We start from the raw sequence: 66,917 nt of genomic DNA on the forward strand, positions 1-66,917 counted from the left end.
GGACTCCTCGAGGAGGAGGCTGAAACGCTGGTCACCCACATCTACGACCAACCTTTTCAGAAAGTATGGTGCTAGAACACCATTAATCATTTTTGTGCACTTTGTCCTGTGCATTTTGAAGTGGGTAGCAGCAGTGGAGTCTGAGAAAGCAGCTCTACATGCTTCTCCAACGTGATCACATGGCAGCATGGAACAGTGTTCAGCGATAGCTAATACCATGGTGGCCTCAGCTTTTTTGCAGAGTTCATTTTTTTTAACCATAAATGGCAGTTTGTTTTTGGTGGAACTGTTTTAAAGCTTTGCCTTTTGAGTATGTTTTTGAGTTGTCATGTGTTTTTTTACATCACTAAGTTTGGGGTAGAAATCAGCCTTACAATACAGGCAGTATGCCCGTGTATCATCTCCAATAAACGGCTTCAACCAGCCTTTGAATTCAGGGTTTGATTCCCACTCCTTTCTGTATTTTTGAGAGTACAGTTTAGACTGTGATGTTTAGCTTATGTCACAGAGAGGCACACACACAGTGGACAAGGTGAGTAAGTGACTGAGGCTGTGTGAGTCAAATGCAGTGATTTATTTTAGACAAAGAACATTTTACATTTACATCCCGCCCTGACTTACATTCAGGGCTGGATCAGCCAGGCGGCTTCCCGCATGCGCGATTCATTTGCAGTCTGGAGGTGGAGGGGTGAACATCTCCTGCTCTGACTGCAGCTGGGAGGGACTGCTGCGCGAGGACTATGAGTGCTTTGGGACTGGGGTGGGGCCAACGGCAGCACCCGCTGCTCGTTGAGAAGAGTAAGAACGATACGTGCTTTCACGTCAGTCTCCAATAACACCAGAAAACGTCTCTATATTTGTCTCTAGTCGATTTTTTGAAAATGTGTCGCTAGAGGGGTCTGAATACTCGCTAAATATAGCGACAAAGTCGCTAATATGGCAACACTGTATATATACACATAATATGACATTTGAAATGTGTTTATTATTTTGGAACTTCTGTGCGTGAACAGCAAGATTTGCGACCTGTTGCCACGAGAAAAGGGCAACCAATGAAGAACAAACACATTGTAAATACAACCCATATTTATGTTTATTTATTTCCCCTTTTGTACTTTAACTATTAGCACATCGTTACAACACTGTATATACACATAAAATGACATTTGAAATGTCTTTATTCTTTTGGAACTTCTGTGAGTGTAATGTTTACTGTTCATTTTTGTGTATTTCACTTTTGTTTATTATCTACTTCACTCGCTTTGGCAATGTTAACATATGTTTCCCATTCCAATAAAGCCCTTGAATTGAATTGAGAGAGAGACAGAGAGAGAGAGAGAAAATCACAACACAGGCAGATAGACAGCAACAGACACGAAGCGGGGATTTTAGATAGGACCAAATAGAATGAAGAGGGAGTTGGCGATTGAGAAAGTGAGAGAGATAGGGTCAATAGACTGGGCGATACGGGGACATATTGATTTGAGGAATATTGTGTCAAAATCCGTTAGAATAACTCTCTGTGTTCCCTGAGTGACGGGAAGGGAGAAAACACGCACACACACCGTCCGGAGTCCGAAAATGGAGGGCATGGCATATGGAGCTGGGATGGCTGGAGGTGCTTTCAACCCTATAACGTTCTTCCAGCAGCCACACACCATCCTCCGGATCCTCTCTTGGGTGAGTACCGTTACAGTTATATCGCCTATAACGTTACCGTTACAGTAGCTAACGTGCTGCTCATTTCAGGCTAATAACGGCGACGGTCCCGAACGACGGTCGTTTGTTATGTATGTATGGTTGACTCAAAATGTGCGCCTCTCGCTGGCTGCCTCCCCGTTTCTCAATTCTCACTTTCCCACCAGTGCGTACATGTGTACTATAAGCATAGCAGACCTGTCTTGTTGGCAGCACTGTCCAAGTATGTTGTAGTCTTGTTGGAACCTGAAACATGGTCAATGTTTTGGGGATGCAAGCAACAAGGCGCACGACGCATGTGGCCTACGATTTTGAAGCGGTTGTAGCTATTAAACCTAGAGAAATGCAGCCATACACACGGTGCCCACGTGTTTTGTTGTAGCGTGTGCTTTGACCCCTGTTCGATCTGTTAAATCCGAGGTTTCATCCCAATTGGCACCCTATTTTCTATACAGTGCACTACTTTTGACCTGGGAAATAGGGTGACAACTGTAAATCGTCTACAATTAGGTTTTCGTTATTCATAAGAATTTGAGAAAAATTGAACTATTTTGGCTATGCATAACGAATACATGCCTGGGCCTCCCCCGAGTGGCTCAGCAGTCTAAGGCACCGCATCCCAGTGCTTGAGATATCACTACAGCCCCAGGTTCGATCCCAGGCTTTGTCACAGCCGGCCGTGACCGGGAGACCCATGAGGCGGCGCACAATTGGCCGAGTGTCCTCTGGGTTAGGGGAGGGTTTGGCCAGCCGGGATTTCCTTGTCCCATCATGCTCTAGCAACTCCTTGTGGCAGGCTAGGTGCCTGCAAGCTGACTTCGGTTTCCAGCTGCACGGCGTTTCCTCAGACACATTGGTGCGGGTTAAGTTAGCAATGTGGCTTGGAAGGGTTGTGTTTTGGAGGACGCATGGCTCTCCCGAGTCCATATGGGAGTTGCAGCCATGGGACAAGACTGTAACTACCAATTGTGGTAAAAAAGTACCAAAACAAATACAAACAAATAAAGATTCATGTCTTTCTATTCCTTACTAAATTAACTTATAACTAGTCTACATATTGTTTATTTATAGTGATCCAGTGGGCCTATAGTACAAGCAATAAACTCTCTGGCATTGCAGCCTTCACAGGGGTGTGTGTGGGTGTGTTTTCAGAGGGTTGTACATACCATTGAATGGTCACCTATAGGCCACAACAATGACAGAATAAGATAAAGGCTCAGTCCATCTGCTCCACTGATAAGAAATACCCCTTTAGGAACAGACAGACAGATGGAGAGACAGACAGATAGATAGAGTAGATGAGGAGAGCGACAGACAGATGGAGAGACAGACAGATAGACGAGGAGAGCGACAGACAGAAGGACAGACAGAGAGACAGATGGGCAGAAAGACTGCCGTATAGTCTACTCATCTATTTCTTACCAATGCTACAGAACAGAAATAACATAACTCATCCACTCCCTGTAGTTTATCTGATGGATAATCATAGAAATATAATCTATAGAAGGGACCTTACCATTCAAGTCAATTATGGTATAATGGGTGGTATATTGTATTTATATGGGATAACAGTGTTGAGGTCGCAGCTCAATGAATAGATTCTGATTAGAGATGGCATGTTGTGGGAAGGGATGTGCGTGTTTACGTGTACGCACACACATTTCTCACATTCACCATTAGTACAACTGTGTCACTTCTTGTTTTCACTTCATGGATGATAATAATTTCCTGTGTAGACATCTGCAGCTCCGCTTCCAGGCGTGACCTCAGAGAAACACCTTGGTTACTGTACCTATGGTAACAGCAGCAATTAGGACTAAACATGTAAAGGTGTCAGTTGTTTTCATGTTTTCCCTCTTTCTTATTCTTTCTCTCGAATGTCTCTCTTCCTTTATTCTCTTTCTCCTTCTTATTCTCTCTATCTATCGCGCTCTCTCTCTCTCTCTCCTTATTCTGTCTGTCTCTACCTCCATCTCTCTGGCTGGTGTTGAGTTATAGTATATACAGGCTAAGTAGCAATACAGTTGCAGAATCACACATGAGAGAGAGATCTCATCTAACATCTCGCTCTCTCGTTCTCTCTTGTTTTCTTTCTCTTTCCTCCTTCTGTAAAGTTATATGGACTGCGCATGTACATTAGCAGTATATTACCTATATGTTCAGTAGTGTTGAATTTGGTGTCAGAGGTCAACAGCATAGAAATATAATCTCTAGAAGGGGCTTGGAACCTCTGGGCAAGAATCAGGATTCTATGGTCAGGGGCCTGTCAGTACCAATGTGCCCCACATTCTGACACCATACTGCTAAACACATTAGGCTTAATGACTAGAGGTCAGAGTACTGTGCACACACACACACACACACACACACACACACACACACACACACACACACACACACACACACACACAGGCGCTATTGCAGACACATGCGCACACAGGCTCATGCACACACACACATATAAATTATTCTGGCAAACCTAATGCCTAATTTCAAAATGGCCCATCGGATTGTCACAAGATCAGGACCCCACGTGGTGGCCTGCACAATGCCTGCTTTGATTTGGGCCTGGGGCATTGAGATGAGAAGGCTACAGGACAGGGCCTTGGAGAAAACACATTTTACCTACGAGAGAGGGAGAGAGAAAGGGGGGAGAGAGGAGGGAGAGAGAGAGCAAGAGAAAGGGAGGAAGAGATAGAGAACATTCCATGTGATGCCAAATACAATTCTGACCCAAGACTTTTTCTAACCCAATCAGCGACTTAGGGTGAGTCCCAAATGGCACCCTATTCCCTAGATAGCATATGGCAATGATCAAAAGTAGTGTGCTATATAGGGAATAGGATGCCATTTAATTTGTCTGTTGATCTGAAATGCAGTGGTGTGTTTGTGTGTGAAAGACATCACTAAGTCCCAAGGGGGATGTTGATTCTCAAAGCATTGTGTGGGATTTACTGGGGGAAACACCAGGGGGTTTTAATATAGAGAGTAAAAGGTCCAATTAATATGAAGGGAAATCCCCTACACACACACACACTCACATACACACTCTGATTTGAGTCTTCATGTGGAACGATATGGTTCCTTTCAGCTCCAATGCAGGTCTAATATTCAAATAAGGCATCAGAAACCATTCTACCAAAAATAATACCCAAAAAGTATGCATGAACACCTTTCATGTGTGTATGTGTTTGCCCTATTTTGGCATTAGAATGATAGACAATAATTGGAATGAGGTGTGTGTGTGCTTCCTTTCTCAAGAGGACCTAGGGGAGATGAGAGATCAGTAGCATCCATCCCTCCCTCTATCCATCCCTCTCTCTATCGCTCTCATTCTTCACAGATCACTTCAATTAGATGAGTGCTAAAGAGGGACCAGTGCTCAAGATAGAAGAAAATAAAGGCAGCCAGAACAGGAAGGGGGGGATTGACATCTTTTCTCTCAGTGGTTTAGATAGATAGGACCTTTTCTCTCAGTGGTTTAGTTAGATAGGACCTTTTCTCTCAGTGGTTTAGATAGATAGGACCTTTTCTCTCAGTGGTTTAGATAGATAGGACCTTTTCTCTCAGTGGTTTAGATAGATAGGACCTTTTCTCTCAGTGGTTTAGATAGATAGGACCTTTTCTCTCAGTGGTTTAGATAGATAGAACCTTTTCTCTCAGTGGTTTAGATAGATAGGACCTTTTCTCTCAGTGGTTTAGATAGATAGGACCTTTTCTCTCAGTGGTTTAGATAGATAGGACCTTTTCTCTCAGTGGTTTAGATAGATAGGACCTTTTCTCTCAGTGGTTTAGATAGATAGGACCTTTTCTCTCAGTGGTTTAGATAGATAGGACCTTTTCTCTCAGTGGTTTAGATAGATAGGACCTTTTCTCTCAGTGGTTTAGATAGATAGGACCTTTTCTCTTAGGGAAATTCACAAGTCCATTGTCATCAATAAACAACTAAGTGAACATTTGACTTAAGTGAAATATAGGATTTGCCCCTTTAGTAGAAATAGCTTGAGCCCTATATTCTGCCTGTGTTTAGTGAAGTACTGTAGGTATATTCTGCCAATGTTTATACTGTAGTGAAGTACTGTAGGTATATTCTGCCAGTGTTTATACTGTAGTGTAGTACTGTAAGCATTGGTGGAACAAGTACCCAATTGTCATACTTGAGTAAAAAAGAAAATAGAATGAAGTACTGTAGTATGTTCTGCCAATGTGTATACTTTACTGAATTACTGTAGGTGTATTCTGCCAGTGTTTATACTGTAATGTAGTACTGTAGGCAGAGGGGGAACAAGTACCCAATTGTCATACTTGAGTAAAACAATATATAGAAAGTTACTCAAGTAAAAGTGAATGTCAGCCAGTAAAATCCTACTTGAGTAAAAGTCTAAAAGTATTTGGTTCTAAATATACTTAAGTATCAACAGTAAATGTAATTGCTAAAATATGTTTAAGTATCAAAATGAAAAGTTTAAATCATTTAAAATTCCTTCTATTAAGCAAAGCAGATGGCTCCATGTTCTTGTTTTTTAAAATGTACGGATAGCCAGGGGCACACTCCAACACTCAGACATTATTTACAAATGATGCATTTGTGTTTAGTGAGTCCGCCAGGCCAGAGGCAGTAGGGATGACCGTGTGTTCTCTTGATAAGTGCTTGAATTTGACCATTTTCTTTTGGTGGTCAGGCAAATGTATGGAATAAAAAGTATAATATTTTCTTTAGGGATGAAGTGAAAGTAAAAGTTGTCAAAAATATAAATAGTAAAGTACAGATACTCAAAACAACTTAAGTAGTACTTTTAAAGTATTTTTACTTTAGTACTTTACACCACTGACTGTAGATATATTCTGCCAGTGTTTATACTGTAGGGAAGTACTGTAGGTATATTATCTCTGTGTGTTTCAGTAGATATCAATCAAATGTATTTATAAAGCCCTTCTTACATCAGCTGATGTCACAAAGTGCTGTACAGAAACCCAGCCTAAAACCCCAAACAGCAAGCAATGCAGGTGTAGAAGCACGGTGGATAGGAAAAACTCCCTAGAAAGGCCAGAACCTAGGAAGAAACCTAGAGAGAAACCAGGCTCTGAGGGCTGGCCAGTCCTCTTCTGGCTGTGCCGGGTGGAGATTATAACAGAACATGGCCAAGATGTTCAAATGTTCATAGATGACCAGCAGGGTCAAATAATAATAATCACAGCGGTTGTCGAGGGTGCAACAGGTCAGCACCTCAGGAGTAAATGTCAGTTGGCTTTTCATAGCCGATCATTCAGAGTATCTCTACTGCTCCTGCTGTCTCTAGAGAGTTGAAAACAGCATGTCTGGGACAGGTAGCACGTCAGGTGAACAGGTCAGGGTTCCATAGCCGCAGGCAGAACAGTTGAAACTGGAGCAGCAGCACGGCCAGGTGGACTGGGGACAGCAAGCAGTCATCAGGTGATACGGGAATTAAGTTATCAATGTTCTTAAACCGAACTTCAATTGAACTACTCAGTGTGTATACCAGAAGGTGTAAGGTTCCGGTTGAAGGAAACAGACTGAGACCCGGCCTACAATAATCAGGATGTTTATTTACGAGAGCTCTAAAATTCATACAATGCACACAGCCTTTTATATTACCACACACACACACAAATTAACTCGCATCAGTAGAGAACTCTACCCCGCTTTAGGCGGCTGAATTTTTCCACGGTAAACATACCACCTGTCTCCTTATCTTTTGCCAGCCTAGCCGTTTTCGGGCAGTTGTTCCCCTCCCTAATTTAGGGAGGCCCATTTTCCTGTTCCTTTCACGAGGTCGTCTTATCAACTATGCCCTGTTCATTTTGAAATAGTAACAGTGTCATAGTCTTAAACAGTCTACTCACACACAGTATTAGATTATAGTTTTTAACACATTATTATAGTCTTATAATTCTAATACATTTCACAAAGTTATATGGTTTCAGAGTGGAATACTTTAGTCAAAACCTCAGACATATAAACTCTTTTATCATCAGGCCAGGTAGTCCTGAGGTATGGTCCTAGGGCTAGTGTGTGTATAGTAGTGTGTGTATAGTAGGTGTAGGTATAGTCTATTATCCTGGTGTGTATGGCTGACACTCAACACACTTCTTTCTGATCCTTCCCTCCTCTCCCCTCCTCCCCTATCCTAATCTCTCCTTCCCTCCCTCCTATCCTTCTCTCTTTCTAGTTTTTCTCCATTGTGATCTTTGGTTCTATAGCCAACGAGGGTTACGTAAACCGACCTGACGAGGCCCAGGAGTTCTGTATCTTCAACAGGTGACACACACACACACACACACACACACACACACTGTAGTAGATACTGCTCCTCTTTTATGACTCTATCTGATCTCTTTGATATTCCATATGTGTATCTCATCTGTTATGACTGTTATTACTTGTGTTGTTGTCCCACACATTTCCCCATTGGTACAATACAGATATTGATTGATTGATTGATTTGACAGGAACCAGAATGCGTGTAACTATGGACTGTTCATGGGAACCGTGGCCTTTCTCTGCTGTCTGGCCTTCCTGGCCCTGGATGTCTACTTCCCACAGATCAGCTCAGTCAAGGACCGCAAGAAGGCTGTACTGGCAGACGTAGGGGTTTCAGGTGAGTGGAGAGGGGGAGCAAGGAAGAGAGAGGGAGGAGATGTATGGAGAGGGAGTAAAGGGAAAATGAGCGAGAGGATGGATGGGGAGAGAGGGGAGAGATGTGTGTGGATGGAGAGAGGGGAGAGATGTGGAAGAGGGTGGGTAATGTCTGTGTCCCACCTGCTCATTTAATGAGAAGGAGCTTAACATCAACAGAAACAGAAACCAAAATGGTCTATCTACTGTGGTTTTCAACTACTGGTTGTCTATTGTTGCTGCTCTCTTCCTGTCATGGGAGAGGGAGAGAAAGACACATCCATTAAGAGCGTATTAGACTGTGTGTGACAGGGGTTCTGCCTTCTGAGGCGGATGTAGTTACCGTAGGAACAGGTTACTGAGTGACAAGAGGGTATGACATGGTCACTGAGTGTTGAGTTTTAAAGTGAGCCTGCTTCTTTATTTCAAATCAAATCAAAGTTTATTGGTTGCGTACATAGATTTTCAGATGTTATCTCTCTCTCTCCATCTCTTTCTTTCTCTCTCCTCTCTCTCTCTGCATTTACTTTCTCTCTCTCCTTTTTCTCCATCTTGTTTTCTCTCTCTCTCCATTTCTCCACCTCTCTCTGTGGTAATATGATATGATCTTTACTATATTGATCTTGGCTAACCATCATCATTCGGGCCCTGAACTTACCTGTATGTAACAAGCACCGTGATTAGACAATATGTATCAGCAACCTCTGTCTTCCACTCATCCCCCTCTCTCTCTCTTTATCTCATCCCTCCCTTTCTGTCCCTTTAGTTCTAGTGAGCTAACATGTAAGATTCAATGTAACCTTTCTAACTTCTGTTTTCTCCCTCTCGCCCTCCTTTCCTTCCTTGCTGCTCCCTCATCCTCCTTTCATCCCTCCCTCCTCTCTCACCCTGTCCCTCTACCTCCCTCTCTCTCCCTTTCATCCTTCTCCCTCTCTCTCTCCCTTCCATCCTCCTCCCCTTCTCTCCCTCTCTCCCTCCTCCTTTTCATCCCTCTCCCTCCTCTTTCCTCTCTCTCTCTCTCTCTCTCTCTCTCTCTTTCATTCTCCCCGTAGCGTTCTGGTCCTTCATGTGGTTCGTGGGGTTCTGCTTCCTGACCAACCAATGGCAGGTGGCGAAGCAGGAGGACAACCCCCTGAGGGAGGGAGGGGATGCCGCTCGCGCTGCTATCACCTTCGCCTTCTTCTCCATATTCACCTGGGTATGGTACACTTTACTCCTTTATTTTCACTACCACTTCATCCCTATCTTCATTTTATGGCATCTTAATTTTACAGTATCTTCAGTGAAAATGTTCAAAAGAACAGCCACCAATGGGCCTAGACATCTAAGTATAGGACCCTCCTCATTTAGCAGGCACTTCTATCCAGAGCAACTTATTAAACTGTCAACACTGAAACATATTTTTAGCACATGGTCCATGTGGGAATGGACCCCACAAAACTGTTGTTGCCAGCACCATGCTCAAGCCACTGAGCCATCGGGACCAACTAGCACCTCTGCCATGACCTTTGATCCCTATGTCCTACCTGGTCTCTCTCTCTCCTCTAGGGTGGGCTGACTCTCTTCTCCGTGGAGAGGCTAAAGAGTGTGTCCTTCGACGAGGAATACCAGAAGCTGTTCACCCCTCAGCCCACCATCCAACTAATATAATCTGTGTTCTTCTAATAACCTTCTAGCTCCCTTTGCTTTTAAAACTTCAGTCTGCAATTACAACTTTTCACCCCCAGCCCCCTATCCCACTAATATAAGGTGTTGTTCTAGTAGGAAACCTCTATCTCCAATCCCTCTGCTGCTAACCTCTTATTGCTTCTAGTCAGACACTGCTGTGACTGAAATATCTGTATCACGCACACAGACACACACACACGCAGACACACAGATACACACACAGCGTAGGCAGGCACCTACGGTAGGCTACCTCCACCATTTTGTGAAAGGCTGGCAAAGTAGTTTGTCTTTATAACTCAAAAGCTTTTAAAATGCTTTAGCTATTCAATAAATATGCACATTTAGTGAAAATACATTTTTATCACATTTACTGCATATCTTCTTGTGCTCTTGTCTTTTTTATCTGAAGAGTGTGAATGTTTGTTTTCACCAAACCAAAAAACAGCTTAACAACTGCTTTGATAACTAATTGACCCTGAGTGACTTAAGGCCTGTGTCTAAAAGGGCACCCTATTCCCTATATAGTGCCCTACTTTTGAACAGAGCTATAAAGGGAAAGGGGTGCCATTTGGGATGCAATCAAGCAATTTAATAAAGATTTAACCTAGCTTTCCAGACAACTAACAACTAATTCTTTCTTTCTTTCTTTCTTTCTTTCTTTCTTTCTTTCTTTCTTTCTTTCTTTCTTTCTTTCTTTCTTTCTTTCTTTCTTTCTTTCTTTCTTTCTTTCTTTTTCTTTCTCCCTTTCAAACCTAATCCACAAATGCTGCATTTGTTTATCATCTCTTACACCTCTACCTAACCACACCCCATCCACCCCAAACCTCCACCTCCACCCCCTACGATACCCATCCACCATTCAACTACCCCCTCAAAACTTCCCTTCCCAACCTACCCACTCCTCTCCACCTTACCCCTTAACCTCCTCCACCTTCTTCACCCTACCTCCCTCCCATTTCCCTTCACCTCACCCCCAACCTACACCCCTCTACCTCCCCACCTCCTTCCCTCTTCACTTCACCTCACCCCCCAACCCCAACTATGCCCTCCCACACCACTCTCTTCACCCACCTCCTCCCTCCCTCCCCAAGGCGGCCCAGTCCTTCTTCGGCTATCAGAGGTACAAGCTGGGGGCAGACGCTGCTCTATTCTCCCAGGACTACATAGACCCCAGCCTGGATGCTGGGGCGGCCGGGGACCCCTACACCTCCTTCACGGCCGGGGGGAACAACCTGGGACAAGGAGACCCTGTGGGGGGGTCCTCCTATCAGGGGATGAATGGTGAGGGGGCTGTAGGGTACCAGGAGTACTGAGGGAGGAAAGTAGGGATGAAAGGAGGATGGGGGAGTAAAGGGGGGTGGGGCGTGTGAGTATTGAAGGGTAGGGAGTGGGAAGGAGTGATAGATGGAGGCGTGGAGGGGGGAACCAGTGCTTGGGGAGGACCAGAGGGATGGAGGGAGGACAGGAGGAGGGGAGAGGGGTTGGAGGGGTGGAGGAGGAGGAGTCAGGATAAGTGTGTGGGGGTGGGGCATTCAGTCATATAACTGACTTATAACTGACTTGCATTCATTAGTTGGCCCAAAGCATAGTTCTTAAGTCTGGCGAGAAGGCAAAGCTATTGTGGTGTAGAGTTCATCACAGCTACTACCAAAACAGATCTCTTCATCACAGATATATTTTTTATAGTTATAAAATGAGAAATCCCAAGTTTCAATGTACATATTAATGCTTATTAGATGTTCATGTTTTTCATGTATCATTGGCCAAAACATGCCTCTAAGTATATTGAAACTAATCTCTGACTGTAGTTTGACCACAGATAATCTCCTAATGCAAAATGACACTCATCAATGTCATGCCTCTGTCTGATGTAGCCTATCTATCGACCGACCCACCCATCCATATCTATATAATATGTAATTGAATCTACCGGTATTGGGGTGTTCAAAAATAATAGAACTATATTTAAGGGCATTACTATGTGCTTTCTGTAAAAAGTCTAATTTAGCCTACTCAGTCAGTATGCTGTGTTATTGTGCTCAGATACAAGGAGAGGAACTATTTGTATCTCTCCCTTGACTTATTTCCTTTCAGGGTCCAGAGAATTCTTTTTTATTTTGGAATAAAAATAATTTCTGTGAAAATACGCCAATTTTGTTCTTTACTAAACTATGGAAATAATTTTAAAAATGTTTGTTTTTTAATTTAACCTTTATTTAGCTTGGTCAGTTAAGAACAAATTCTTATTTACAACGACGGCCTACCCCGGCCAAACCTGGACCACGCTGGGCCAATTGTGCCCGCCCTATGAGACTCCCAATCACGGCCGGATGTGATGTAGCTAGGAATGTGTGTACTTTCTCTGTGTTGCAATAAACTGCAACAAAAAAGAATATGGTGTTAAAAAATATTTTCTTGATGTGATGATTTTTAACCAATAAAAGTCAATAAAATACAACACTGACAAACGTTACAGTGAATTCATTTCTGGTCTTGCTTGTCGTGGTGGTGTATATTTTATGGATTATGGTCGCCTTCTACTGGCCAGAGTTGACATTGCAGCCATAAACCAGTTTAGCATTTATATACGCTTACATTTATACGCGAAACGACGTCAATAAAACCACTACGACTGTCGGTATACCACTAGCATTACTACTAATAATACATTTTCCACATAATATTTGAAAACGTTACCATATCAACATAATTCTCGAGCTTCCAGCGCTGCTTTTGCATTTACGACCAATTGGTAAACAACAGATCCTGCTTTACGGCAGAAATGAATCTTTACGTTAGAGAGTGCCAACAGCACACATTGCATCGAAACTGCTACTGTCTAAGGTAATTTTAGTTGGACAGTTTGAGTTGCTGTAGCATATGAATGTATTTGCTTTCCCGATATTGAAGAGCCTTTGCATGGCATGATTGTACATTTCGTATCGGAGGTTTCTTTCGTTTCGACCATTTTGCAAAAGTCCTGTCCTGCATTTGCACGTGTCAAGTTACAGCGAGTTGAGCAAACACAGTAAAGTCACACACAATTAGCCTCGCTATCTAGCTTCGTACTGTATGCTGTGCTTTTAGCTAGTGCTAGTCCATAAACAGAATTGTACTTTTCACTATTTGGACGTTTGCCTATGGCAGAACTTGTGTGGTTGCTTGTCATGCTATGAACTCATTGAACGTCATCTCCCCCGGCCTGCCATGTATGATTGCTAATGCATGTATGTCACTTTCCCCAGCTGCAGAGTGCTGCTTAGGCAATGCGCTTTGGACTGCCTGCTACAGAAGGATTGCAGGCTGGTGGACATCTGAGGGCATTCTTTGTGGTGAGTATGTGTCCCAAACCACAAGTAGTCAAGCTGTAGTCAAGTAGAAGAGACATATTCAAGAAGTTGCTAAGCTGTCTGCAATCCAGTTCGTATATGCTTGTTGTCTTGCCAAATGTAACATACAGTGTAGCAAAATGTAGACTAGTCCTAGCCATTGTAATATGCAGAAACAGTGAAGTGGGTGATTTGATTTACTGTATTTCTGGTGAAATATTTCCACCATAGAATGTTGTCTGTCAATTCATCTCCTAACCTCTGTTTCCATGGCAACCCCATAGATTGCGTTGCTTAGTGTGTTGATGCTCACGCTGCTGAGGACTGTGGGATTGAGAGCGTTCTCCATGGCATCCGAGACCTACACGTCGGGCACACACTCCGCTGCCTTTGTCACCTGCCCCAACGAACAGGTGGCCAAAGATCTGGCCAGGTAACGGATAGACACAGACATACACAAACATTCCTCTCTGCTATGTAGAATTGGGAATCATGTCAGATGTCACCGCTATAAGACATTTCTATCGGCAATGTTCAGAAAGTTGCACTCTCCTGAATGCGACGTCACACTATAGGGCCAAACTGAGCCAGGTTGAGCTGAACTGGTTACACATCCACCAGGGCTGCTTGAACCGTGCTGGAAAGGACAATGTCAAAAGGAAATATCAGAGCCGGTATGGTTTGCGTCGGCCCTGTAGTCTGAATCATGTATTTGTTCACCATATTGTGCTGGATGCAGTTAATCCATCCAGTCTGATTGGTTGTTGTCATTGTCTCTTCCCCCCCCCACCTGACAGAGGGATCGTTGAGAAGAAGCTGGCTGCTTGTGTCAACATCGTCCCCAAAATCACATCTGTGTAAGTGTGGACCATGACGGATCAGAGATTAGAAACTGGGTGGTTCAAGCCCTGAATGCTGATTGGCTGACAGCCGTGGTATATCAGATCGTATACCATAATTACGTTACCACGGCTAAGGGCTGTATCCAGGCACTCCACCACACAGATGAAGGGAATGGAAGGGTTAATGATTGGGATTGGCAACATGTCTCTGTTTCTTGTCAGATATGAATGGCAGGGGAAGATCCAGGAGGATAGTGAAGTTTTGCTGGTGAGCATTCACACGTCTTTTTATTCCTGGTTCGACATGGACCTACAGTGTCTGTATATGCTGCCCTGCAAGTCCATGACCAAACATATAGGCCTAATGGAATAGCTAGTACTGTTATTGTACATTGAATGACGACTATATATGCTTGGTTTATCTGAGCGTGGTGTAGCTAAAGATCTAACTAGTTTCTTCCTGCTTTTAGATGATAAAGACCAGAAGTTCTAAGGTTGCATCTCTGGCAGAATATGTTAGGTAAGCGTTGTGTGTGTACATGTGTGTACATGTGTGCGTGCGTTCTAGTATTTCCCTCAGTTATAGGGATGATATGTAGTCTACATACCAAATCAGGCAGTGGGGTGTTTTATCAGTCCTTTCCCAGAATTACCATTGACATTTATCAGTGACTCATAGCAGGGGTGTACTGTGTGTGTGTGCGTACATGCATTTGTCTACTGTGTGTGTGTGTGTGACTCATGCTGTGTTTGCTTGCTAACAGGTCCAATCACCCGTATGAAGTAGCAGAGGTCATCAGCCTACCTATAGAGCAGGGCAACCCACCCTACCTCAAGTGGCTTGGTGACGCTGTACCAGAATGATGGATGGATGGAGAGAGGAAGGGATAGGTGGATGGACAGAGGGAGGCTACGAGAAATGTATTTGGAATAAAAAAAATCTGCAGAAATGTGACTAAAACGTATTTTTACTGTTTCAGTGTTGTCCTGGCTTTGACCAATAGAGGGATGCGGTGATCAATGAATTTACACTGTAGGGTCTATCTACAGTCAGGTCCAAAATTATTGGCACCCTTGATAAAGATGAAAGAAAAAAAGGCTGTATAAAAAATAAGTACTAGTACTGAGCGTTATTGTATGATAAATTATTTTTGGAAATTATATTTTATGCTAATAAAAAAAGATATGGGTCAAAATGATTGTTTTCAATAACTTTCCAAAACCAGACATTGTGAGGATAACAGCACAGAGACTTTTTGTAAAATATTTTATGAGATTGGAGAACACTTTGGAGGGATCTTGCACCGTTCCTCCATACAGAGCCTTTTAAGATCTTTGGTATCATTTGTCTGCTCTTATGGACTGCCCATGGGGTTATTTTCTGCTTACTGTCTTTTTTCAACTCAAAACCCACCACTGGTGTGTGTGACCAAAGAGCTCTATTTTTATGTCATCCAACAAATGTAAACGCCTTTGGCACATGGATTGGAACTGGTGCTTTATCCTCGCAAGGTGAGGTATTGAAAACAGGGATGCCCATAATTTTAGCCCCTATCGTTTTGAGAGAAAAATATTACTTCTCAAAATCTCTTTCTCTGAGGAATTGTATTAGTATAAAATAATATAATAATAAAACAACTGAGCGTATAATTCAGCTCAGTATTTGAATGATTTAATTTAATTTGTTCATCTTTATCAAGGGTGTCAGTAATTTTGGACCTGACTGTATTTCCCTACGTTACTGCCTCAGGCTGGTCATAGATCAGGGGTGTCAAACTCATTTCCCCTGCGGGCCGCATTCGGTCTTCACCCAATTTGTCCGGATCCGTCTCGTGGACCTTAAGTTTGACACGTCATACATTATCTGATTGCTTCTCCACAATCAATACTGATGTCAATTTAAAGCCCCGACAAACCGTTCCCTTAACACTCATCAATACTGTTGCAATGGGATCAGAATATCTGATTGCTCTGATAAACGTATCTCTTCCATACTGTAGTGTCAGATGTCAACTGAGACCAATGGTATACCAAGAACTTGGAATAAATACAAAAATCACATAAGACATTTATTTTTTTCTTCAAACTTCACATTCAATTTGAGGCTTTGTAGTCATCAGCATACAGAGTACACAGACACTATCTAAACATAGAAATACAATTTACATAGCCTGGTCCCAGATCAGTTTGTGCTCTTGCCATCTCCATTGCTGTTATTGTCAACCCTAACATGTTTGGCATGACGATGAGTGACAAGGAGTTGGCGTGATGGAACGAACAGACTGGCACTGAGGCTACCATGTACACACTATCAGAAACAGTTGAGATTTTCACCAAAGCAGGAGCTGGGTTCCATCCACACACTCTGGGTGACCAAAGCACCGGCCTGGTCCCAGATCTGTTAGTGCAGTCAACTCCTTGTGGTTGTCAACATGTTTGGCATGACAAGGAGTGGTATGATGGCACAAACAGACTAGTAACCAGGCTACCAAAGCACCACCGTGGGTGAGACATAAGCGTAGACATAAGCTTGTTAGAAAGGTATTGATCATTCATTTAATAAGGTGTGTGACTTTTCCAAACATCTCTTCTAATGCAGTGGTTCTCAAACCTCGGGGAATCCCAAACGTTCCATGTATTTGAGGTATTCCAGAGCTAGCACACCTGATTCAACTTGTCAACTAATAAACTTGATCATTCATTTAAAGTATGACGAGCACTTTTCCCAATAACTTATCTTCTAACTTGTTAACTTCTAGCCGTGTAGACATAAACTGAGTGTACAAAACATTAGGAACACCTGCTCTTTCCATGCCATAATCCAGGTGAAAGCACAGGAGGTTCGTGGCGTCTTAATTGGGGAGAACGGACTCCTGCTAATGGCTGGAGTGGAATGGTATCAAATACATCAAACATGGTTTCCATGTGTTTGATACCATTCCATTCGCTCCATTACAGCCATTACTATGAGCCGTCCTACCCTCAGCAGCCTCCACTGGGTGAAAGCTATGATCCCTTATTGATGTCACTTGTCAGTGTAGATGAAGGGGAGGAGACAGGTTAAAGAAGGATTTTCAAGCCTTGAGACAATTGAGACATGGATTGTGTCTGTGTGCCATTCAGAGGGTGAATGGGCAAGACAACAGACAGGAGTGCCTTTGAACGGGGTGTGGTAGTAGGTGTCAGGTGTGCCGGTTCCAGTGTGTCAAGAACTGCAACACTGCTGGGTTTTTCAAGCTTAACAGTTTCCTGTGTGTATCAAGAATGGTCCACCACCCAAAGGACATCCAGCCAACTTGACACAACTGTGGGAAGCATTGGAATCAACATGGGCCAGCATCCCTGTGGAACGTTTTGACACCTTGTAGAGTCCATTCCCTCGACGGATATAGGCTCGGAAAACAACATGACAAAACATCCAGGCTACAGCTACAAAACAATTATGTTCAGATACAAAGTGAACTTAAAGGCCACATTTGATCAATTATCTTATTGAATATGGCACTATGTACTGCCTACATACAGTACATACAAAGAAATACTGTATAGCTCTGCTCTGTAGAAAAACAGCTGTGTTCCTATGCAACTACCCAGAAACATATTATCTCAATCTAAATATCTACAAACATGGCTCTGCAAATATCTATCATTATTTATTTAGTTCCAAGGGCCAACTGCTTTCTAATGGTTCAGCTGCTTCACTCACATAAACAGCATCTGTCTGAAAGGTAAAATCACTAACATTCCCCCCAAACAAAATGGCATTTGACAACAATGTCCACCACAACGTCGCTCAGAAGATATTCAGCTGGACGCCAATCAAATTAACCGAAGGTCGATATCAGAGGGCGCACAGCTCTTTGATATACCATCCGCCATAATTGAATCGACTCGACTCCCGTCATCATGAATATGTATGAGCGTTAATCGTGCAGGTGCGTTTAGTGACATTATTCATTCACTTTAATGATTCCATTCCATTCATTCTGATAAATGAAACGTTCTACCAGGGGCGCGGTGAGATAGCAGTAGAATGGAACTAGATGTCTGTTTACTTTCGCTTTCAACGCAAGGACACTAATTTGCACTTGTATTGTAAAACCTCAGACAGAGGCAGTATGAACTCTTATTGAAATAGCCTTCTGTGACATTTATAAGAACTGTTAAATGATGCTGTTCTTGGATGAAAGGGAACAGTTCGTTCCCTGTGATTTTAGTGGTATCATGAGACTTATACTTTGTCTGAAGGCTACTGTTGAAAAATACTGCATTAAGAAACTGTAACACAGATACATCATTTAAATACTGACAATATAGTATGTGTTTTTCTCCTTGTGTGCAGCTCTGATTAGCCTATTCAAAACTGTATTATGATTCTCAAACATTTCTGTACATATTTACATTGCACACTAAGCGTAATAGTGAAATGTGTCCCGTAAAGATTTGCAAATTCTCAACCCAATAAAATAACTGATCAGACATTTTTTGGCAAAGAGCTTGGAATTTGAGGCAAGGCAGTCGGTATCATTGTAAGTTGATACTCAAAAGTGTCAATTTAAATGATACATTAGCGAACTAGGGGGTTAGCCCAACTGGGGTTTGAACCCAGGTCCAGTGACCGTCAAGCCAACACCTTAATTGTTACCCCAAGAGCTCCAAACCTCTTAACAAGGTTGCTAGGTGTTGGGTTAATGTCGCTACAATCCATATGTCTCTGTTCCAATCGACACAGTAGCTCACTACTTAGAATGAGTCACTGTACCGGACATGCAATCTAGCTCCTGGGTAAAGTTTCCCCTAGGTACAGATCTAGGATCAGCTTCCCCTCCCCCAATCCTTAACCACGAGTGGGGAAAATGCAAAACTGACCCAAGATCAGCGTCTCTAGGGGCAGCTTCACGCTTATTCTATACACTGTACAGTGTCCATAATAGGACAGCCTCAGTCTCAGCAAGACTTGTCCGTATCAGTGGTATACTAGTATGGACATTGGGAAAAATCTTATTTATGAGTTACAGGTAGCTGATCTCTAGCTTGGTGCTCTTCTCCACTGTCTCCTCTGGAAGTGACCTGTTACTTTCACTCTTTGATCCATTGGCAAGAGTGGAGACAGCGATAGTAGGCCCCAATTCTAAGCCGCCTTTCCCAGCCACCTCCCCAGCTTTAGCCCTCTGCCCCAGGGGTACCGTCTCCACCTTTCCCCCCGTTGTGAACAAGATCCTGGAGCTCTCAACTTGTCCTCCGTTCCCGTTCTGTGCAATCCTGCAGTTCTCTCTCATCTGAGTGGTGTCTTCTCTTCTCTCCATCTCTATCCCGTCCTCCTCTTCCTCCTCTTCTTCCTCCCCTCCTTCATGAGACTTGGTGACCCCCAGGCCATCTCGTGGCTCGGGTGCAATTCCCCTCCAGAGCTCTGCAGGGCGCTGCAGCTCGGTGGCTCCCTCCCTCTCGTGGTTCTCCACCCTCCTTGAAGAACGACAAAGAGCCTTCCGGAACCCTCTCTTAAAATTATCGGACAGGAATCCATAAATTATTGGGTTAGCGCAGCTATTAGTGTACGATAGGACCACCACAAAGTAGTACAGCCCCCGGAATTCACCCGGTAACAGGATTAGCAGGTTAACGATGTTGAGGACGTAGAATGGGAGCCAGCACAACACGAACACTGCTACAACGACTACCACCATGCGGGTGATCTTGCGTTCGGACTTCCTGCGTCGGGAGGAGGTGGGCCGGGCCCGTTTCCCCGCGTTGCGCACCTTCGAATCAAAACAAAACAATTCAACTTTATTGGCAGTTAAAATATCTCAACACACTTACCAATTAAATATAATATAATGGTTAACTCAGCAATATAAAAAATGTAGGGTAGGTTAATGTAGGGTGGGCTACTATAGGGTAAGCTACTGTAGGGTAGAACACTGTAGGGTAGGTTCCTGTAGGTTAGGACACTGTAGGGTAGGACCCTGTAGGGTAGATTACTGTAGGGTAGGAATTGTAGTGTAGACTACTGTAGGGTTGGCTACTGTAGGGTAGAACTTTGTAGGGTAGGCTACTGTAGAGTAGGACACTGTCGGGTAGGCCACTGTAGGGTAGAACACTGTAGGGTAGGCTACTGTAGAGTAGGATACTGTAGGGTAGGCCACTGTAGGGTAGGCTACTGTAAGGTAGGCTGAAGTAGGGTAGACCCCTGTAGGGTAGTCTACTGTAGGGTAGGCCTCTGTAGGGTAGTACACTACCCCCTCCCCAGAGATCCACTCCCAGGCTGCTCCACCCCCTCCCCAGAGACCCACTCCCAGGCCGCTCCACCCCCTCCCCAGAGATCCACTCCCAGGCCGCTCCACCCTCTCCCCAGAGATCCACTCCCAGGCCGCTCCACCCCCTCCCCAGAGACCCACTCCCAGGCTGCTCCACCCCCTCCCCAGAGACCCACTCCCAGGCTGCTCCACCCCTCCCCAGAGACCCACTGCCAGGCCGCTCCACCCCCTCCCCAGAGATCCACTCCCAGGCCGCTCCACCCCCCTCCCCAGAGATCCACTCCCAGGCTGCTCCACCCCTCCCCAGAGATCCACTCCCAGGCTGCTCCACCCCTCCCCAGAGACCCACTCCCAGGCTGCTCCACCCCCTCCCCAGAGACCCACTCCCAGGCTGCTCCACCTCCTCCCCAGAGACCCACTCCCAGGCCGCTCCACCCTCTCCCCAGAGACCCACTCCCAGGCTGCTCCACCCCCTCCCCAGAGATCCACTCCCAGGCCGCTCCACCCTCTCCCCAGAGATCCACTCCCAGGCTGCTCCACCCCCTCCCCAGAGATCCACTCCCAGGCCGCTCCACTCCCTCCCCAGAAAACAGTGGAGGCTGCTGAGGGGAGGACGGCTCATAATAATGACTGGAATGGAGTCAATGGAATGGTATCAAACACATCAAAGACATGGACTCCATTCTAAGCATTATTATGAACCGTCCTCCCTTCAGCAGCCTCCACTGACAGAGACCCACTCCCAGTGTGTCCTCCCCTCAGCAGCCTCCACTGACAGAGACCCACTCCCAGTGTGTCCTCCCCTCAGCAGCCTCCACTGACAGAGACCCACTCCCAGTGTGTCCTCCCCTCAGCAGCCTCCACTGACAGAGACCCACTTCCAGTGTTTCCTCCCCTCCAGCTCCTGACCCAAACATTAAAGATGTTGATACATTTCTGTTTGTTGTCAGATGTAACAGGTCAGATGTTACAGGTAGATGTTACAGGTCAGATGTAACAGGTCAGAGGTTACAGGTCAGGGCTGGAGTAGAGAACCGCACAAGGAAGGGTTCCCTGGAAGAGGGCAAAGCGGTCCCGCCCCTCAAAACAAATGCCCCTCACAATGTCTGTCTGATTTAAGGGAAGTATAAATATATCAGTGGTAATATGAGACAAAGACATCAGAACACATTTATTTCATGTTACAACGGCGGTGTAGCAACACCTGGGTCTATGTTACCAATCAACAATGATGTTTCCTCCCAATCAACATACTGGTTCAGTCTAAGTATAACAGACAGACCTCCCAATTAGTGTAAAATAGCAATTTTTTCCCTTAAGTGCGGAAGTAGTCCTACATTCTGACCTTGATCACAATGAGCAGGTAGCAGAGACAGATGACGAGTAGCGGTCCGAAGAACCCGACCGTGCACGTGTACACGATGAACGATGCCTTCCAGACCTCGGCTGGCTCAGGCCACACTATACTACAGTTCCCATCATCCTCCAGTACGTCCGCGAACACCACCACGGGCAGCACCACCACAAACGACACTGCCCACACCGTCGCGTTCACCGCCTTGGCCACGTGCGGTCGCCTCCACCACGACGACCGTATGGGATGGACCACTGCGAGGTAGCGGTCGATGGACATGACTGTGAGACAGAAGATGGCGGTGAACTGGTTGATGGCGTCCACAGTCATGACCACACGGCACATGAGAGAACCAAATGGCCAGGAGAGCAGAGCGTTCTGGACCGCCAAGAAGGGGAGACCTAGGGGAAGTCAAATCAAATCTAACTATATTGACAGTGCAATTAGTCACTTCGCCTCCACCTACATGTACAGATTACCTCAACTAGCCTGTACCCCTGCACACTGACTGTGTACCGGTGCCCCCTGTTTATAGCCTCGTTATTGTTATTCTTATTGTGTTACTTTTTATTATTACTTTTTATTTTAGTCTACTTGGTAAATATTTTCTTCTTCTTGAACTGCACTGTTGGTTAAGGGCTTGTAAGTAAGCATTTCACGGTAAAGTCTACACTTGTATTCAGCGCATGTGGCAAATAAAGTTTGATTTGATTTGAATTAAAAATGATTCAAACCGCACAGTTACATTGCATTTGAAGTGCATTTAAAACTGCAACACACTTTACAGTACAATTATCAAATGAAAGAAATACTGTAACATAATCAAATGAAAGAAATACAGTAAAATAATCAAATGAAAGAAATACAGTAAAATAATCAAAAAGCAGACTGACCGCTGCGGTCATATTTAGTGTAATTTCAAGTGAAACAGAATGTGAGCTTGCAAAATAAGGCTGGTTTAACAAGGCTAATAACAGAGTTGGAAAAAACAACACTTTGAAAAAAACAATAAAACCACTTAGAAAAAAACACTGACCTAGCATGAATAGCTCATCAGCGATGGCCAGGTTGAGTATATAGATGTTAGTGACCGACTCAGTCCTCACATAGTGTAAAACAATGTAGATGACCAATGTGTTGCCCACCAGGCCGATCACACAGACTGCTACATAGATGAGAGGGATAAGGACCCCTGCTATAGTGAGTTGGAAACCCCCCACGCCTCCGCCGCCAGGGTTGGTCCAGTTGTGGTAGGATCCATTGAAGAAAGGGTCGTCACTTTTGTCGGGGGTGAGGAGGAGGAGAGGGGAGAGGGGGAAGGTGGAGGTGTTGGGCTCAGGCATTGAGGGGGTGGCTGTGGGGAGGTAGATAGCTGTGGGCACTTGGACAAGCTCAATTGAGGTCAGAGGTGATGATATGTTGTTGGTTGTGGTGTATGGGTGAGTGGGTTGAGGTTGACTTCAGTGCGTAGCAACTGGACCTGTCTGGGAGACAGCAAGAGAAGTCAGTGTGTGAGAGAACAAAATACTGAAATCTTTATGCACTCTCAAAACAACAATGCTATTCTGTTAAAGCATCCAAGACACTACAGGACATGAGAAACAATCAAAGAAAATAACCAACTAATATTTTTATTCTCAGTTTTTCTAGGTGTCCATTTTTCTCCAGTTTTCCAGGTTTTCCCTCTCAAAGTCACACTTTTTTAAATATAGAAAAGTCCACAACAATGCTTAAACCACATCAGGAAACCACTTTTGAGGTCTTGATTTTTGTTGATTTTTGTCATTTTTGTGGTGCAGTTACCCTTTAATTCCAGTGGGGCACCAGCAAGGGGCTGTTAAACTGTGTTTTTGTAGCACATATGTGAAACAAATACCCACTGGATTGATGCAAATAATCCTGATATAGCTCTGCCAGGTAAGCATAGGCTACTTTGTAGTCAACATTTAATTGAGAACATTTTTGGAAAGGCCTTTCCATCTACCAGAAGACTTTTCACTAGCATCATCGCTAACGGCTACACAAAACGGTAGACACGCACCGCACACACACAGACAGGGCATTGTTGTTGCCTCTTCAGAAAGTTGCAGGAAATAAGAATCACTGATGCATTCTGTTCATGGCTTATAATACGCTTAATACAGTTTCAGTACATTTAGTTGATTCCCTACTAAGTTCAATACATCTAGTTGATTCCCTACTAAGTGCAATACATTAAGTTGATTCCCTACTAAGTTCAATACATCTAGTTGATTCCCTACTAAGTTCAATACATTAAGTTGATTCCCTACTAAGTTCAATACATCTAGTTGATTCCCTACTAAGTTCAATACATCTAGTTGATTCCCTACTAAGTTCAATACATTTAGTTGATTCCCTACTAAGTTCAATACATTAAGTTGATTCCCTACTAAGTTCAATACATTTAGTTGATTCCCTACTAAGTTCAATACATCTAGTTGATTCCCTACTATGTTCAATACATTAAGTTGATTCCCTACTAAGTTCAATACATTTAGTTGATTCCCTACTAAGTTCAATACATCTAGTTGATTCCCTACTAAGTTCAATACATTAAGTTGATTCCCTACTAAGTTCAATACATCTAGTTGACTCCCTACTAAGTTCAATACATTAAGTTGATTCCCAACTAAGTTCAATACATTTAGTTGATTCCCTACTAAGTTCAATACATCTAGTTGATTCCCTACTAAGTTCAATACATTTAGTTGATTCCCTACTAAGTTCAATACATCTAGTTGATTCCCTACTATGTTCAATACATTAAGTTGATTCCCTACTAAGTTCAATACATTAAGTTGATTCCCTACTAAGTTCAATACATCTAGTTGACTCCCTACTAAGTTCAATACATTAAGCTGATTCCCAACTAAGTTCAATACATCTAGTTGATTCCCTACTAAGTTCAATACATTAAGTTGATTCCCTACTAAGTTCAATACATGAAGTTGATTCCCTACTATGTTCAATACATTAAGTTGATTCCCTACTAAGTTCAATACATTTAGCTGATTCCCTACTAAGTTCAATACATCTAGTTGATTCCCTACTAAGTTCAGTAAATTTAGTTGATTCCCTACTAAGTTCAATACATCTAGCTGATTCCCTACTAAGTTCAGTACATTTAGTTGAATACCTTTTTTTATATTGTTGAATTCCGTTTTAATTTCTGGATTCCGCGATTCCGTCCGCGTTCTCCGCATCGCTGATTTTATATGGCCCTACTTTAGGTGTCCTTCTGACAAATGTTATAACGTGTTGTGTCATAAAGGCTTTATGAATGCTTAGTCCATAGGACAACCACAGTAACATGTTACCCATTCTAACTGTGAACTACATGAACTACAGACCCCAGCAGCAACATCAGCCGAGGTTAATGGAGAAAGACCCAGAACACAACAACAACATATACAGGACCTGGACAGGCGTGGGCGCCGGGCTAATCTGTTCACAACTTGTTGTTTTTGTAGTCACCATCATCGCTCCTTAATAAAGTGGACGCTGTACGCACACACGCACGTTCACACACACACACTCCCGTACTGCAGTAATAAAGTGGGCACTGTATGGATGCACGCACTGACACACACACACACACACACACACACACACACACACACACACACACACACACACACACACACACACACACACACACACACACACACACACACACACACACACACACACTCCCGTACTGCAGTAATGGTAGGTAATTGGCTCTCTATTAGCGGACGCAACCCAGACGCTCATGTCGAGAACAGGGCATGACTTCTACAACACTGTTGGTGATTAACTGCTGAACAAGGGAACAAGGGAGTGAGGAAGGGTAGGGATGGGGGGATGGAGGAAAAATGGAGATGGAGAGAGAGATGAGGAGTGATAGAATGAGGGGGAGGGAGATATGGAGGGAAAGAGAGAGAGAAAGAGAGAGATATGGAGAGAGAGAGAAAGAAAAAGAAAGAGAGAGAGATGAGAGAAAGATATGGAGAGAGAGAGAAAGAGAGAAAGAGAGAGAGAGAGATGTGGAGAGAGAGAGAGAGAGAGAGAGGGGTAGAGATAGAGAGAGAGATATGGAGAGAGAGAGAGAGAGAGAGAGAGAGAGAGAGAGAGAGTATGGAGAGAGAGAGAGAGAGAGAGAGAGAGAGAGAGAGAGAGAGAGAGAGAAAGAGAGAGAGAGAGAGAGATGTTGATATGACATGAGAGATGGAGACATGATGGCCAGCTCAGATGTGGATTGGTCCAGTTTGAGGTTTTGACCTCCCAGATGTTTGCCTTAAACATACATGGGTGTGGTGGAAGAAGACTTTCACAGAGGTCGTCCCATAAACTGTCACACAACAGACACGTCACACTTCCTATATGCTGCTCCAATACAGAAACCATTCAAACACACGCTGATGGGTAAAAAAACTATTGTAAATCATGTTGTTTCCATTTCAGGCCAAAAATGTATACCAGTTGATGTAAAAGATGTAATTGGTGAAGATGTTCACTAGAGAATGAAAGAATGAAAGAAAGGTGGTTGTAAATAAGAATAATGAAATAAAAGCTGATATATTATTTTTTTCCTTTATTTAACTAGGCAAGTCAAATTCTTATTTACAATGGCTGCCTAACCCAGACAACACTGGGCCAATTGTGCACCACCCTATTGGACTCCCAATCAAGGCGGATGTGATTTAGCCTGGATTTGAACCAGGTACCACAGTGATGCTTCTTGCACTAAAATGCAGTGTCTTAGACCACTGCGCCACACAGGAGCTAGAGAGAGAGAAAAAGAAAGAAAAATTGACTCTAATGCTCAACAGCACTCTAAAGAAAAACAGAAAGAAAGAAAATTGACACTAATGCACAACACCACTCTACTGCACCTTACAGTCTATACCACTCATACAGCACAGAACTCAGATCTATTAGACCATAGAGAGAAGCTCTTAGAGATAGAGGACGTGACATCACTCCACCCTCCACAGAGAGAAGCTCTTAGAGACAGAGGACGTGACATCACTCCACCCTCCACAGAGAGAGGCTCTTAGAGACAGAGGACGTGACATCACTCCACCCTCCACAGAGAAAGGCTCTTAGAGATAAAGGAAGTGACATCACTCCACCCACCATAGAGAAAGATACAAGGGGAATAACTAGAGTGTCCAATCAAAAACTCATCTGTTGTTAATTGTGTAGATAATCCTATGAGAAGACCAATGGTACAAACCTAATTTCTCTATCATAATCTGTTTCAAAGTTATTGGTGTTTTTGATTGTAGGAGGCTGAATAAATCAATGGCGGCATGAGAAAAGAAAGTCATAAATCAGGAGAATAGCGTGGTGTCAGCTAGGCTGGATGCTGTGAGAGAATTAAGGCTAACTGACAGGCTCACCGTTGAACTCATCAACTTTCTTCTTGAATCAAGAGGTCATAAAACAATACAGAGGTAAGATAGATATCTATTTTGAGACATGACATCTAGTATTTTCATATTTTAGTAATTCGAAGATTTCTCACAAAAACAAGCATATCTCTGTGGAATGTCAACGGAGCACTGAGCGTACCAAGCTTTTTATTGTCAAAGCCTTTTACAGTTATTTCAGCTCCTGGTAATTTAGCTATTTACGACCCGGGGAAACAACTTGGAAGACATGACCACAAAATGTCCAGTCCTCAAAACTTTCAGCGATAAAGCTTCACTGCTCTGTCGACAGAGCTCAATGCTTATTATGGGATGTATTAGGTTACGACATGTGAATATTAGAATATAATGTTAATGGTAGGGTAGAGAAAGACCCCGCTGGACGATTCAGAACATGAAAAATCATATTTGTCTTGGTAAAATGTACTTTATAACATAAGGAAGTGAAATGTCATCACCAAAGCGTGTTTTCACCTACATCCACGCATGCACATACACATACACACACTAACACACACACACACACACACACACACACACACACACACACACACACACACACACACACACACACACACACACACACACACACACACACAGTCACACACCCCCATACTCCTCCACCTTCAGCCTATCTGTTTTTTTAGGGGGGTCCACTGTACAACTGGCACAATAGGTAGTAGTCTAATCTCTACCAGCCACATTAAAAACAGAGGCCAATCTCTCTCTACAGAGCCATGTTCCTGGAACTACGTTACCATGGCAACACGGGTCACGACACTAAGGTGCCACATTACCCATTTGGAACAAATTGGAGGGGGAGGGATAAGATTAATGGATGGGCATCTTGTCATGGTATGGCATTGCAATAGCTGGAAGAATCCCAAACGGCACCCTATTCACTATATAGTGCACTACTTTTAACTGGATCCCTATGGGCCCTGGTCGAAAGTAGTGCACTATAGGCAATAGGGTGCCATTTGTGAAGCAAGACCACTGTCATTCTGCGATTCCCATTCTATCCAGCTGTTTGGTTGAGGTAGGTGGAAGGCTGGAATAAGGGCATCTGTACTAGTGTTGTAGAGAGGAGACTAATGCAGCTTGGAGAGAGAACGAGAGAGAGAACGAGAGACAGAACGAGAGAGAGAGGGTCAGACTTCTATAGACAGGGTTACTGATATACACACACAGTTTACTGCAGTCAAACGACCAAGTGGCCTCATGGGTGGAATATTATTCATATTTTTCTTAATTTTATAAATAATAAACATTCTTTTAAAAAACCCGCCGACAATACCGTGTTTCTATGTCAAATGGTTTTGTTATATTTCAGTCTTCTGTGATGTATATAAAGTGTAATATTGGGATGCAAACTCAAAATTGAATCCATTTCAACTCTATATCTGATATGGTAAAGATGTCTTATTTTTGTTAAGCCCATAACCATGTGTGTGAAGTGTATGTTTCAAAGTAGATTTGTTTAAAACACACACACACACACACACACACACACACACACACACACACACACACACACACACACACACACACACACACACACACACACACACACACACACACACACACACACACACACAAACATCCCTAAGTGGGCAAACTGAATCCGATTTGACTGTTTCCTCTAATGCAGGTTTGGAATTGCAGGACGAGATACACTTATTTGAATAAAATATTTATTCTTTCTACAAAGCAGCAGAATTGAATAAGAACAAAGGCCTCACAAAGCCCTGATTCAAGGTTTGCCTGATCAAAACCGACATGGACATTTAATTCCATAAACAGATCAGATCAAACCATAGAACAACAGTTTACCCTGATCCCTGACTCATCCCTGACTCATCCCTGACTGATCCCTGACTGATCCCTGACTCATCCCTGACTCATCCCTGACTGATCCCTGACTGATCCCTGACTGATCCCTGACTGATCCTTGACTGATCCCTGACTGATCCCTGACTGATCCTTGACTGATCCCTGACTGATCCCTGAATTGGCTTAAAGGGGAAATTTGGGATTGGTACAGACATCTTTCTACTTTATTGGTTGTCAAACTCATCCCGATATCCTGTGGTCTTAGCTTCCTAGTTTAGCAAACCCTCTACCTCCATGTCTAATAGTTCATTTGAATAACGCCGTATGGTCCTTGGGGATGGGATTGACGGTGTGTGTGTGTGTTGTGTGTGTGTGCGCGCCTGTTCGAGCGCCCATGCTTGTGTGTGTGTGACCATTGATTGGTCCAGAGTTAATCTGATGGGTCTTGTTATGGTTGATTTATGATGCAGGACCAACATCTCTTACACGACAGCATCTTAACTCTATTTCTCTAACTGCATTGTTGATTAAGGGCTTGTACGTAAGCATTTCACTGTAAGGTCTACACCTGTTGTATTCGGCGCATGTGACAATAAAATTTGATTTGATTTGTTAGAAGCCTGTTAATATCATTCACCGTTATTACGATTCTCCTGTTATTATGATTCTCCTGTTATTATGATTCTCCTGTTATTACGATTCTCCTGTTATTATGATTCTCCTGTTATTACGATTCTCCTGTTATTATGATTCTCCTGTTATTACGATTCTCCTGTTATTATGATTCTCCTGTTATTACGATTCTCCTGTTATTATGATTCTCCTGTTATTACGATTCTCCTGTTATTATGATTCACCTGCTATTATGATTCATCTGTTATTATGATTCACCTGCTATTATGATTAATCTGTTATTATGATTCTCCTGTTATTGTGATTCATCTGTTATTATGATTCTCCAGTTATTATGATTCTCCTGTAATTACGATTCTCCTGTTATTATGATTCTCCTGTTATTACGATTTTCCTGTTATTACGATTCTCCTGTTGTTACGATTCTCCTGTTATTACAATTCTCCCGGAGAATATTGATGGAATGTGTCTCCCGACGTGCTATGACTTTACATGTGTCTATGCCACACCTGACCATTTCATTGAAACAAAGCTTTAGCCCTGTAATTTGAGAGGTTGAGGGGCTGTGCCTGCCTGACTGGGTGATAGAGGGATTGGGACTAGAGTATTTGGACACATACACGCACAGAGGATTTAGACAGTCACAGTATCACTCCCTAGTGGCCAATAAATTGGCCCTGGGTATAGAACGACGATCCATCGGACTGAAAGGGCATTAGGCAATCAAGGCTGTGTATGTGTGTGTGTGTGTGTGTAGGTGAGTTGTTTGCGTGAGTGCCTGCGTGCGTGTGTGTGCGTGTGTGTGTGTGAAAGGAAACATGAACCATTTTACTTCCTTTGCCTTTACTGATTAAATGAGGTACCAAACATGTACGAACTATCAAGTGTTCAAGACTTACAGTGCATTCGGAAAGTGTTCAGACCTTCCATTTTGTTACGTTACAGCCTTATTCTGGATTTAATCGTTTTTTCACCTTATCAGTCTCCACACAATACCCCATAATGACAAAAGCAAAAACAGTTGTTGTTTTTATTCAGACCCTTTACTCAGTACTTTGTTGAAGCACCTTTCACAGTGATTATAGCCTCGAGTCTTCTTGGGTATGACGCTACAAGCTTTGCACACCTGTTTTTGGGGAGTTTCTCCCATTCTTCTCTGCAGATCCTCTCAAGCTCGCTGCACAGCTATTTTCAGGTCTATCCAGAGATGTTCGATCGGGTTCAAGTCTGGGCTCTGGCTGGGCCACTCAAGGACATTCAGAGACCTGTCCCGAAGTCACACCTACATTGTCTTGGCTGTGTGCTTTGGGGTTGTTGTCCTGTTGGAAGATGAACCTTCATCCCAGTCTGAGGTCCTGAGTGCTCTGGAGCAGGTTTTCATCAAGGATCTCTCTGTACTTGCTCTGTTCGTCTTTCCCTCGATCCTGGCTAGTCTCCCAGTCCCTGCCACTGAAATCATCCCAACAGCATAATGCTGCCACCACCATGCTTCACCGTAGGGATGGTGTCAGGTTTCCTCCATAAGTGATGCTTGGCATTCAGGCCAGAGAGTTCAATATTGGTTTCATCAGACCAGAGAATCTGGTTTCTCACGGTCTGAGAGTCCTTTAGGTGTCTTTTGGCAAACTCCAAGCGGGCTGTCGTGCCTTTTACTGAGGAGTGGCTTCCGTCTGGCCACTCTACAATAAAGGCCTGATTGGTGGAGTTCTGCAGAGATGGTTGTCCTTCTGGAAGGTTCCCCCATCTCCACAGAGGAACTCTGGAGCTCTGTCAGAGTGACCATCGGGTTCTTGGTCCCCTCCCTGACCAAGGCCCTTCTCCCCCGATCGCTCAGTTTGACGAGGCGGCCAGCTCTAGGAAGATTCTTGGTCGTTCCAAACTTCTTCCATTTAACAGTTTAGAAAGTTGTAACGAGTGTGCTGGGAGTCAGGAAGCAATTTCAGGGAGTGCATAATTTAATAAACAAATGAACAAAACAAGAAACACAAACAACACACAGACAGGAAACAAACAGAAACAATAAGCCTGGAGAAGGAACCAAAGGGAGTGACATATATAGGGAAGGTAATCAGGGAAGTGATGGAGTCCAGGTGAGTCTCATGACGCACAAGTGCGCGTAACGATGGTGACAGGTGTGCGCCATAACGAGCAGCCTGGTGACCTAGAGGCCAGAGAGGGAACACACTTGACAAAAGTACAGGTCTTCATGGGCCCAAAAAGTTGGACCTGTTGGACCCCGAAATGGACCAATGGGATTCCAAACAGGACCCTACCTGAATAAATACAGTGCCTCCGGGCAGCCAGATCTAGGAAGAGTCTTGGTGATTCCAAACTTCTTCATTTAAGAATGTTCTTGGGGGCCTTCAATGCTGCATAAATGTTTTGGTACCCTTCCCCAGATCTGTGTCGCGACACAATCCTGTCTCGGAGCTCTACGGACAATTCCTTCGACCTCATCGCTTGGTTTTTGCTCTGACATGCACTGTCAACTGTGGGACCTTATATAGACAGGTATATGCCTTTCCAAATCATATCCAATCAATTGAATTTACCACAGGTGGACTCCAATCAAGTTGTAGAAACATCTCAAGGATGATCAATGGAAACAGGATGCAGCTGAGCTCAATTTCGAGTCTAAAAAAAAGTGTCTGAATACTTATGTAAATAAGGTATTTCTGTTTTTTATTTTTAATATACTTGTGAAAATGCCTAAAAACCTGTTTTCGCTTTGTCATTATGGGCTGTTGTGTGTAGATTGATGAGTGGGAAAAAAATCTATAATCCATTTTAGAATAAGGCTGTAACGTAACAAAATGTGGAAGAGGTCAAGGGGTCTGAATACTTTCTGAATATACTGTAAGTCTGTCAATTAACAAGATAGGCTGTTACAACACTGTTATTTGAATTCCCAGGTAGCCAACATAACTGCACTTAACATGACATCTCCCTACGTCACATGACAGAAGACCTCAGTTGACGCAGAACAAAGGGAGACATAAACACATTTGAATGGGGGCCAGATTGCCCAATCGAGCAGCAGATGGAAATGAGTGCCGCTAAGTGGTTGATCGGCCTGGATGGATAGAATAAAAAACCTAAACGGAGGAAGGGGGGTGAGAGAGGGGAGAGATAGAGCAACGGGGGAAAAGGGGGGAGAAAGAAGGAGGGAGAAAGAGAGAGTGCAGGGAGAAAGGAGGGAAGACAGGGAGAAAGGAGGGAGAGATTGAGAGAAAGAGAGAGAAAGAAAGAAAGAAAGAAAGAAAGAAAGAAAGAAAGAAAGAAAGAAAGAAAGAAAGAAAGAAAGAAAGAGAGAGAAAGAACAAGAGGGAGCTAGAGAGAGAAAATATATAGAGGAGGGGTGGGAGGTAAAAAGAGAGAGAGAGCGACAGAAAAAATGATGGAGAGAGAGAGAACAGAACTGCTAATTGCAGTGAAGGAGAGTGGTGGCGGCGTGTGTATTACCACATCTCACTGTTGTCTCTCTCTCTGAGCACTCAGTCTGTATAGGAACAGATGTGTACTAATGTAGATGAATGGGAAGAGGAGGGACACTGACTGACTGCCTGGTTGGCTGACTGCCTGATTGAGAGATTGAGTGAGTGAGTGAGTGAGTGAGTGAGTGAGTGAGTGGCTGGCTGGCTGACTGGCTAGCTGGCTGACTGACTGGCTGGCTGGCTGGCTGACTGGCTGGCTGGCTGACTGACTGATGCCAAGTTTCCATTGAGGATATATCCTGGTGTTTCACCAAATAGACTTTTCTGTTTCCATCTACACAGGCCGGCACCCGTGTCTCACTGGGCCATGGCTCCGGCTGACCTGCTCTAACTTGGAGCCAAGGCCAGGCCCTGGGTACTTTTCAGCTTCATTTACGTAACATGATTGGGAGTCCCATAGGGTGATGCACAATTGGCCCAGGGTCGTCCGGGTTTGGCCAGTGTAGGCCGTCATTGTAATTAAGAATTTGTTCTCAACTGACTTGCCTAGTTAAATAAAAGTTAAATATATATATTTTTTTTAAACAACGGCTGACTGTGGGCTTTAACACCATGTCACAAAGAAACAGTCTTGATTGGTGCAGACATTGTTGAATCTGCTCGCCACAAGTCCTTAGTGTCCTGATGGAAACACAATTACACTAAATCAAATCAAACTTTATTTGTCTCATGCGCCGAATACAACATGTGTAGACCTTACTGTGAAATGCTTACTGACAAGCCCTTAGCCAACAGTGCAGTTCAAGAAAGAGTTAAGAAAATATTTACCAAATAAACTAAAGTAAAAAAGAATAAAAAGTAACACAATAAAATAACAATAACGAGGCTATATACAGGGGGTCCCGGTACCGAGTCAATGTGCGGGGCTACAGGTTAGTCGAGGTAATTTGTACATGTAGGTAGGGTTGAAGTGACTATTCATAGATAATAAACAGCAAGTAGCAGCAGTGTACAAAACAAATGAAGGGGAGAGGGTTGTCAATGTAAATAGTCTGATGGCCATTTGATTAATTGTTCAGCAGTCTTTTGGCTTGGGCGTAGAGCTTACATTAACGTAAAACACTGGCGGCCCACTGGTGTGTGGGTAAGTCTCGGTGGAAAAGCACCCTATATGAGTTGGAGAATCTCAATAGTATTTTCCTCACATCCTCTCTCCTCTCGCCTCGCATCCTTCTCAAAACCCATTGGATGAGAAAGTCAGAAGTTCCACCCCTCTGACCTTCTCCTCCAATGGGTTTTGAGAAGGAGGTGAGGAGAGAGGAAAGACCATGCGAGAAGTATGCAATTGAGATTCTCCCAGTGAGTGAGTGAGTGAGTGAGTGAGTGAGTGAGTGAGTGAGTGAGTGAGTGAGTGAGTGAGTGAGTGAGTGAGTGAGTGAGTGAGTGAGTGAGTGAGTGGCTGGCTGAATGACTGTCTGTCTGTCTGTCTGTCTGTCTGTCTGTCTGTCTATCTGTCTGTCTGTCTGTCTGTCTGTCTGTCTGTCTGTCTGTCTGTCTGTCTGTCTGTCTGTCTGACTGTCTGTCTGTCTGTCTGACTGACTGTCTGGCTGGCTATCTGACTGACTGACTGTCTGACTGACTGTGTGGCTTGCAGGGCTATGATTTGGGCCAATCAGTCATTCTCTGCCTGGCTGAACTCTGTGGCCTATTATATCAGGTACCAACACAATGATGTTTTTTAGACGCTATACTTTAGAGATGTTATGGGAGGGGTGAGGAGGAGGAGGAAGAGGAGGGTGATCCGAAATGATGATGTGATTAAGATGATGATGAGATGCTTATTGCATTTGCTATGAGGTAAACAGACATAAACGCCCTGCAAGAACACTTGTATTTACTGTATGGGAACCAACTATAACCATGAGCACCATGCAGTATACTGTAGCTCTGTACATGCTCGATGCTTTGACAAACATCACAGAAAGAAAATACCACATAAAATGACAGACTTTTTAGGCTACATTAGGCTATCTATATTGTTAAATATAAAATGACAGAATATTATTGATCAATGGCTATAGCCTACTGTGATGTATCAATTTCCTTTCCAATTTGTCCACAGTTGAAATAATTGTACGAAAAAACAACTCACCCTTCTTTAAATTCTTACTATGTTCTTGTTTGGCTATCCCGACTTTCCCAGTTGCAAAAAGGCTGACGAGATCAAACACATTAACAAAAATGTAGGCTATAACAAAGAAGCAACAATAATAATTATTGGTGAATTAGATAATAACTTTCAATGTCACTGAAGAATGATCATATTAACTGATTGTCTTAACTAAGATTTGTTACATTTCAGCCGCGTACGGCGCTCGAGCAGCAGCCTGGTCGGGTATCTAAGTAACCAGTCTCCGGTTTAACTGGGGCTGCAGATATAACGAGATAAACCACAATGTTCAATGGGGTAACGGCGTGTGTGCGCATGAGAGAGAGAGAGGGATAGAGACAGAGAGGGAGAGGGGGATAGAGACAGAGAGAGAGAGAGAGAGAGGGAGAGAGAGAGAGAGAGAGAGAGAGAGAGAGAGAGAGAGAGAGAGAGAGAGAGAGAGAGAGAGAGAGAGAGAGAGAGAGAGAGAGAGAGAGAGAGAGAGAGAGAGAGAGAGAGAGAGAATAGACTATTTATCTCAGATACACTCCCCTATATGTATTTATTTGGACAGTGAAGCTAAAACTTTTAATTTGGGTGTTCTCCAGCATTTTGAATTTGAGCTCAAATGTTGCTCTTGAGGTAACAGTAGGTAACCTTATATTTGAGGGTATTTTTATACACACAGTAGGTCTATCCGTTTTACCATTTAGAAATGAAAGCACTTTTATGTAACAGTCTCCCCATTTGAAGGTGTCATAAGTATTTGGACTAATTCACTTGTAGTGTATTACATTGAGTCAAAAGTTGAGTATTTGGTCCTGTATTCTGTAGCATGCAATAACTACATCAAGCTTATGACTCCACAAGTTTGTTTGTTTTGGTTGTGTTTCTGACTGACTGACTTGCTGACTGGCTGGCTTACTTACTAGCTGACTGGCAGCCTGACTTGCTAACTGTTTGACTGGTTGACTGTCTAATTGGCTGGCTGGCTGGCTGGCTAACTGTTGGACTGGCTGACTGTGTGGATTGCAGGGCTATGATTTGGGCCAATCAGTCATTCTCTGCCTGGCTGAACTCTGTGGCCTATTATATCAGGAACCAACACAATGATGTTTTTTAGACGCTATACTTTAGAGATGTTATGGGAGGGGTGAGGAGGAGGAGGAAGAGGAGGGTGATCCGAAATGATGATGTGATTAAGATGATGATGAGATGCTTATTGCATTTGCTATGAGGTAAACAGACATAAACGCCCTGCAAGAACACTTGTATTTACTGTATGGGAACCAACTATAACCATGAGCACCATGCAGTATACTGTAGCTCTGTACATGCTCGATGCTTTGACAAACATCACAGAAAGAAAATACAACATAAAATGACAGACTTTTTAGGCTACAATAGGCTATCTATATTGTTAAATATAAAATGACAGAATATTATTGATCAATGGCTATAGCCTACTGTGATGTATCAATTTCGTATCGAATTCGTTCGGATCTATGTCCACAAATTCAAATAATTGTACGAAAAAACAACTTACGCTTCTTCAAATGTTGGTCTTGTTTGGCTTTCCCGACTTTCCCAGATACAAAACGATGGACGATATCAACAACATTAACAAAATTTCGACTATAACAGAGTAACAGTAATAATCACTATCAGTGAATTAGACAATAACGTTCAATATCACTGAAGAAGGATCATATCACCCGATTGTCTGAACTGAGATTTGCCACATTTCAGCACGCCCAAGGCGTGCTAGCACTATTCCCGTAGGGTATCTAAGTAACCAGTCTCCTGTTTAACCGGGCTGCTGCGATGCCGTGATAGAACACAATGGTCAATGGGGTCAGGGCGCGCGCGTGTGTGTGTGTGCGACAGAGAGGGAGAGCGAGAGGGAGAGCGAGAGAGAGAGAGTAGGCTATTTATCACGCATACACTCAGTGGCGATTTTAGCATGTACATCTTGGTGGGGTATGCATACCAGTAAAGCCACTACACAACACAACACTAAACAATACATTAATTGCACTATAACGGTGTTAAACGGTGCCCACAAACTGTTAGGGCCTACATAAAGCTGTCCCAACAGCAGAGTCCCAACATCTTACCACTCCTTACCACTCAGCAGTGCATTGTCTGACAGCGAAACAGTTCATTCAGACTCCTTTTCTGCCATTTAAAAAACATATCTGATACGGCTGACTTGCTTAAATTTGTCTTATGGATCAGAACCTTTAAAAAAAAAATCGCCTAAAATGACATACCCAAATCTAACTGCCTGTAGCTCAGGACCTGAAGCAAGGATATGCATATTGTTGATACCATTTGAAAGGAAACACTTTGAAGTCTGTGGAAATGTGAAATGAATGTAGGAGAATATAACACATTAGATCTAGTTAAAGATAATACAAAGAATAAACATGAGTTTTCTAATATTTTTTGTTTGTTCCATCATCTTTGAAAGCAAGAGAAAGGCTATTATAAAGGCTATTAGGAGTCTAGGCGCAATTTCGATTTTGGCCACTAGATGGAGATGGCAGCAATGTATGTGCAAAGTTTTAGACTGATCCAATTAACCATTGTATTACTGTTCAACATGTATAAAGTCTGCTCAAATGTTCCCAATTGGTCAATTGATACATTTTCAAGTACATAACTATAGAGAACATACAAACATTATATGGTAATAAAACATTTAAGTTTACACACTCCCAGGAATGTCATAAATGATGCATAATTAGCTTCCCTACAGAAAAGACACGAACCTTCACACATCTAGATGGTGGTGGCAGACACAGCAGGGGTTCAAACTGTAGAACCCAGCTCCTACATTTGAATATAAAAATGGATTTTATCAAACAAAACTATGCTACATTTTATCTCTGGGACCCTCAGGATGACAAATCAGAGCAAGATTACTGAATGTAAGTACATTATTTAACTTCAGAGGTGAATGTATCAAACCAGTTGCCATGATAAAAGTATTTTGTGTTTGTGCTCTCTCCTCAAACAATAGCATGGTATTTTGTCACTGTAATAGCTACTGTAAATTGGACAGTGCAGTTAGATTAACAATAATGCTTTCTACCCATATAAGACATGTCTATATCCAGGGAAATGTTCTTATTACTTACAACCTCATGCTAATCACATTAGCACACGTTAGCTCAACCGTCCTGCGGGGGGACACCGATCCCGTAGAGGTTAATAAAGCTGCATACAAACATGGTCTCTTTTTTGCTTTCTTGAGTAAGGCATCTCCAAAATGCAGGTGTTTCAGCCTAGCTCAGTGCTTTCTGTGGTGGTGGGGCAGCCAGCGGAAAATATGGATCGTAGGTGTTGGTAATGTTCTCTAGTTGCGCCATGATTAGCTCAGTGTTCTGTCACTCATGGGGACAGTACATCACTGCGAAGTCTAAGGGTAGAGCTAAAAAAATCCAGCCCCTTGGGTGCTGCCATCGAGTTACATTAGAAATGCCCATCCAAGAAGGCTCAAGGTCATTGGCTACAGATAAAATGTCGTCAAATCATGTTATATCTGCAATAGCTTTGATTGGACTGATCATGTCAATATCATACTTTCAAAATCTTAGCTACCAGTCATCATCATGAATCAAGTCGACAATACGAGAAGGACTAAAAAGGATTTGCCAGTAGATCTATAGTTTCTCTTGATATTATGAACTGAACAAATTGGAAGAACAAATTTCACATACGTATTTTATGGAAATGCTAAATGAGGCCCATTGAACACAATTAAGGCCAGTCTACACATCACATGAGGGAGAGAGTTTTACTGTGTGTGTTGCACTTGCACTTGATGCTTGTGCACTGTGTCTTCCGGTCTTTCTCGGGTCCACACACATCGCAGCGCTTCTTCTTGTTTTTTTGTTGTTGTTTTTTTACCTTTATTTAACTACTCAATTAAAAACAAATTGTTTTACAATGACGGCTTACCACGACCAAACCCTCCCCTAACCCGGACGACGCTGGGCCAATTGTGCGCCACCCTAACAGAAAGCCATATATACTGAGTGTACAAAACATTAACAACACTTTCCTGATATTGAAAAAACCAAACCCCCCCCCCATGGTGTCGAAACGTTCCACAGGGATGCTTCCCATGTTGACTTCAATACTTCCCACAGTTGTGTCAAGTTGGCTGAATGTCCTTTGGGGGGTGGACAATTCGTGACACACACGGGAAACTGTGCTGCACGAAAAACCCAGCAGCGTCTCAGTTCTTGACACAAGCCGGTGCACCTGGCACCTACTACCATACCACGTTCAAAGGGACTTAATATTTTTCATTACCCATTCACACACTGAATGGCACACATACACAATCCATGTCTCAATTGTGTCAAGGCTTAAAAGTCCTTCTTTAACCTGTCTCCTCCCCTTCATCTACACTGATTGAAGTGGATTTAACAAGTAACATCAATGAGGGATCATAGCTTTCATCTGGATTGACCTGGTCATGGAAAGAGCAAGTGTTCATAATGTTTTGACTGTTTGTTAGTGGTAGGTGCAGCCAATTCAGCTGCCCTGTGCACCGGGTAGGCAAACTGTTGCCATTTCATGTGTCTGAAGGTACAAACTGTCTTACCGGTGGGCCTGGAGAGGAAATCAAGTGCGCTATGACACCGCTGGCCAATCAGGTTGCTCAGATGACTGAGTCTGCAGTAACGTAGCAGACATAAAAGGAAGCTAAGGCAAAATTGATACTGTGAGATTTCAAAACGTTTAAAACCATAACTAGAGAGAGACTGTCAACGAATACAGCAAAGAGCTGCTGTTTTTATGAGTGACTTCATGTTTAAGTTCTTACTCAGCACTTAGTATTCAACACTTTTATAACCCGTAAAATGCGTGTTCTTCATATTTCCACTCAGCACAACAACAAGCACTGCAGCAGTAATGAATGAGTAGGAAAGTGTATCTATAGGCTTGCGTTGTTGTTATTATTAGCGGCTTGGGTCTTTTTTAATATCGAGGAATATTTCACTTTCTCTGTTCATAGGAGTAACAACATGAATTTGTGCAGGAGGCTGAAATAATGTGGTGCGACTCGAGTTTTGCCATCAGCTGGAAGACGGTGTCCCTTTATGGTCAGTGTCAGTGGAGGAAAGGGAAAGCGGAGGGATGTTGAGAGATGGACTCTCAATCTGCTGCTCTTTCCCTCCGCAGAGACTGACCATCAGATGCAGGCACCATCAGCCCAGTAAAATAAAAAGCTAATTATTTAAATGTATGCTCACTCAGCTGTGCCTCACAAGTAATACAACAATGCATCTATTACCGGTGTGATCATATAGCCTATCTCAAATTTTGAAATACAATTTAAAAAAATGTCTCGAACAACAAGGTAAATTCAAGCAAAGCCAGTATGCGGTGATAATGTATTGGGCATCTAGCTTACTGCACAAACCTCATTGCTACAGTACTGTTTTTATTTGGTTATTGTTGCATAGGCTTACATTTTTTAAGTCATGTTAATAAAAAATCAGAGTGGTAGATCTCTGGAGGCATTTTGACTCAGAAAGTGATCTTGACTCAGAAAAGGTTGGTGACCACTGATCTAATGTTACTGTTGGTTGTGATGTGTATTTCCCTGAGGGCCACTAGGGGGGGGTCATACATACAGCTGACCTCTAGTACATCACCACTACATTTCTGAAGAACACCATAGTTACAGTAACTAACACATACAGTAAGTCAACTGTTATAATAAGCATATTACTGTTGACTATGAAAATGATTGGTTCTGGAATAGTTTGGCAATTTGTGACCGGATCAGGTTGTATAAGGCCACTCGAGCTGTAACCGACAGACACAATCAATTCCTGACGAAAAAGCCAACAAAAATGAGGTCAACTAATAAGTAAGAGGCTAAGTTTTGGCTGTATTCAAATAGTCTACGTTTCTCCAGAAGTGCGCACTCATTCCCTCCCCTTCGTGTATTTACTCTTATATTAGTAATACCACACTACATACTTCATTAGAACTTCCAAAATAACTAGGACAAATAAGGAAGTTCATATGTTTAAAGTTGTTTTCAGTATTGTGGCGCCCTGAGGGGTAAACACTTAACATCCACACCCTCACCAGCGCCATAAACCATGTAGTCAGCCTGGACAACAACCTCTCACTCAACGTGATCAAGACAAAAGAGACGATTATGGACTACAGGAAAAGGAGGACTGAGCACGCCCCCATTCTCATCGATGGGGCTGTAGTGGAGCAGGTTGAGAGCTTCAAGTTCCTTAATGTCCACATCACCAACAAACTATCATGGTCCAAACACACTAAGACAGTCATGAAGAGGGCACAACAAAGCCTATTCCCCCTCAGGAGATGGAAAAGATTTGGCCTGGTTCTTCAGATCCTCAAAAGGTTCTACAGCTGCACTATCGAGTGTATCCTGACTGGTTGCATCACTGCCTGGTATGGCAACTGCTTGGCCTCTGACCGCAAGGAACTTATGAGGGTAATGCGTACGGCCCAGTTCATCAACAGCGCCAAGCTTCCTGCCATCCAGGACCTCTACACCAGGCGGTGTCAGAGGAAGGCCCTAAAAATTGTCAAAGACTCCAGCCACCCCAGTCATAGACTGTTCTCTCTGCTACCGCATGGCCATCAGACTCCTGAACAGCTAATCAAAGGGCTATCCAGACCCCTCTTTTACGCTGTTGCAACTCTGTGTTTATTCTCTATGCATAGTCACTTTAACTCCACCTACATGTACATATTACCTCAATTACCTCAACTAACCGATTGACCTTGTACCGGTACCCCTTGTATATAGCCTCGCTATTGTTATTTTACTGCTGCTGTTTAATTATTTGTTACTTTTATTTTCTATTTTTTACTTATCTATTTTTTACTTAACACTTACTTTTTCTTAAAAGTTCTTAAAGCATTGTTGGTTAAGGGCTTTTAAGTAAGCATTTCACTGTAAGGTCTACACCTGTTGTATTCAGCACATGTGACAAATACATGTGCTGTAAAAGCGATTTGGTTTTGAAATGTACCCCTGTGTCACGAGCCTCTGTAGTAGAAACTTAAAGTCTATTTCTGGTCGATGGCAGCACACCTCCTCACCTGCTGCCACAAGTATTATGTTTCATATCTTTATGTAGTGGACACGATTTGGAATCACACTCTCGTAATGAGTACAGCTCTGCCTGAGACTTGTTTTCCCAGAATCTCACCCTTCAGACCAAGGGGATTTACTCCTATTGGCTCTTGGTCTAATGGTGGAGATGCTGGCTTGGCATGCGAGAAATCCACATTTTGATCCTGGCAGTTACATTTACAGACTTCAACATGTCACATGGTCACATGTTCCCGTTTGGTGTCAACTGTCAAAAGTTTGCATAGATTCACTTTCCTAGTGGAGCCATATGCCGTTATGCACCTTTAGTCAAACAGATACTTTTATAGTCACATAAGGTTCAGTGGAAGTTGTATCAATAATCATATACCAACTGAAATGTGAAATAGAATGATAGCATAGAGTGGAGTTTTTTTAATCTGGTTTGCTGCTGAGGTGGTTTTGATAAGAAGGTATAAAGTATAAAGAGTTGAATAGACATTGTATGATGAGACTCAATAGCTCAAATTCACCCAGCATATATCAGTTACACCTCTGCGGTATAATGCAAAACCTCTCCTGTCTTTGGCACAACTATTTCTCAGAGAGATCATTTGCATACAAAGAGCCAGACAAAAAGCCAAGTAGGCTATGGCTATGACTTGTGTCAGTTCCAAAAGTTCAACTGTAGACTCCAACTGAATTTAACTTTACTTCAATCCCCAGGGGGGAATTGATTAGTCTCAGGCCTGTAATACATCATTTTGTTTTTCTTTTTGTTCTTGCACATACTATATGTCTGGTTATGCATCATGACTAGATCCCCAAGGTTTTCCTGAGCATTTAACCTGATGTTACGGCTTGGTAATTGTGGAGGAGGAATGAGGCGCAGGAAGCAGCGAACACAGGGTAGTGGTGTTTTTAATATACACTCACAAAAAAACAAATGTTCCCACACACAGGGGAGAAAATACATGCGGCGTACAACAACGTCGACATGAACACAAGCCGTCACACAAGAAACAATAATTAATCCCGCACGAACAGGAGCGGGCCAGCTAAACTAAATAGCCCCTCTAATGGCTAATTGACCACAGGTGTCACAAAATAAAAAAAGGGAAAAGCAAAAGGGAATCGGTGGCAGCTAATAGGCCGGTGACGACGACCGCCGAGCGCCACCCGAGCAGGAGGGGGCGCCACCGTCGGTGGGAATCGTGACACCTGACTGGGGGGGGGGAACTCTGGGCCCAGTTAGTAGGCCGTCACTGGCTTTAACTGGCATGTTTTTCCTTTTCATGACACTCTCATAATTGGATAGAGTTAGTATTTAGGGATGCAGTTGAGTATAACTACAATTATGTTATTTTACAGGTAGTTTATTATTGAGTTTATTTTGCAATCCCCCAGGAAACAAACATACACACACACACACACACACACACACACACACACACACACACACACACACACACACACACACACACACACACACACACACACACACACACACACACACACACACACACACACACACACACACTAAGGAGTTGGAAGGCAGGATCAGCTACGTTGTGGCCCCTTGGAGCAGTTTAGTGGTCTCTCCCCCCCACCACACACACACCCTACACGGACGTTATTAGAGTTAGAATTTGAAACACCGACCTGGTAACAGGCATGTCTCTCTAACCTCTGGGCTACCTGGACACCCCTTTATGGATTCATTCAAGTAAATCAATTTTACATATGTAAAGTCACCGTACCAAAGAGTCAGACAATCAAATGAAGTTGATTAGCATGCTGGACACTGGTTGGTGGATACGTTCTGAGATACGGGGCCAGAATATGTTTAAAAACACAGATGTTTCCTCTGGAAAGTGCAGCGGTCATGAAGACCATGAAGATCCTGAGCGGTGTTCTGATTCTCTCCCTGATGTTGTCAGAGTCCACATTGGGCGACATTCAGAAGAGAGTCGTCGGGGGAAACACGTGCAGTCCCACTGAAAGGCGATACTATGTCCGTTTGACAGCTAAAAATCCATCGAAACGATTGGAAAAGGTCTGCGGCAGTTCTCTGATTAACAACAAGTGGCTTCTAACTGCCGCTCGCTGTTGGCCTGATGGACCAGAATGGAAGATGTATGCAGAAGTAGGTGGACATCCAGGCCCTGTGAAACCTCAAGTAGAAATCAAACAGAAGACGATACGTAGAGATAAGAAAGGAAAAACCCATGACATCATGCTACTGCAGTTACCAACTCCTGTTCCGGGAGCTGTTCCGGGTCCTGGGGTTGATCCAATCAATCTTGGTGATTGTGCACAATTCTTCGCCAAAATTCAGGGGAAGACGTCTAAACCAAAAGAGTTCCAAACAGTTCAGATTGCAGGCTATGATGCCACTACACCTGCTGCACCTGACGCTGGGGAACCTGATGCTGAGGAACCTGATGCTGAGGAATCTGCTGCTGAAGCACCTGCTGCTGCCAACACCAAAGTCCTACATTGTGCAGAGCTGGATGTTATGAAATGTGACTCCTCCGTGGCAAAGTCCCATCAAGACATCTTCTGTGCACAACGTGCCGGAGTGGAAACCTGTAGAGGTGACTCTGGGGCAGGTGTGGTGTATAAGAACCAGCTCTATGGTGTCTTCATAACTGAGGACACTGGTGAAGAATGTTCTGCAGCGGCACTCATCATGGATGTCTGCAAGTACAAAGATTGGATAAAGAAGATAATTGGCAAATAAAGAAGAAAACTGACAGTTTTCATTTGATTAACAGCAAAAGCTGATTATTGTATCCTAATAAACCATAAAAGAGTTCTCAAATTTACTCAATGTCATTGGTCATTATTGTTATAACTGTAGTGGGTTAATCCAGGATGTTGATCGTTTATACCCCACCTTAACTGTGTCCGTTCTTGTTATAACTGTAGTGGGTTAATCCAGGATGTTGATAGTGTATATCCCATTGTGGTACTGTATAGTTTAGTACATCCCACTGTAACTCTGTCTGCCTGGACACACGAAGGCTGGTATTCAATCAATGGTGTGTCGTTGACATCACACTGCACTATCAACAAAATGCCATATAATTAAAAGCAATTTCACTGACGTTTGCAGAGATTGTGTTCACAGTAAATGCTGCAGATTTTGGCTCAAACGTAAATTACCTTTTTAAAGTCATGTGCCGCGAGACTGTTGTCAATGCACCTAGGCTTGAATCTCTGTCTTAACCAACACACTGCCCCTGGACATTCACCAGCAACACGTTAACTTCTCAGGACACTACTTCATTCAAATAATGAATGAACTAAATATACATTTAACACTAATAAGCCTTTTACTGTTGACAATGACAATGATTGGTTCTGGAATAAGCTGGATGTTGTTTGTTCTATGAGATACAAAAATGAGTCCAAAATGGCACCCTATTTCTTATTTATTGCACTACATCTGACCAGGACCCAGTGCACTACATTTGACCAGGTCCCATATGTGTCTGGTAAAAAGTGTACTATATAGGGAGTGCCATTTGGGACATTGCCAACTTCTGCCAGACTTATAGTAGAGCACTGTGACATGTATCTGTAGCTATGAGTAAAACATGTCTCCCTACATAGGGAGAATCCCCATAAGCACTGAGGTGAAATCAGACTGAATCGGGTTGTTTGAGGCTACTCAAGCTGTAACTGACAGGCACAATCAATTCCTGATGAAAAAGTCAACATAAAGAGGTAGAATTGTAAACAAAACGTTTGGCTGAGGTAAGAGGCTAAGCTTGCTGATTCTCTGCCCTTTTCCAAAAGTGTGCACTTGTTCCCTCCCGCTCATGCATTTAAAAACTTTGGATTGGTGCAACCATGGCTGGAGGAAGTTTTCACCATATTCCTCACACCAGTCCATTCCTTTAAAATCAATGAGGGAAGTGTACAAGTGCACACTTCGGGAGAAAGGTAGAGGATTGGACTGTAGCCTTTGATTCAGTCGAACATCCTTGAGCCAACCTCAAGACGAACTCAAACAAACATAAATAGCTCTTAAATGGGACAAATCACGGTGGAAAAGAGAGTTCTACTCTTATTCTGCCTTCCCCTTCTCTCTCCCGCCCTTCCAACATTTCCATTTACTCCCCACACTTAGAGTGGTCATGATTTGTAATTCTCTCTCTCTCAATTCAATTTAGTGGTCATGTAACACCCCCCACACACACACACCCTACACGCACCCTATCAGAGTTAGAATTTGAAACAACGACCGGGTAACAGACATGTCTCACTAACCTCTGGGCTACCTGGACACCCCTTTATGGATTCATTCAAATAAATCAATTTTACATATGTAAAGTCACCGTACCAAAGAGTCAGACAATCAAATGAAGTTGATTAGCATGCTGGACACTGGTTGGTGGATACGTTCTGAGATACGGGGCCAGAATATGTTTAAAAACACAGATGTTTCCTCTGGAAAGTGCAGCGGTCATGAAGACCATGAAGATCCTGAGTGGTGTTCTGATACTCTCCCTGATGTTGGCAGAGTCCACATTGGGCGACATTCAGAAGAGAGTCGTCGGGGGAAACACGTGCAGTCCCACTGAAAGGCGATACCATGTCCGTTTGACAGCTAAAAGTAAAATTTCCAACAAATTCGAAAAGGTCTGCGGCAGTTCTCTGATCACCAACAAGTGGCTTCTAACTGCAGCTCACTGTTGGCCTGATGGACCAGAATGGAAGATGTATGTGTCACGGCTGTCTGAAGAATGTGACCAAAGCGCAGCGTGTGTATCGTTTCACATTTTATTTTCACTGTGAAACTATGCAAGATATACAAATAAACTAAAGAACAAAAACAACAAACCGTGACGAAGAGGTGCAACATACACTAACTCAAAAACAATCTCCCACAAAACCAGGTGGGAAAAACAACTACTTAAGTATGATCTCCATTTAGAGACAACGATGACCAGCTGCCTCTAATTGGAGATCATCCCAAAAAACAACAACATAGAAATATAAAAACTAGAACACAACATAGAAAATCTAAACTAGAAAAACCCCTGTCACGCCCTGACCTACTCTACCATAGAAAATAACAACTTTCTATGGTCAGGACGTGACAGTACCCCCCCCAAAGGTGCGGACTCCGAACGCAACTTCAAAAAAAAGAAGAAAAAAAGGGAAGGTTAGGGTGGGTGGGTGACTAATGTCGGTGGCGGCTCTGGTGCAGGATGAAGAACCTTCTCATCCAGCGGATCCTCCAGCGGAGGAGGTGGCTCCGGTTCAGGGCGTAACCCCCGCTCCACCCGCTGATCCCCCCGCTTTTGTGTCACCGGACCCTGGATTGTTGCCGAAGGACCCGGACCGTGGATCATCACCGGAAGTTCTGGACTGCAGACCGCCGCTGGAGGTTCCGGACTGCAGACCGCCGCTGGAGACTCTGGACTGCAGACCGCCGCTGGAGGTTCCGGACTGCAGACCGCCGCTGGAGACTCTGGACTGCAGACCGCCGCTGGAGACTCTGGACTGCAGACCGCCGCTGGAGACTCTGGACTGCAGACCGCCGCTGGAGACTCTGGACTGCAGACCGCCGCTGGAGGTTCCGGACTGCAGACCGCCGCTGGAGACTCCGGACTGCTGACCGCCGCTGGAGAATCCGGACTGCTGACCGCCGCTGGAGAATCCGGACTGGGGACGTCGCTGGAGGCTCCGGACTGTGGGATGTCGCTGGAGGCTCTGGACTGTGGGATGTCGCTGGAGGCTCCGGACTGTGGGACGTTGCTGGAGGCTCCGGACTGTGGGACGTCGCTGGAGGCTCCAGACTGTGGGACGTCGCTGGAGGCTCCGGACAGTGGGCCGTCGCTGATGGCTCCGGACTGTGGTCCGTCTCTGATGGCTCCGGACTGTGGGCGGTCGCTGGAGGCTCCGGACTGTGGGCCGTCTCAGGAGGTTCCATACTGTAAAACGTCGCCGGAAGCTCTGGACTGGGAATGCGCACTGGAGGCCTGATGCGTGGGGCTGGCACAGGTGGTGCCAGACTGGTAACACGCACCTCAGGGCGACTGCGGGGAGCAGGAACAGGACACCCCGGACTGGGCAGGCGCACTGGAGGCCTGATGCGTGGGGCTGGCACAGGTGGCGCCAAACTGGTAACACGCACCTCAGGGTGAGTGCGAGGAGCAGGAACAGGACACACAGGACTGGAGAGACTCACTGAAGGCCTAGTGCGTGGAGCCGGGACAGGTGGCCCCAGACTGGTGACATGCACTTCAGCGCGAGTGCGAGGAGCAGTAACAGGTCGTACTGGGCTGTGGAGGCGCAGTAGAGGTCTGGAGCGTAGGGCTGGCACAATCCGTCCTGGCTGGATGCTCACTTTAGCCCGGCAAGTGCGGGGCGCTGGCACAGGACGCACTGGGCTGTGAATGCGCACTGGAGACACCGTGCGTATCACCGCAAAACCTGGTGCCTGACAGGTCACACGCTCCCCACGGTGAGTATGGAGAGTTGGCACAGGACGTACTGGGCTGTGAATGCGCACAGGAGACATGGTGCATATAGCCAGCCTCATTTGTACCGGAACTTTAACACACTTCTTGGGATGAGTACGTGGAGCTGACTCAGGTGGCATCTGAGTCCGTTCTTGTTATAACTGTAGTGGGTTAATCCAGTATGTTGATCGTTTATACCCCACCTTAACTGTCTCCATTCTTGTTATAACTGTAGTGGGTTAATCCAAGATGTTGATAGTGTATATCCCATTGTGGTACTGTATAGTTTAGTACATCCCACTGTAACTCTGTCTGCCTGGACACACGAAGGCTGGTATTCAATCAAATGTGTGTCATTGACATCACACTGTGCTATCCACAATACGCCATTTAATTAAAAGCAATTTCACTGATGTTTGCAGAGATTGTGTTCACAGTAAATGCTGCAGATTTTGGCTCAAACGTAAATTACCTTGTTAAAGTCATGTGCAGCGTGACTGTTGTCAATGCACCTTGGATTGAATCTCTGCCTTAACCAACACACTGCCCCTGGACATTCACCAGCAACACATTAACCTCTCAGGACTACGTGGGACGCTAGCGTCCCACCTGCGGGACACAGCCAGTGAAATATCAGGGCGGCAAATTCAAAAACAACAAAATGTCATAATTCAACTTTCTCAAACATACAACTATTTTACACCATTTTACAGATACACTTCTCCTTGATGTAACCACATTGTCCGATTTCAAAAAGGCTTTACAGCGAAAGCAAAACATTAGTTTATGTTAGGAGAGTACATAGACAAAAATAATCACACAGCCATTTTCCAAACAAGGACGTGTCAATAAAACCCAAAACTCAGCTAAATGAAGCACTAACCTTTGACGATCTTCATCAGATGACACTCCTATGTCACAACTCCCACTGAAGGTGGCGCCCCCTCCTGCTCGGGTGGCGCTCGGCGGTCGTCGTCACCGGCCTACTAGCTGCCACTGATTCCTTTTGTTTTCCCCTTTCTGTTATTGTTTGCACCTGTCCTTAGTTGGGTTGATTAGCGGGGCTATATTAACTAGTTGGCCCGACTAATCTTTGTGCGGGATTGTTTCTCTGTGTGTTGCTTCGTTACGCGCTGTATGTATTTGGCGCTAGTGCGTGGTTTTGCGCTCACTGTGTTTTGTCCCCTGTGTTTGGGGCACTTTGATTTTTGTGTGCGCTCAGTTCGCTATTTGGGGTGGCTGGTGTTTTGCTGTGTCGCGCATTAAAAGCTATCACCCTTATCGCTGCTTCCTGCATCTGATTCCTCCTCCACTACGCCCAAGCCTTACATCCTAGGACATTATGTTACACAATACATGTATGTTTTGTTCGATAAAGTTAATATTTATATCCAAAAACAGCATTTTACATTGGCGCGTGATGTTCAGAAAATGTATTCCCACCAAAACTTCCGAGGAATGTGCACATCAATTTACAAAAATACTCATCATAAACGTTGACAAAATATATAACAATTATTTAAAGAATTATAGATAGACTACTCCTGGATGCAACCGCTGTGTTGTGTCTCAGCCATCACAGTGAGCTATACAGACACCCGCCAATTTCAGGGCAACCTAAACTCAGAATTAGTATTAGAAATATTCTCTTACCTTTGCTGATCTTCGTCAGAATGCACTCCCAGGACTGCTACTTCCACAAGAAATGTTGTTTTTGTTCGAAAATAATCCATATTTATGTCCAAATACCTCCGTTTTGTTTGTGCGTTCAAAGCACTATCCTAAGGCGTAACGTGTGAGCGCGGTACCAGAGACGAAAAGTCAAAATGTTCCATTACCGTACTTAGAAGCATGTCAAACGCTGTTTAAAATCAATCTTTAAGGTATTTTTAACGTAAAATTGTGATAATATTCCAACCGGACAATAGCGTATTCATTCAAGGAGAAAAAGAAGGAACAGCGTGCTCGCATGACCGCGCATATCCAATCCTTTTGTTGCCAGGCAGTCCACTCAGTAACCAAGCTCCTATTATCTGCCCAGTGACAGGAGAATGCTCAAACCACTTTCTGAAGGCTGTTGACAGCCAATGGAAGCCTTAGGAAGTGCAACGTAACCCCACAGATACTGTAGTTTCGAAAGGGACTAGAAAGAAGAACTAAAATTCTCAGATCCTCCACTTCCTGGTTGACTTTTTCTCAGGTTTTTGCCTGCCATATGAGTTCTGTTATACTCACAGACACCATTCAAACAGTTTAAGAAACTTCAGAGTGTTTTCTATCCAAATCTACTAATAATATGCATATTCTAGTTAACGAGGACACTACTAGTTAACTAGGACACTACTTTATTCAAATAATGAATGAACTAAATATACATTTAACACTAATAAGCCTTTTACTGTTGACGATTAAAATGATTGGTTCTGGAATAAGCTGGTTGTTGTTTGTTCTATGGGATACAAAAATGAGTCCAAAATGGCACCCTATTTCTTATTTATTGCACTACATCTGACCAGGACCCAGTGCACTACATTTGACCAGGTCCCATATGTGTCTGGTAAAAAGTGTACTATATAGGGAGTGCCATTTGGGACATTGCCAACTTCTGCCAGACTTATAGTAGAGCACTGTGACATGTATCTGTAGCTATGAGTAAAACATGTCTCCCTACATAGGGAGAATCCCCATAAGCACTGAGGTGAAATCAGACTGAATCGGGTTGTTTGAGGCTACTCAAGCTGTAACTGACAGGCACAATCAATTCCTGATGAAAAAGTCAACATAAAGAGGTAGAATTGTAAACAAAACGTTTGGCTGAGGTAAGAGGCTAAGCTTGCTGATTCTCTGCCCTTTTCCAAAAGTGTGCACTTGTTCCCTTCCGCTCATGCATTTAAAAACTTTGGATTGGTGCAACCATGGCTGGAGGAAGTTTTCACCATATTCCTCACTCCAGTCCATTCCTTTAAAATCAATGAGGGAAGTGTACAAGTGCACACTTCGGGAGAAAGGTAGAGGATTGGACTGTAGCCTTTGATTCAGTCGAACATCCTTGAGCCAACCTCAAGACGAACTCAAACAAACATAAATAGCTCTTAAATGGGACAAATCACGGTGGAAAAGAGAGTTCTACTCGTATTCTGCCTTTCTGTCTCTCTGTTACCACTCTTACCCCTGCCTTCCCCTTCTCTCTCCCGCCCTTCCAACATTTCCATTTACTCCCCACACTTAGAGGGGTCTTGATTTGTAATTCTCTCTTTCTCAATTCAATTCAATCCATCCAAGGGCTTTATTGTCATGGGAAACATATGTGAACATTATCAAAGCAAGTAAAGTAGATAATAAACAAAAGTGAAATAACCAATAAAAATTAACAGTAAACATTACAATCACAAAGGTTCTAAAAGAATAAAGACATTTCAAGTATTTTATTATGTGCAAATAGTTAAAGTACAAAAGAGAAAATAAATAAACATAAATATAGGTTGTATTTACAATGGTGTTTGTTCTTCACTGGTTGCCATTTTCTTGTGGCAACAGGTCACAAATCTTGCTGCTGTGATGGCACACTGTGGTATTTCACCCAATAGATATTGGAGTTTATCAAAATGGGGTTTGTTTTGTAATTCTTTGTGTAATCTGAGCAAAATATATTTCTCTAATATGGTCATACATTTGGCAGGAGGTTATGAAGTTCAGCTCAGTTTCCACCTCATTTTGTGGGCAGTGTGCACATAGCCTGGCTTCTCTTGAGAGCCATGTCTGCCTTTGGCGGCCTTTCTCAATGGCAATGCTCATTGAGTCTGTACATAGTCAAAGATTTCCTGAAGTTTGGGTCAGTCACAGTATTCAAGTATTCTGGTCTGGTATTCTGCCACTGTGTAATCTCTCTTTAGGGCCAAATAGCATTCTAGTTAAAATTCTTTCCAATGTGTTAGTAATTAACTTTTTGTTTTCTCATGATTTGGTTGGGTCTAATTGTGTTGCAGTCCTGGGGCTATGTGTGGTCTGTTTGTATTTGTGAACAGAGCCTCAGGACCAGCTTGCTTAGGGGACTCTTCTCCAGGTTCATCTCTCTGTAGGTGTAATAGCCGTCGAAGGGAGTAGACCAAGGCGCAGCGTGTTGAGTGCTCATATTTGTATTTATTATACTGACACACTATAAACAAAACAAGAAAATGACAGCCAGCAGTTCTGTCAGGTTAACATGAACTAAACAGAAAATAACCACCCACAAAACACAATGAGAAAACCCCTACATAAATATCGTCTCTAATCAGAGGCAATGATATTCAGCTGCCTCCAATTAGAGACCAACCCCAAACAATTCCAACATAGAAACAGAAAAACGAGATATTTAAACATAGAAATAGAATAACATAGATCAACCCAAAAAACACAAAACACACAAAACAAACACCCCCTGCCACGCCCTGACCAAACTATAATAACAAAATGACCCCTTACTGGTCAGGACGTGACAGTACCCGCCCCCCAAATGCGCAGACACTGAAATGCACCTAAAAAAACCCACAAAAAACAATCCCAAACCTAAAGGGAGGGAAGGGAGGGTGGCCACTGTCAACGACGGTTCTTGTGCTACACCTCCCCTTCCCAATCCTCCCCCTACGAAGGTGGCTCAGGAGCAGGATTCAGACCCCGCTCCACCACTGGCTCACCCTACTTTGGTAGCGCTTCTAGAGCGAGGTCCCTCGCCGCCGACCACGGACTGGGGACCCTCGCCGTGGGCCCCGGACTGGAGGCCGTCTCTGTCGGTTCCGGACTGTAGGCCGTCTCTGTCGGTTCCGGACTGTCGGCTGTCGCCGGACGCTCTGGACGGGGAACTGTCACCAGAAGCTCTGGACAGGGAACTGTCACCAGAAGCTCTGGACGGGGAACTGTCACCAGAAGCTCTGGACGGGGAACTGTCGCCGGAAGCTCTGGACGGGGAACTGTCGCCGGAAGCTCTGGACGGGGAACTGTCCCCGGAAGCTCTGTACGGGGAACTGTCGCCGGAAGCTCTGGACTGGGACTGCGCACTAGAGGCCTGATGCATGGGGCTGGCTTTGGAGGCGCCAGACTAGTGACACGCACCTCAGGGCTAGTGCGAGGAGCAGGTACAGGACGTACTGGACTGGGCAGGCGCACTAGAGGCCTGATGCGTGGGGCTGGCTTTGGGGGCGCCAGACTAGTGACACGCACCTCAGGGCTAGTGCGAGGAGCAGGAACAGGACGTACTGGACTGGGCAGGCGCACTAGAGGCCTGATGCGTGGGGCTGGTTTTTGAGGCGCCAGCCTAGTAACACGCACCTCAGGGCTAGTGCGAGGAGCAGGAACAGGGTAAACTGGACCGAGGAGATGCACTGGTGGCCAGATGTGCTGCGCCGGCGCACTTCTCCCTGGCTGAGTGCCAACTCTAGTACGGCAATGCTGAGGAGCCCGTATCGACCGCACCGGGCTATAGCTGCGCACTGGAGACACAGTGCGTAACTCAGCATAACAGGGTGCTTGCTTGATCCGTTGCTCCCCATAATAAGCACGGGGAGTTTGCTCAGGTCTCCGACCTGACTTACCCCAACTCCCTGTGTGCCCCCCCCAAAAAATTGGGGGCTGCCTCTCGGGCTTCCTTACCAGCCGTGTTCCCTCATACCGTTGCCGTTGGTCCTTCCTTCCTGCTGCCTCCGCTCTCCTGGCTGCCTCCACCTGTTCCCATGGGAGGCGATCCCTTCCGGCCAGGATCTCTTCCCACGTTTAGGATCCCTTGCCATCCAGGATGTCCTCCCATGTCCAGTCCTCTTTTCCACACTGCTTGGTCGTCGAAGGGAGTAGAACAAGGCGCAGCGTCTTGAGTGCTCATATTTGTATTTATTATACTGACACACTATAAACAAAACAAGAAAACGACAGCCAGCAGTTCTGTCAGGTTAACATGAACTAAACAGAAAATAACCACCCACAAAACACAATGAGAAAACCCCTACATAAATATGGTCTCTAATCAGAGGCAATGAGATTCAGCTGCCTCCAATTAGAAACCACCCCAAACAATTCCAACATAGAAACAGAAAAACTAGATATTTAAACATAGAAATAGAATAACATAGATCAACCCCCCCAAAAACACACAAAACAAACACCCCCTGCCACGCCCTGACCAAACTATAATAACAAAATGACCCCTTACTGGTCAGGACGTGACAGTAGGTGACGGCTTTGTTATGGAAGGTTTGGGAATCACTTCCTTTTAGGTGGTTTTCTGTCCAAAAATGACGCAGAAAAATTAATCCATGCTTTTGTTACTTCTAGGCTGGACTACTGCAATGCTCTACTTTCCGGCCACCCGGATAAAGCACTAAATAAACTTCAGTTAGTGCTAAATACGGCTGCTAGAATCCTGACTAGAACCAAAAAATGTGATCATATTACTCCAGTGCTAGCCTCCCTACACTGGCTTCCTGTTAAGGCAAGGGCTGATTTCAAGGTTTTACTGCTAACCTACAAAGCATTACATGGGCTTGCTCCTACCTATCTTTCCGATTTGGTCCTGCCGTACATACCTACACGTACGCTACGGTCACAAGACGCAGGCCTCCTAATTGTCCCTAGAATTTCTAAGCAAACGGCTGGAGGTAGGGCTTTCTCCTATAGAGCTCCATTTTTATGGAATGGTCTGCCTACCAATGTGAGAGACGCAGACTCAGTCTCAACCTTTAAGTCTTTACTGAAGACTTATCTCTTCAGTAGGTCCTATGATTAAGTATAGTCTGGCCCAGGAGTGTGAAGGTGAACGGAAAGGCTGGAGCAACGAACCGCCCTTGCTGTCTCTGCCTTGCCGGTTCCCCTCTTTCCACTGGGATTCTCTGCCTCTAACCCTTTTACAGGGGCTGAGTCACTGGCTTACTGGTGTTCTTCCATGCCGTCCATGGGAGGGGTGCGTCACTTGAGTGGGTTGAGTCACTGACGTGGTCTTCCTGTCTGGGTTGGCGCCCCCCCTTGGGTTGTGCCATGGCGGAGATCGTTGTGGGCTATACTCGGCCTTGTCTTAGGACGGTAAGTTGGTGGTTGGAGACATCCCTCTAGTGGTGTGGGGGCTGTGCTTTGGCAAAGTGGGTGGGGTTATATCCTGCCTGTTTGGCCCTGTCCGGGGTATCATCGGATGGGGCCACAGTGTCTTCTGATCCCTCCTGTCTCAGCCTCCAGTATTTATGCTGCAGTAGTTTATGTGTCGGGGGCTAGGGTCAGTCTGTTACATCTGGAGTATTTCTCTTGTCTTATCCGGTGTCCTGTGTGAATTTAAATATGCTCTCTCTAATTCTCTCTTTCTGTCTTTCTCTCGGAGGACCTGAGCCCTAGGACCATGCCTCAGGACTACCTGGTATGATGACTCCTTGCTGTCCCCAGTCCACCTGGCTGTGCTGCTGCTCCAGTTTCAACTGTTCTGCCTGCGGCTATGGAACCCTGACCTGTTCACCGGACGTGCTTGTTGCACCCTCGACAACTACTATGATTATTATTATTTGACCATGCTGGTCATTTATGAACATTTTAACATCTTGACCATGTTCTGTTATAATATCCACCCTGCACAGCCAGAAGAGGACTGGCCACCCCTCATAGCCTGGTTCCTCTCTAGGTTTCTTCCTTGGTTTTTGTCCATTCTAGGGAGTTTTTCCTAGGGAGTTTTTCCTAGCCACCGTGCTTCTTTCACATGCTTTGCTTGCTGTTTGGGGTTTTAGGCTGGGTTTCTGTACAGCACTTTGAGATATCAGCTGATGTACGAAGGGCTATATAAAAATAAATTTGATTTGTAGAATTTAACAGCTCTTTTCTGGATTTTGATCAATCTCTCTCTCTCTCTATCTATCGTTCTCTCTCTTTCTTTCTCTCTCTCTCTTTCTTTCTCTCTCTCTCTCTTTCTTTCTCTCTATTTCTTTCTTTCTCTCTGTCTCTCTCTCTCACTCTCTCTCTCTGGCTTGTATGCATGTTTTGCAAGCACGCCCTCAGAGGAGGGCCTGCAGATCTCCACTACAGTACAAAAGTTTGGGGTCACTTAGAAATGTTCTTGTTTTTGAAAGAAAATCAAAAAAATGTGTCTATTAAAATAACATCAAATTGATCAGAAATACAGTGTAGACATTGCTAATGTTGTAAATGACTATTGTAGCTGGAAACGGCAGAATATTTATAATATATATATATATAGGCGTACAGAGGCCTTCTATCAGCAACCATCACTCCTGTGTTCCAATGGCACATTGTGTTAGCTAATCCAAGTTTATCATTTTAAAAGGCTAATTGATCATTTAGAAAACCCAGTTGCAATTATGTTAACACTGCTGTTCTGATTAAAGTAGCAATAAAACTGGCCTTCTTTAGACTAGATGAGTATCTTGAGCATCAACATTTGTGGGTTCAATTCAAGGCTCAAAATGGCCAGAAACAAAGCACTTTCTTCTGAAACTCATCAGTCTATTCTTGTTCTGAGAAATGAAGGTTATTCCATGTGATAAATTGCCAAGAAACTGAAGATCTGGTACAACGCTGTGTACAACTCCCTTCACAGAACAGCGCAAACTCGCTCTAACCAGAATAAAAAGAGGAGTGGGAGGCCCCGGTGCACAACTGAGCAAGAGGACAAGTAGATTAGAGTGTCTAGTTTGAGAAACAGATGCCTCACAAGTCCTCAAAAAGCAGCTTTATTAAATAGTACCCGCAAAACACCAGTCTCAACGTCAACAGTGAAGAGGCGACTCCGGGATGCTGGCCTTCTATATTGTAGAATAGTACCGAAGACATCAAAACTATCAAATAACACATATGGAATTATGTGGTAACCAAAAAAGTGTTAAACAAATCAAAATATATTTTAGATTTTAGATTTTTCAAAGTAGCCACCCTTTGACTTGAAGACAGCTTTGCACACTCTTGGCAATGTAGAACCCTACTCGTCTACATTTGCACGCACTGTACATATATTTTTCTATTGTGTTATTGACTGTACGTTTGTTTATGTGTAACTCTGTGTTGTTGTTTTTGTTACACTGCTTTGCTTTATTTTGGCCAGGTCGCAGTTGTAATCGTAAATCATAAAAACGGAACAGAATTGACAAATTTCAAGCAAAACAATTGTTCGAAATAGGCACTTTAAACTATATAATACACATGGAAATTCATTCCAGTGGTTCTCCATCTATTACAATGTAAAGCCGGAGTGAGTACGTCGTCGTACCTGGTTAAATAAAGGTGAAATAAAAAATACAAATGCTTTGTAGTTAGTCTAGCCAGCTATCTAAACTTGCAGTAATCATGGCTAAAAACTTACTGCGCATGCAGGGCACATGCTGAGGGGCCCTGACACCAGAGGGGCCCCTACTGATTTTGTTAGTCATTCTCACTCAGAGATCATATTAACATGACATAAGTCATGGCAAAGTCTATAGAATTGCAGGAAATTAGCCGTAGAACTGCAAATGTTTTCTCTCTGCCCCAGTGCAAAATTAGTACGGTTGCATAAAATGTGTTATAAAATTGCAAAATAGTCTTATCTTCCCGTGGCAAAATGTGTAGAATTGCAGGAAATGTACTTTAAACTTAAAATGTTCTGTCCCCCATCAAGAGGGGGCCCAGTAAAATGTTTTGCAGCGAGTTGAGGAACCCCCAACCACATCTCGCTTAGGGCCTCGGCCCCAAAAGGCTACTGCCGGCCCTGAAACCATGACACTACCAACCAACTGTTAGTAGCCAGGGCCCCATGTATGACCCTCCACTGGAGGTCTGATAAGAGAATTATATAATAAAGGTAAATTAATAAAGAATCCGACCCTGTCACGTAACCAATTAGTAATTAGTAGTTATGTAGCATGGGTAATGAATAATTAAAGTACTGAACGGAAGTCCCATAAGGTCTAGTAGAGACCCAGAAGGGAGAGAAATGTGTGTGTGTGTGTGTGTGTGTGTGTGATTAGTGGGCCTAAGGGAACTGTAGACATGTGTGTGTGAAGAAACAGGGAGTAGCCTTCAAGGTTCCCCTAATCTCGGGGGAAAGGAACAGGCAGCGCTGGATAGTGATTAACAGTGGTGGGAAGTCCGGGGAGGGATACTATTCACCTACTGTTCGGGTGTATGGGTGTGCGCAGGATATCTACTGTTTGTGTGGAGGTATGTGCGTAAGCGGGGAGGGAGAATAAAATGAACTTCTTTATTTAATGTTCGGCAGAACGTTCTCTGAATAAACCATATGAACCTTTTGCAGATGCTGAGTCTTTGCCTAATTATTAACCCATTGTCTTACAAACCTTGGGAATTAGTCAAGGCTTATTGATTGTTAATTATTAACATTGGGATAAAATAATTCCCTTAACAAGGTCCCTGACATCTTGGGCACTGGGAGCTTGTAGAGCACCCCCTTCCCCCCGGACCTTGTGGAGACTGGTAATTGGTTTCCCATTAATGGTTTAAAATAGGTAAAGACACATTCACATATGAAGACCATGTTCCCTCCTGTCCTCATCTCTTTCTGATATTCTGCATAGCACCAGGGACAAGTGATAGACAAGCCTGACTTCTCCCCTCTCTGGACCACAGGTGACTGAGGCCCATATGAGGGAGGAAGTGCAACTGCCAACACCAGAGTTCCAAGGGATATATTCTAATAACAAGAGTTCAACAGTTTTAATCATATAAGCATATTAAGCAGATAAGACATCTTAATTATTGTCATGGCTGTTTGAAAGAGCGGACCAAGGCGCAGCGTTTTTGGAGTTCCACATGTTTTATTAAATCAGTGAAACCGAATGCAACAATTAACACTTTAAGTAAATACAAAACAACAAACTGTGACGCTGGAGGAACATAAACCTCACGAAGAACAATCACCCACAAACACCTGTGGAACAAACCTAACTTAAATAGGACCTCCAATTAGAGACAACAACAACCTGCTGCCTCTAATTGGAGGTCATGCCAAACACCACCAACATAGAAATGCAAACCTAGAACCAAAAGGTAGACATACAAAACCCAGACAAACACCCCCTGTCACGCCCTGACCATTTCTACCATAGAAAATAACACTCACTATGGTCAGGACGTGACAATTATCTATATTACCGAGCTAATTCTGATTCTCCCCCCACAACGTACAGTGTTTTGAGTAAAACAATCAAAATATATAAAACAAATATATGTAATTGTGGGGGGAAACAAACTCAATTTACTTTAAGATGACTAAAACCAAATCAAACTGTGTAGAAATGATAATGGACCTACATTCATACAGTTTCTTGACTGTCCAGCTCTCTAGTAATCACCTAAATGAAAGCATGTCAGTCAGGGAGCATTGAAAATTCCCAATACGATGGATATTGTGCAAATATAATACAATTTCAGTGCCACCCTCTGGATCTCGTTGAAGACTGAATGCTCCCCCTAGGCAAAATGAGTTGGACACCCCTGATTTAAGCCTACAGAGTCTTTACAGGCCCCCAAAAAGTTGGACCTCTTCTGAAATGGACCAATGGGTTTCCAACCATGACCCTATCTGAATAAATACGTTTATACAAGGTATACAGTACTAAGTAGGGACCTAGTCCATATCCACAAAGCGTTAAGAGTAGAAATGCAGATCTAGGATCTGTCCATATGGTCCTATTCATTATGATCTAGAGGTCGAAACTGATCCTCGATCAGCACTCATACTCCATTGCACTTTATGGATATGGGCCCAGGTCTGTGGATTACCAGGCCCGTGCCTGTATGGACCATGAGCTGTTGCTGCTCAGTGGGTGCGGCAGGGGCCGGTGTGTGTGAAAGAGAAAGACACGCAAGCAGAGAGAGAGAGAACAAAACACTATACATACCTCGGCCAAAATATCAGTGCCACAGGTAACTTCCACAAAGCTGAGAATGATCTGAGAGACAAGGCAAGAAGAGTCTTCTATGCCATCAAAAGGAACATAACATTCGACATACCAATTAAGATCTGGCTAAAAAATACTTGGACCAGTTAAAGAACCCATTGGCCTTTATGGTTGAGACTTTGAGCCCTAAACAGAGAGTACACTGTGGCAGAATACCTGACCACTGTGACTGACCCAAAAATAAGGAAATCTTTACTATTTACAGTCTCAGTGAACATAGCCCTGCTATTAAGAAAGGCTGCTGAAGGCAGACCGGCCTAGCTCTCAAGAGAAGACAGGCTATGTGCACACTGCCCACAAAATGAGGTGGAAACTGAGCTGCACTTCCTAACCTCCTGCCAAATGTATGACCATATTAGAGACACATATTTCCCTCATTACACACTTTAGCTATTTGCACATCATTATAACACTGTATATAGACATAATATTACATTTGAAATGTCTTTATTGTTTTGGAGCATTTGTAAGTGTAATGTTTACTGTTCATTTGTATTGTTTATTTCACTTTTGTTTATTATCTATTTCACTTGCTTTGGCAATGTAAACATATGTTTCCCATGGCAATAAAGCCCCTTGAGAGAGAGAGAGAGAGAGAGAGAGAGAGAGAATAAATCACAATTTCCCTCCCCCTCATGCAGCCCAACCACTCCATACTTCACCCAAGTATACTGGTTTGTGGTGGGTGGGATTACTTCCATGTGTCCACTAAATCTAAATATTTTTCAGTACCCCTGGCGACCTTAAATGAATCTCCTGTTTTACAACCTTAATAAAGTCAATAGTGCAGTTCCAACCCACCCCTCTTATCCAGAGCAACTTACAGCAGCAATTAGGGTTAAGTGCCTAGCAAAAGGTGCCACGCAGATTTTTCACCTAGTCGGCATGGGGATTCGAACCAGTGACCTTTTGGTTACTGGCCCAATGCACTTGAAGGGAATTTTCTGAATTATTTAACTTCATATGCATAATCTCCAGTACCACCCCAACAGCAACATATGTGAAAATAGCGAGTTTCTATGTTTTGATCCCTTTTTCCCTTTTCTGTTGGTTTTGTCTTGATTGTTTGCACCTGTGTATGATTAGTGTTTAGTTGAGTATTTAAGCCCGTTTCTCCACCTGTTCTGTGTGCGGGCTTACTTTCTGTTGTCAACTGTTGTTTATGCAGTGGTATGTGTTATTGGATCATTGTGTTTGTTGGATCACACCCAGTTGTGTTTTCGTGGGTGTACTTTTCTTTTACGGTGCAATTCATTAAAAGCCCGTTAGCAACTACTCCTGTTTCCTGCGCCTGACTCCACACCCACTACTGCAATCGTTACAATTTGTCTCACTGAAGTTACAAAAGTTTAATTTACTCAATTGTACTTTATTTTCATCCACAGGGCAGAAATTGCACACTGATTACAAAAATATTGTATTCAGATTACAGATACTTTTGAAAAACTAGATTACAGATAGTTAAAAAAAGGCGCAAATTTAAGTTTGTTCCACCTGAGCGAGTCTGACTACAAGTCAGAGACCACTATGACGACACACCAAATGTGTTTGATGGATCACGGGAAAAGAGCAGGAATAGGCTTTTGTAGGCTTCAATCCAAGCTATGTCTTCCAATGGTGCGACTGCTGTCGGCATCCAAAGATGATCCAACTTGATTAAACGATTGGAGGTAAAGATGACAGCAGTGGTTAGTCTACGGCGATACGGATATAACTTATTATTGATATCTACATATTGTAGCGCATTGACGTGAATCACACTGCTCCGCTCTCATTTAGCTATTTGCGCCTTGCGGATTGTGGTTGTTGTGGATTGCTGTTCACAAATCTAAATGTGTTTTTGAACCCAATAATGGTTTAATACAAGAAGTTTAAGCTGCCTATCAATCATTGTTTTTGAAAGCAGTGGACAGCCAGTGAAAGATGCGCTCTTGCAACAGCTGCATAGTGCGGATCCCAGCCTATGGAATAGAAGTGGGGCTTTTATTGCTCAATCTAATTCATGCTGACAAAGAAAATAATGCCCAAACGCCCACACTTTTGATAGACTTAAAGGGGCAATATGTAGTTGCTACATCCATTTTTAAAAAATAAATTATATATATTATTGTAAAGATATTATTTAAATCGTATTATTATATGTAGTAGAAAGTGATGGGTTAGAAGAAGCCTACATAACCAACCCATAAAGTAAAATGTTACATCCATATATGGCCAGCTATGTAAACTTTAACATTGATATATTCTTCAATAGATGTTGTTCAATTGTTAACATGCATTTTTGGCTTCTTCTAATGCCTCTTTAGGCCAGGCACCACAGGCTAATAGGGATTTTTTTCTTTACTCTCATCAGACTGAAACTTTACCAGTTGAAAGTATACAAAAATACAAGATATTTGTAACGGTTGTCGTCGGGAATAGAGGCCCAAAACGCAGCAGGAATGTGGATGCTCATCTTGTTATTTATTTTAAATAAAAGAGAACACCAAAACAACAAAACGAAGAACGCACGAACAACAAAACAGTCTTGTCATGCTCACACAGGCAAAACAAGAAACAATCTCCCTCAAACACTTAACCAAACACATACCCATATATAGGACTCTCAATCAGAGGCAACTAGAAAACACCTGCCTCCAATTGAGGGTCCAACCCCAATAAACTAGACATAGAAATACAAAAGACTAGAGACCACATAGAAATACAAACCTAGAACATAACCCCAAAAACCCGGAACTAACTAAACCAACACCCTACTAAATAAATCACCACCCCGAACCACATAAACAAAATACCCTCTGCCACGTCCTGACCAAACTACAATAACAAATAACCCTTATACTGGTCAGGACGTGACAATATTATTGTATTACAAGTTGTATTTATTTTAAAATGTAAATATGCAAATGAGGCAAACCGTCATTTGGAAAATATTCAGGAAAATATTCAGATTACACAGTTATAATTTTCCTAATATAACTGTCAGATATTATAATATCTGATCGATTATCTTCTGATTTAATGATGTATTTTTACCTCGCGTCAGTCTCATTCCAAACGTCGTAAATTGTTGTTTATCTGCACGAACCCAGTCTTCACTAAGTCATCCATACATCAATTGTCTTAAAATCATTTATTTACTAAACTAAGTAACTCACAGAAAGCATACAAAACAGTAGGTATCGTTACAAAGCAATGGTAGAGGAATGTGCCCTAGTGGGCTAAACCGGCATGGCAGCTTGTTAAACAAAAGAGTAGTGGGGGTCAGCTGAGAAGACACTACAGAGTTGATAATTATTAACAATTGATATGCTAATCCTTTGCACATGAACGCTCACTCATTCGGGAACAATTGCAATCAATATATATATTTACGCTCAGTATGTCGTCGGGATCTTTGTTGAAAAGTTTGTTTCTGTTGGAGAGTTTTGTCCTCGCGTTCTCTTTCTTTCTCTCGGTTAGAATGGGTATTTCAAAGTGACATTCATTAATGTCGTTATAGGACAGATGTTTCGTCGGTCTTCGCGTTCAATGATACCGAATTCCTAGCTGCAGACTAGTAATTAATATCAAAGACTTGTTATTATTCTGTCGGTATCAATAGTCTAAGAGTTTAACCATGTGGTATGGTTAAAGTTCAGAATGAGGAATGCATGGTCAAACCTTTGCCCTCTCGTTATCGAGGTAAGCTGGTCTCCAACCTTTAGCCACTCGTAACGGAGGTAAGATCGGTCTGGTGATAGAAACCCTGGGTGGGGGTTATATTCAAATTTCGGAAAAAGGCTGTCTCATGACGCCAGGTCCCGTCTGTTCATGGGGGTGTGCCGATGACTTGGTGAAACTTTAAACAGAAATACAGATCTCTCACATTAACATCTTACAAGCATCCCAACATATTCCACATAGCTTTATCCTTATTCATTCATTTTATAAAACCATTAGATGTAAGTCTCACAACTGAGGCTATTATATAAACAGCGCCATGGTAATGTGGCCTTATTGTCTCTCATGAGTTCCACAAAATTGTACCAAATGGACCAGTTCGTAGCTGGATTCTTCACCGATCTTTTATACCTTCTCCAGAACATAAATGTCCATCTGTTCTCCAGTCCTGTGAGGTGGAAGAATTCCTGGGTTCTTTCTATGAAACCCACTCTCTCTTTATACTGTGGCCATGAGGCAGGACATTTTCTTAGGAATTTACGACCGCTCTCACAGAGCCTGGGTGGGGGAGACAGAGGTAGGGGGATGGGGCACAGAAAACCCAATGAGGGCAACGTCATGACAGTTGTATTGTTTACTGTCATGACGTGGCCCTTTCTGGGTGTAGGTCGTGTACATCTAAATATTGTTAAAAGTATGTGATTAAACATGAAACTATTTGTGAAAAGATGTAGTGTGATATTAACCTTCTAAATGAGAGTATGGATTTTCATATAAAGATTAACTAGTCAGTGGCCACACCCCTGTGAGCCCAGATAAGACTATTCCACGTGGAGCATTGGCTACATGGCTGGAAATGGTTACACTCTGAGACTATCGATCCCTACAGAATAAGAGCAAATCTTAGACGTATGATTACTAGTCTGCAGCTAGAAATCACTTAAGTCTAGGACGAGAATACAGACAACCACCGAAGCATCTATCTATGAGAACATTTCTGAATGGTAGTCTGTAAATATAAATTGCAATTCCTTTTCGAATGAGCGGCCGTTTATGGGCAAAGGATTAGCATTTCAATGAATATAATTATAGACTGTGTGTAATGAATCCATGTTGTCTTTCCCGCTCATTCTCAGTCCACACCCCCTTTCCTTTGTCTACCAAGCCATCATATCGGCTTAGCCCACTAGGGACTCTTTCCTATTATTGTTAGTAACCAATATCTACTGTTTGTTATGCATTTCTGTGATTAGTTAGTTGGTAAATAAATAATTAAGCCAATTTGTGTAGTGATGATTCATAGTAGAGGCTGGGTTCATGCAGATAACCAAGAATTTTACGAAGCTGTTATGTCCTGATCATAGTAAGTTGTTATTTTCTATGGTAGAGTGGTCAGGGCATGACAGGGGGTGTTTATCTGTTTTTGTATGTCTATGTTCAGTTCCAGTTTTTGTATTTCTATGTTGGTCGTTGTTTGGCATGACCTCCAATTAGAGGCAGCTGGTTGTTGTTGTCTCTAATTGGAGGCCATATTTAGTTGATGTCCTTGTAGGGTGATTATATTTTGAGTAGTGTGTTTTTTCCCTCTCTGCGTCACGGTTTGTTGTTTTCTGGTTAGTTTAAGTATTTTTGTATTGCATCACGTTTCACTATAATAAATATGTGGAACACAAACGCTGCATCTTGGTCCGCTTGTCAGCGAATGCTAGGAGTGGTGGTAGGAGTCAGGCGCAGAGAGCAGAGGTAAGGAAAAAAAGTATTTATTCCTTAAAGACAAAAACGGTCGACGCCAAGACAACCGGCGTGAATAGCGAAGTGCCCAAATACAACGGGTCCACAGTACGCATATAAAATAATCACAAGTAGATCGCCAGCACATCCAACAACAAAAACACTCTGACGAAAATAATCCCGCACAAACCTGGGCGGCCTAAACAGGCTTAAATAACCATAAATCAAGAGACACAAATAAGGAACAGGTGCAAACAATAAGACATACCAAACGAAAAGGAAAAAGGGATCAGTGGCGGCTAGTAGGCCGGCGACGACGACCGCCGAGCGCACCCCGAGCAGGCAGGGGAGCCACCTTCGGTGGGATTCGTGACACCGCTCCTTATAACAGCCTTGACAGACGCTCAGATGAGACTGATATTAACAATGTAATAATTAATTAATAGAAGACTAATTGATCAGAGAAATTAGAGATATATTCTGAAAATTATAACTTTGTAATCTGAACATTTTCCGTGGTGCCGTGACTTCCTAGTTAAGTTTACATGATTAGTTTAATCACGTAGTAATAATTACACACAGAGAATTGATTTGATAAAATAACAGTCTTCACATTTTATGATACTAAAGACACGGCATTACATTGACATACAGTATAGAGGGGACAGAAGAGGACAAAAGTGTTCCATTAACAACAAGTATCAGGTTTGACAGATTTTACTGTAAAGCTCTTAGTAAGGAGAAGAAGGAATCGTTGC

The 66,917-nt window shown here is 43.4% G+C and overlaps 4 protein-coding genes across 8 annotated transcripts; 3 read left to right on the forward strand and 1 right to left on the reverse strand.

The window, feature by feature from the left end:
* The first annotated feature begins 730 nt into the window (after nucleotides 1-730).
* Nucleotides 731-12,476, forward strand: LOC106564430 (synaptogyrin-1). Of its 2 annotated transcripts, XM_014130522.2 has the most exons (6): nucleotides 731-1,070; nucleotides 1,535-1,680; nucleotides 7,890-7,978; nucleotides 8,170-8,318; nucleotides 9,388-9,533; nucleotides 11,095-12,476. In XM_014130522.2, the coding sequence occupies exons 2-6, from the start codon at nucleotides 1,582-1,584 to the stop codon at nucleotides 11,314-11,316; spliced, it is 705 nt and encodes a 234-aa protein (XP_013985997.2). In that variant the 5' UTR covers nucleotides 731-1,070; nucleotides 1,535-1,581; the 3' UTR covers nucleotides 11,317-12,476. The 2 variants fall into 2 exon arrangements, with proteins under 2 accessions (XP_013985997.2, XP_013985999.2); XM_014130524.2 differs by lacking the exon at nucleotides 731-1,070 and having other exon boundaries at nucleotides 1,305-1,680; nucleotides 9,884-12,476.
* A 261-nt stretch (nucleotides 12,477-12,737) lies between these two features.
* Nucleotides 12,738-15,124, forward strand: LOC106564433 (protein CutA homolog). 4 transcript variants are annotated; one of them, XM_014130528.2, is made up of 8 exons: nucleotides 12,738-12,847; nucleotides 13,249-13,335; nucleotides 13,617-13,765; nucleotides 13,908-14,006; nucleotides 14,130-14,189; nucleotides 14,397-14,442; nucleotides 14,645-14,694; nucleotides 14,939-15,124. In XM_014130528.2, the coding sequence occupies exons 2-8, from the start codon at nucleotides 13,270-13,272 to the stop codon at nucleotides 15,036-15,038; spliced, it is 570 nt and encodes a 189-aa protein (XP_013986003.1). In that variant the 5' UTR covers nucleotides 12,738-12,847; nucleotides 13,249-13,269; the 3' UTR covers nucleotides 15,039-15,124. The 4 variants fall into 4 exon arrangements, with proteins under 4 accessions (XP_013986003.1, XP_013986005.1, XP_013986004.1 ...); XM_014130529.2 differs by having other exon boundaries at nucleotides 12,812-13,031; XM_014130530.2 differs by lacking the exon at nucleotides 13,908-14,006 and having other exon boundaries at nucleotides 12,739-12,847.
* A 2,280-nt stretch (nucleotides 15,125-17,404) lies between these two features.
* On the reverse strand, nucleotides 17,405-37,158 carry LOC106564434 (somatostatin receptor type 5). Its single transcript, XM_014130533.2, has 4 exons — nucleotides 36,813-37,158; nucleotides 22,819-23,266; nucleotides 21,774-22,183; nucleotides 17,405-19,930 (listed from the first exon to the last, which is right to left on the reverse strand). The coding sequence occupies exons 2-4, from the start codon at nucleotides 23,123-23,125 to the stop codon at nucleotides 19,187-19,189; spliced, it is 1,461 nt and encodes a 486-aa protein (XP_013986008.2). The 5' UTR covers nucleotides 23,126-23,266; nucleotides 36,813-37,158; the 3' UTR covers nucleotides 17,405-19,186.
* A 7,084-nt stretch (nucleotides 37,159-44,242) lies between these two features.
* LOC106594015 (thrombin-like enzyme cerastocytin) lies at nucleotides 44,243-45,199 on the forward strand. Its single transcript, XM_014130537.2, has one exon. The coding sequence runs from the start codon at nucleotides 44,257-44,259 to the stop codon at nucleotides 45,112-45,114; it is 858 nt and encodes a 285-aa protein (XP_013986012.1). The 5' UTR covers nucleotides 44,243-44,256; the 3' UTR covers nucleotides 45,115-45,199.
* Nucleotides 45,200-66,917: the final 21,718 nt, after the last annotated feature.

The sequence above is a fragment of the Salmo salar genome, chromosome ssa12 (assembly GCF_905237065.1).
Source record: "Salmo salar chromosome ssa12, Ssal_v3.1, whole genome shotgun sequence".
Taxonomy (NCBI): Eukaryota; Metazoa; Chordata; class Actinopteri; order Salmoniformes; family Salmonidae; genus Salmo; species Salmo salar.

Bases quoted from the DNA above. Each gene is read 5' to 3' on its own strand.
- LOC106564433 (XM_014130528.2), top strand. From the start codon at position 13,270: ATGCGCTTTGGACTGCCTGCTACAGAAGGATTGCAGGCTGGTGGACAT. The intron at 14,190-14,396 runs GTAAGTGTGGAC...GTTTCTTGTCAG, and splicing joins GTCCCCAAAATCACATCTGT to ATATGAATGGCAGGGGAAGA. The intron at 14,695-14,938 runs GTAAGCGTTGTG...GCTTGCTAACAG, and splicing joins TCTCTGGCAGAATATGTTAG to GTCCAATCACCCGTATGAAG.
- LOC106564430 (XM_014130522.2), top strand. From the start codon at position 1,582: ATGGAGGGCATGGCATATGGAGCTGGGATGGCTGGAGGTGCTTTCAAC. The intron at 1,681-7,889 runs GTGAGTACCGTT...CTCTCTTTCTAG, and splicing joins TCCTCCGGATCCTCTCTTGG to TTTTTCTCCATTGTGATCTT. The intron at 8,319-9,387 runs GTGAGTGGAGAG...TTCTCCCCGTAG, and splicing joins GGCAGACGTAGGGGTTTCAG to CGTTCTGGTCCTTCATGTGG.
- LOC106564434 (XM_014130533.2), bottom strand. From the start codon at position 23,125: ATGCCTGAGCCCAACACCTCCACCTTCCCCCTCTCCCCTCTCCTCCTC. The intron at 22,184-22,818 runs GTCAGTGTTTTT...GACTTCCCCTAG, and splicing joins TGATGAGCTATTCATGCTAG to GTCTCCCCTTCTTGGCGGTC. The intron at 19,931-21,773 runs GTCAGAATGTAG...TTTGATTCGAAG, and splicing joins ACCTGCTCATTGTGATCAAG to GTGCGCAACGCGGGGAAACG.
- LOC106594015 (XM_014130537.2), top strand. From the start codon at position 44,257: ATGAAGACCATGAAGATCCTGAGCGGTGTTCTGATTCTCTCCCTGATG.